The sequence below is a fragment of the Callospermophilus lateralis genome, chromosome 2, assembly GCF_048772815.1.
Source record: "Callospermophilus lateralis isolate mCalLat2 chromosome 2, mCalLat2.hap1, whole genome shotgun sequence".
Taxonomy (NCBI): Eukaryota; Metazoa; Chordata; class Mammalia; order Rodentia; family Sciuridae; genus Callospermophilus; species Callospermophilus lateralis.
The window spans coordinates 59,112,541-59,184,629 of record NC_135306.1 but is presented as its reverse complement, the minus strand read 5'-3'; the positions used below and the strand labels follow the sequence as shown (position 1 = coordinate 59,184,629).

General features: G+C 34.7%; 1 pseudogene; it reads right to left on the bottom strand.

Annotated features, from left to right (window-relative positions):
• Positions 1–45,274: 45,274 nt before the first annotated feature.
• On the bottom strand, positions 45,275–45,826 carry LOC143386124 (mediator of RNA polymerase II transcription subunit 28 pseudogene; annotated as a pseudogene).
• Between the last annotated feature and the right edge of the window lie 26,263 nt (positions 45,827–72,089).

Here is a 72,089-nt window from a genome sequence, read left to right as displayed (position 1 = left end):
TTTGGAATATCTCAGGTTAAACACAACATTAATTATTAATATTAATTATTAAAATTAATATCCTATGTTCATTTTTACACTTTATAATGTGGTTTCAAGGGAATTTAAGTTACATACATGGCTCACATTTGTAAGTTGGCATATATATCTGTTGGATGACATTAAGCTATTGAGTTATTTTTTTCTAAGGAGACTGGAGTTATTAAACACACATTTTTAGGAAAAATTTTCAGACTTAAAAGTGATGACTGCTTAGGAGCAGCTGAAGACTACAGATGTGGAGAAATTGAGGGCTCTCACACGAGGTGACAAGGGCTGAATGAAGTGGTGGAGGAGAAAGATGACAGGGTGATATACAGTATTTTGGTGTCTGGTTACTTAACAAATATTATCTGAGATCATTCCTACTGCCAGAGACATTACAAGAGAAGGCTTTTGGAATAACGAACTCCAATGAAAACCATAGAGTTAGGAAGAGGGAAGAATCACATATCTTGATACTATAAACTGAGGAGAAAGGAAGAATGATGATGGAATTTGGTGGGAGTAGCTGTTTTGTAGAGTGGAGGATTTGAAGCCTGGAAATGTATAGTAAGGGTGGAACTCTGATGATGATTAATCTCTCCGTGGAATGAAGAATGTAAGGAACAGGCAGATGGCGTCTGAAACGATGGTGGGACATCCATGAATAGACATACTTTAAGGCTTTGGTAGAATGGAAGTGGAATTCAGGGGTAGAAAGGGTCAAATTGATGACAGAAATTTGATGACAGAGTTAAAAAGCAACAGTGCAATTCAGGTGACGATTTGATGAACCATGGAGAACACTGACATGGTTGGAGGAGACTGTTCTACAAAGACAAATTCATCAATCACCAAAATGGGAAGAGAAAAAAGATAGTGTGGGATCGTGAAGCCTAAGGAAGAAAGGAAATCAAGAAGGAAGAACCAGCCAACAGAATGTCTTCAAGAAGGGTATTAAAGAAAGTAGATGGCATTTTATTATTTATATCAAAATATTACCTGGCAGAAATACAGCCCTCAACCATGAAATCTAAGAAACACCAGATGTTCCATGAACTGTCTTATTACTTTTGGATCACTGGACCACTTAGGCTTTTCTCCAGATGTTTGTGTTTTTTCTCAATCTCTGGTAAGTACACCTATCCTATAAGCTTCCTTCCAAAGAGGGTCAGATTTATTGTTTCCTGTAGCATTTAATATCTGCATACTCAATCAACACTTATCACTGACAGACTAATATTATTATCTTTTTTGTACATACCAAGTCTTCTGGCTCAAAAGCTGTTTTTTGTTCTCCATCTGGCTGCCTCTCTAGGATTGCCCTTAATGCTTAAAATATACCATGCATAGAGGAAACAGAGCCAATAAAGAAAAAAGCAGAGCCAAGGCTAGCACGAATAATTGATCTGGGCTGCTGAGAGTCACGGTACTCCCAAGAACCCACACCTCATCCTTAGTTTTTCATTTCCCCACCAGTTTTTATTCATGTTTCTCTTCAGGACCTTTACTATTTAAGAGTAGAAAGCACATTTATTCACTTAACAAATTGCTAAGATATTTAGAAGGTTGTAAAAAGGAATCCTACATGCATCTCGTATACTCTCAATTATAATTTACATGCATATGTTCCATGCTTAAATGTCAGATTCTTGAGGAAAGGTCCAGTTATTATTCAACTACTAATATTTGCATTCTTTATGCCTAAAAGTTTCTTGCTCAACTATCCATTCACACTTGTTTAATGAATATAGGAGTTAAATGAAAGTGTGAATTCTTTTCTGAAGGAATTTATAGACTGAGTAGTAAAGACAAAGTGTGTGCACAAATAACTAGAATATAAACAGGAAAAGGGTACCTGGAAAAAGAAGTACTCAGATAAATGCATACCAGGAAGTTAATTACAAGAGCACAAAATGCTCAGAGAAGGTATTAGGAAGCTGGCATTGGAGCAAATCAGATGAGGATGAAATTGGAGGGCTAAAGGGACCATTTTTTTTCCCAAGGAGAGGCTGCCCATTGGTCTTATTTGAAGATTTTAATTATTTCATAATTATGAATTATATTATGAAAACACCTATTCTCCATGTCTGCTTAGTTTTTATTGGAACTCCTAAACATTTTTTTTTCTTTACCAAAAAGCTTTCTTCCCTATAAAAAATTGTACAATATGTAGCTGCAGAGCCGAGTTTTATTTTAAGGACAACGGCATTTTTACCTCCTGTTTTGCGTGAGGGTCTGTGGGTTGTAGGAGATGAGAAAAGAGAGTTCCCAGCTGCCACAGCCCAACAAAGCCCCTGAAAATGATGACTGCATCCATTTCTACCCAGTGCCGCATTCCGAAAGTGATCTTTTTGAAACAAAGATTGCAAATAGCTGCAGCTTCTCAAAACTGCAGTTGCTTTTCATAGTGCGGCGATGCTGTCTCTGTGCTGACGCAGCTCCCCGCACGGGAACCAGCCTGCCTTTGAACTCTTTAAGATACTTGGTTCCCAACAACATAAAGAGTATTACACAAAACAGAAGGGCTGTGTTTTTAATTATGTGAAATGGATGAAATGGGCAGACGGGAAGCAAAAAATGGCTATGAGGGAGAGAAATACAGATGTAATGCCTGCTTCTCCTTCCCCTGACCTCCTAGGGTTGTAGGTAATGTTCTGTACCTTTGGGTGATGCTCTGAAAACATATACATAGATAATGATGAGACATGGGTACCAGGAAAAAAAAAAAAAGATATAATGGAACATGATGTTTTCTGCCCCTTACCATGGTTGTGGGGGTTTTTGTTTGTTTGTTTGTGGGTGTTTTTTTTTTTTTTTTTACTTTGCTAAATTGCTTAATCTTCCCAAGTTTAGGTTCCTGAAAGTGGAGCTTATTATTGGACTTGCTTCTTGGGGTTGCTTTGAAGATGATGAGATGTCTAAACCTAGTAGGTTTGTAAGAAATGCTGGTGCCGTCCCTCCCAAGTACCTTCCTTTCCCTTCCGCATGTGCACTAGGGAAACCTCTTGTCAGGGACTTCTCAGACCAGCAGGTTCACTTCTTATCATTGGCATGTGGGCTGCATTCTCTTTCACTGGGAAGATGCACTAATCATCCACCATCTGTAGTGTTCATGCACGTCCTTATCCTTTCCTAATAGAGATTGCATTTGTATGCTGAGATGGGCAGTAGGCCTTTTTCCCTCTGCTCTCCCTTGACCTTCATTTCTCATTTGGCCCATTTGGGTATAGTCCATAGACATGACAAGCAATTTGTCAGTAATCAAGTCAGTGTTCTCAGTAACATATTCCTTTTCCAAGGGTGTGCCAGGGTTAAAAACACCAAATTATATTGCTGGAGAAGGCTTTAGAAAAGATCTTCATATCCCTCTGTGGAAACAGGCCTAGGACCTAACCCGACTTGTCCAAGATATGAGGAAACCAAAACCTGCATCCATATTAGAATCATGATTTTTGCTACTCAGAGAGCTTTCCAATCAGTTATACACCTCTCAGAAATAGGCATCTTTCCTGCTTTGCCAGAAGAGCATATCACTACAGTAAATCCAAATGTCAAATATAAGGCCAGCCATATGAGAATCTGTGAAGGGGTTCATCATTAGATGGTTCTGATTGTGAATATCTTTTGGAAATACTAGAGATTGGAAAACATTCAGAAGATGCTTTTTCCCTTCTTTGATTGGAGATGATTCCAAATGCACTTCTCTTTAACCCCCTCCTCCTTTCTTCTCTTCTCTCTTGGGTTTCATACCCAGGTGGCCTTGCTTAATGACTGCTCTCTCTCTGGCATTAAACACCGTGACTTTTTGCTTTTGGGACTGCAGTATGCAAATTGACAGAAGTCAATTGGTACCTGATTTTCTGAATTGCCTCTGCTATAACAATTCTCCCACCCATAATAACCCATTGAAATCAAACAATGGGATTGATTACACATGCCTCACTCTGGGGGAAACTCCATTAGTTTTACCTGAATAAAAACTGCAGAACAGGGCCCAATTTGGGGTAAATAGTGTACAAAATTGTCCAGGAAGCCTGGTGGAAATAAGCTTGAAACAGCTTAAACAGTACTCTCTAGCCACAGGGACCATCAAGCAAACAGGAGTTTATTTACAAGTCACAGGAAGGAAAACAAAGTCATGCTACGGTGAGTACTATACAGTGCACCAGAGTCAGTGGGACTGACATTTATTCCAGCTTGGCTCTTGGGACAGAGTCATAGACTCCAGCCGAATCCTGAAAACTCTATAGCTCTGTTAGCAATCTGTATACGGGTGACTCTCTAGGTTGGGATGTTTCAGTTTCAAGCTGCTGAGATCTCTGGAGCAGAGTTCTGGCCCGTCCACTTACTTGCTTTTTGACAGTGGTCAAACTATTTAATCTTTGTTGAATATCAGTTTTCCAATACCTAAGTTGGGTTTAATATTTCTGCCTTACTTGTCCTCCAAGGTTGTTGTAAGAATTAACCAAAACCAGGCACAAAAAGTGACATAAAAAATTTCAAGTACATTGCAAGTGTGGGGAATTATCATTTGAGGCAGTCTTTTTTTTTTTTTTTTTTTTTTTTATAGAGCTCATGCACAATTCTTAAAGTATGGAGGGGATTCTGTGGTGAGATTGGTTTTCTCTTCCAGTCCTGAGCTCATACTGTGGTATAGGTAACTCTGGAGTTAGACAAACCTGTGCTTTCATCATGGCTCTTCCTTCTACTTACTGGCTCATGTCCAGGGTCAAGTTATTTCAATTGCCAAGACATCTATAAAATGGGAATGGAAATGATGCCTACCTCCTATGTAGAACTGTTGTGAAAATCAGCAATGAATACATGGGGCAGCAACACCGAGCAGTCAATGACACTGATCATTATTAGTAGAAAATAACTGCAACATGCAGAAATATTCATGTGACACTTTTTTTTTTTTTAACCATGCAAAAAATTCTGTGACGTCTTGGCCAGAGTTACTCAGATTTCTCAGGACTTTGTAGGAGGGACCTGTAGGAGCACTGAGGTGATATTGTACCTTGGAGTGTCTGAATTCCTAAGGTGAACCCTTGGATTGTGAGATTTGATGTTTCTGCATCTCACAAAATATTTGCATTCATAGCACCTAGCATGGAGTCTGGCATGTGGTCATCTAACTCAGTGGGCAATTGCATGAATAAAAAAGAATCCACAGCCTTGTGGAAGGATATGTAAAAGTGAAATCAGGAGACTTGCTTTCTTTCATTGAAAGGAAGACATCCCTGTCTTCTTGCTAGAAAATTTACCTTAGAAAATCTGTAAGTATAAGTGCTCTCTTTGTCTTTTTGAAATAGATCTTTTTGGAAACTAAATATGTCTTTTGTCAGCTTTACTTAAGGATGTCTGTCTCAAAGACCTGGGAAATCTCTCTTTGAAATGTAAATATCAAGGAAGAAAGCTCCCCCCATCTCCCAGTTTCCATGGGAAGGTAGGAACCTAACATCAGCAGGCTCCTGGATTAAAGGTATAAAAATCCCTCTTGTCAGAGTTTGTCACCAACACCTCCCCTATGGATAAAGTCAATTAGTTAACACAGATAGCCACTCCAACTACCAGGCAGAGTTACAATGAACTTTTGGTGACCAATGGTACCATCAGGTCCTCCTACTTGAGGACTAGTTGTTGTTTATCTTGAAAACATATATGTGATGGGGTGTATCAGTTTGGCTTTTATTTCTGCCTGTGAAATCTTAGTGAATTGCCTGAGATGCATATCACATTCTGGCTTAATGCTTATTTGTGTTTTATTCTCTATAGCTTTGTGAAGAGGATTTCTGGGTTAGGAGAAGAATCTATCTATCTATCTATCTATCTATCTATCTATCTATCTATCACTTATCTATCTAATCTATCCCCCTTCCTTCCCCCCCAAAAAATAAGCAGAGAAGCATGATTTTCTGTTTAATGCAGCTTGATGACTGTTAGATAGAGTGAGCCACAGAAACTAAAAGAAATCTGAATCCTGTGCCCTGCAGTAGATGACAAACTACATTCTTTTAGGATCCTTCATTCAACGCTGCCAGCGTGTTTATAATTAGGTAAAGACAACACTGGGGTTCTTGAACCTTGTATCTGAGCTAGATACAAACCCAAACTCCTACTTAGTTTGGTAAATCTTTTGATCAGATTGAACAAACAGCACTGAAAAGGTGTGAATTTTTCTCATTCTTCTGAAGGAGGTAAAATTTCAAAAGACCAATGATGGCAGTTTAAGTGCTAATGTTCTTTACTCTTTATGCAACTAAAAACATTCAGCTAATAATATGCCTACTTATTTTGAAACTCAACTAGCTTATTCTTCAATTGAGTAAGATTTAAGAATTTCAATTGACTGACTCACTAATAGAGATTATTCCCTTTGTGCTATACAAAGAAAGTTCTGACTAACTGATCATAAATTCTCACTGGCCTCTGGTTAGGATTGCCCTCATTATTTGTAAACTTTCTTAAAATTAAAAAAATAATAATAATTCTTGGCAGTTTGTATGAAAACTAGGGATTTCCACAACACTAAACAATGGAGTAAATAATTAATGCTCTGCCAAATAGAGGAAAAATTCAAGACGGCTTATACAAATAACATAAGCAAATGAACATATTGAGATAAAAGGAAAATGACTGTAAAAAATAAAAGAACCTAACAAAGCAAATAGGAGCTCAAGGAAACATGGCTACTAAGTATAAGACAAAAATCCTAAGAAGGGATTCTGGAATAACTAAAGAACATGAAGTGAAAACTAAGAAAGTCTAAACAGAATATGGATTTTAGTTAGTAATGATGAATTAATAATAGTTCATTAATCATAATGTAATTTGACAAGCCATTCTAATATTAGTTGCTAATAACAGAAGAAAATGAGATGGGGTACAAGGAAGTTCTCTGACAAGGAGGGAAAATAGCTTAGAGAAAGACTGACCCTAGATGAAAATATTGAAATGTCATATTTATCTTTAAATCCCTAGGCTCGGCACATGGCTATTCATTTCATATTGAATGAAAATTATGTTTATTTCCCTCATTGCTCTCCTGTTAGTCCCCATTTCCCACCTCTCAATCCTACACATACATACCCCACTCTCTTGGTAAGATTCCAGTATGCCTCTTAGTTGAAGTTGCCCAATTATTGGAAAGAGCAAAGCAACAAGAACACAGTTCACACAAAAAATGTGGGTCATTTGGAATTTTCTCATATTTCAAAAAACTCTGAAGCTTCCAACTCTCCTTAAAGATGAAAGTTAAAGTGATTTCAACTCTAATGCACAAAGACTTATGTTCCCACAATATAATCTGTAAATCTTTGTACTGGGATAAAAATAAAATGTCATCTACACAATGGGACATTACTTTAATAACCTGTTAATATCAGGAAGTATTTCATCCTGTGCCATGTATCTGTATTTAAATTGAGGCCACATCCTAACTAGATAATTCAACAATGTGTATCTCAGGATAAAATAAAATCAGAACATCCAAGTTGGAAAGGATCTTAAAAGACTGTTTACTCCAACTTCTTCATTTTATGAATGAGGAAATGAAGAACCAGGAGATGTTACCTATTTTGTCAAAAGTTCCCCAATATGAAGGTTGTGTGTCACAGAATCCCATAAAACCCATGAGAATGGATTAAAATAAAATAAGCAAAGAATACAGAGACAATTGTTTGTGAACTTGACCTTAATGGTTACATCATTAAAATTATCTTCTCCTGGAAGAACTATTCAGAAGTGCTAAGTTTAATAAATACAAGACAACAGTGCTCATTTGTTCAAGGATAGAGCATGCTGATAGGGTTTAACTTCAGAGTTTTGAAGAGGATTCCCTGCTCTGAAAGTTATTCTCCCAGCTGCTAAGTGAAGACTAAGTGTTATCAAGAGACATGAATTTATTCCATAATTGAAGGTTTTGTATTAAAAATACCCTTGGAATGATTCTCTTCTTTAAAATATTTATCAGGTATTATAGAGGGAGGCTTATTAGCAAAGATGGCCACAGGGAAATCTAAAGATCACAAGAGGATTAAACATTCAAATAAGCTGGAAAGAGTAGAACCAGTGGACATTTCACCAGGACCAGATTTTTGGGAGTTCTGATTTTTGGTCACCCAAGAGTTCAGTGAGAGCCAGCATTGGCTGACAATGGGAGCAGGGGCTTCAAAGACAGGTGTGGGGTTTTTTTTTTTTTTTTTTTTTATGATCTCAGCCACTGTGCCTTTGAGAAAATCAAGGAACTTCTCTGAAACTTAGTTTTATTATCTATCAAATGGAAATGACTTAGACTTAGGTAGGGGATTGAAATAAATAAAATACATAAGAATTGGAAAACCCATTGCAATTACTAATTACTTATTTGTTTCCTTCAACTTTCTACATTTTTACCCCCTTTTCCATGTCTAGATATAAAATTCTCTAGGATGTGCGATATTTCCAAGTAGTCACTCACGATGGGGTACTGAGACATGAAGAGCAAGGTAGGGGAAAGAAGGGAGAAAGGCAGAAGGCATTGCACCTTGCTTTGGATAGTGTGGTAAGGGACAAGAAGGGAGATGGATAGTGTGGTGGGGACAGACCAAAGGGCATGTTCTTTCAGGCTGGCTGCTTCCATGCCTTTGCTGACTCCTGCTATATTCATTTTACTTTCTTCAGTAAAATTCTTCTCCTCCATAATACTTTCAAACACTCTCCCCTACCAGATAGACATGACAGAATATACTAAGTCTGGACATGTATACAAATTACTCTGAAACAATTCTTTGCTTTGAGACTAATTCAATATCTGTTCAATGTGTATGATAACTATTTTTCTTATTTTTAAATTTCTCCCTTCCAGTAGGTTTTGTTTAAATATCTATTGAGTATAACATACTTTTATTTTTAGAAGCTTTTGCTTTATTTTCATGGGCATTACTTGTACATAGTACAGGATGATGAAGAGAAATCTACTTCACCAAAAAATTACAGGTAAGGTAAGATTATTTTCTAAAAGAATACAAATATAGCTATGTAAATTCTATGCAATGAATAATACAAATGGATAACTATACAAAACTACATCTTGAATAGGCAGAATGGCCTCTGTACTGAGTAAGGCCTGACATGGAACAGAAATGAAGTTATTTACATGTATGAGAAATGTGTCAAGCAGGACAGTTAGCTAGCAATGGATACAGGATGCTGAGAAACACACACTGGCAGTGAAGGAATCCTACCCCATTTCAGAGATGAGGTTCACTAGCCCTGTATATAGCTATCAACTCCATCTACAGATCTAATCCTGCAGTGAAGTAGATGCCCGCAGCATGTTTACCTTGATGACTGTCACCATCTAATTCAGGGGACTGTAAATTAAGGCCCATGGACCAAATATAGCCCTGCCAGCCTGTTTTTGCAAATAAAGGTTTTCTGGAGTAGGCCACTGCCAGTCATGAACATGTTGCCTATACCTACTTTCTGCAACAACATCTAAGTTGAGCAGGCACCGTTGTGGTGGGAACAGCATGGCTTGCAAAGCTGAAAATATTTGTTATCTAGCCCTTCACAGAAAGTGTTTGCAGACCCCTGATAATTCAGCCAACTTGCCTTGCTTTCATGCTTACCAGGCAACCTTTTGAGTCAATGTTTGTTTGCTCCTATACATAACTGGGAGCACGAGAACCTGCAGAACAGTTATAAGACAATCTATTGAAAGTTTCTTTCTTTTTCTTTTTGTTATGGTAGATGTTCTGGACAGATTAAGTTTATAGTATATTAGATCAAAGTTGTTGGGCTGACCTGTTGATTGTGGTGCCCATTACTAGTATATTGTCATCTGAGCCTGTTTGGGGGTCAATCCATCTTCTTTACATTGGAACATCCAGGGCATCATTTCTATCTGACAGCCTCTTTCAATGTCTACTTTATAGATGGAGAAACTATAATTCAGACAGAAGAAGACATAACATCGAGGTGCTACTACATGCTAGGCTCACAGATGTTGACTAAGTAATGACATTTAACCTCTCCAAGCTCATGTACGGGTTATAAAACTCAACTTTATATTCTCACGGACAGACATGGAATCGGCAGCTTGCAAAGGGTAAGGCCACAGTAATTTGTTCACAGAGACAGAATTTGAAAGCAGGTGCTCAGACTCAAATACTTTTACGCTATGGTGTTTTCACACGACATATACTGCTGGCAAGTCTTCTGGTGCGAGGCTTAAGAAAGCAACACCATATGCCTTGATCTCTTCCTCCCACCAAGGTGTACTGTTGTTCTTTAATAAACACTGATTAAGTTAGAAAATCCTAGAGATTTTAAAGGTGTAAAATTTTAAAACAAATTTTGAACATTGAGGCTGGAGTTTAGAATCTTAGCCAGCTACTTTACATAGTCAGCTAGCCTCTTGCATAAAGAAATCCATGCCATCATGGTCTGATGTTCATAAATAACAGTTCCTGAATTTTTTTTTCAAAACTGGTTTTGTACTTATTTTAAATGTTGTACTTTGAATTCATTGCAGCAGGAACATATTTTAGAATTTCTAAAAGCTGAACAGAATAGAAGGTTATCTATAACATGAGCATAATCACAGTCATAATATCTGTTTAAAATAAAACACTGAAAAGAATTAAATGTTCCCTTCAAGCCAAACTCAAAGAAATTTCAACATAAAATAGACTGTAAACTTGCAGTTAATGCTGCTTGCTGAGACCCATTCTTCAGGAGTTCAAAACCTCTGAAAAGCTTTCACTCGGTATTTTTGAGTACTAAAGGAGAAATTCTCCAGCCTTAGGAAAAGAGCTGGTCTTATCCTCTGACACAATGGCTTGTGTGCTACCCTGGTGTGATGTGTAAATGTTGCACCTGAATGTGCTTCTTGTCCTCTTATTTGGGTGAAAAATACTTGGATGGTTAAGTGTAGCTCCATGGCACTTAATTTACTACTATGCAGATGGCATCTGTTTCATTAAATATTTACTATAAGATAGTAATTTTAACAAATAAATTACAAAAAAAGAAATACATATGGAAATATTTTTAAAAACTCTATAAAAATTCCTCTTTTTAGTTCTTTTCATTTTCTTAAATAAGGAAACTAAATACATCCTGAAGACGCATGAACTTAAACAAGCAAAGATTCAGAACTAGAAATTATTTGGAAATTCTTGTCACAGAAGGTTAGCACTGGAAGCTACCTCAAAGACACTTAAATCAACTTATCATGCAAGTGGAGAACACACACCTTAGAAGCGTTAAGCAATGTGCTCAAGGTCACAGGTCTTATTGGTAGCAGAGCTGGGAGGACCAACTAGGAGTCCTGAATCCTATTTAATCTCTTATTTGACCGTACTGTGTGTCTAGGAAAAATAAAAATTTACATTTCCTTTAGAATTGTTTGAACAAAAAAATCTCTAAAATGCAAGAAGTTATTTTGGGTTTCCTTAGTTTTGGCAGAAAAGGGACAATATATTTCTTAGAAGGCTGTTTATGTGAAATAAATCCAATTTGTTCTGGCTTGAGCAAGAAAGGGGGAGTTTATTGACTCATTTAACCAAACTACACATGGTTTTAGCTATGGGTGAGTAGACCTAGAGACTCAAGCATCACAAGGGTCTCTGTTTCCACATCTCTCAACTTTGTCTTTCCTACCTGGTGGCTTTATTCTTAAGTTGGCTGACACTGTGAGACTGGAACCAAAACTTCAGACAGACTTGAGTTTTAGTCTTCCTGCCTCATAATTAAAGAGAAAAGAGAACTCCTCCCTAACAGTTTTATTAAAGAATGTCTTGGGGAAAAATGTGGATGGAGTCTGGTAAGATCAAATGACAGTCTCTCGATCAGTCTCCATGGCCGAGAGGTTGGTTCTAGGACAACTCTAACTGGACTCATGTACAGGGAGTAGCTGGGGATGATACTGGCAGCACACCTCAGACTGATACTTGGAGTGTGAACGGTACAGGTCCCCAAAGGCACTGGGGTAATGTTATCAGAGAAAGGAGGAAAATTATGTTAAATAGGTTAACTAGCAGGAGCCAGAGGAGAAGCTGGAGTCACTGAAGACTTGATTTACCCCTGGAGAATACACTAGCCATTTAGTTATATGTAAATATCTGGGCCCTCATCATTCTTTTAAGCAGCATGCATCCTATACATCTCAGTGGGAGGCATATCTCATTGCCTTCTGGCCATTTTCTAGAGAAATTAAAAATTTCAGGTACTTGATTCCCCAGCCTCCTTTGTAAATAGTACACAGGAACATGACCTAGACTTATCTTCCAGACTTGGGGTCAGGAGTTAGGAGCACCAGTATTCAGTTCATAGCCAGTAGTAGCTGTAGTACCCAGTCCAGGGGCCTCAACAGCAGCAAGCTGGGCACTGGGTCCTCAGAAATAACAACACCAGGGTTCTAACTAGCCTAGAATTATAGTTTTAATTCAAAAGCAACCCTGCCTATTACCCAATTTCATTTCTTCCTGAACATTTTGGGGCCTGGTTCTCTAGCCCTCTTGATGCTGCTGGGAGCTCCCAGTAAGTACATGACAAATTGGTTCTCTGCGTAATCAATCTACAGTTTAGTTTCTGTAAACCAGCAAAGAAAACTCTGGCATCATCCCATATGGTTGGGAAATTAGTTAATTCTTTCCTCTTTGAGAAATTTTCATCTACAATTTGCCTTTTATTAATAATAAGTTATTTTTAATATTTGATGTTATATCAATCCATATTAATGAGTTTTAAAACCTCTTTGTTATAATCATCTGTCACCTTTCTATGGATCGATGTCATCACTGTTAAACAATACAGACTTCAATTTTTCTCTAGGACTTCATTATCAGGATGACCTCAAGGTTACCATAACTTTTGTTTTCTCCTTCACTTCTCCTAAGGCAATAATACCAATAAGTACTTCACTTTCAAATAAACTCCCAGGAAGAATGTGTCTTCCACCCTTGGAAGAAAAATGGTCTGAGACTCAATGGCCCCAGAAGCAATGAGGAAAATGAGCAATTAGTAAAACTAAATCTTTAATGTTAGACCTTAATGCCCAACAGTATTTAATTTAAACAAGGCTAATTTCCCCTTAAAAATCTGATATATTAGTGGAATACCTCTATGCCTTAAATTGCCACAAAGAACAATGAAAATTCAAAAAGTCACTTGAATATAACAATGTGACCATATAATCTGTTTTAAAAGCTTTAGATATAAAATATAATTTAGACTGGGGTTGTTAGGAATGGCAGGAAAGTGTTGCTAAGGCTAAATACCATATGAAAATATTTAACAGGTCACCAAAGGTTTTGCCAGCTTATCTTCTTTCTAGGCTTTGCTTGTTTGGAAGAGAATACATATACACGTGATTGCTAAGGATAGATTTATTCATTGACCTGTGTGAGTGGCCTATCTTGATCTGTCACAAATATCTAAACATGCTGCTTGACCTAGAGCTATTGAGGACATTTTTGCAGCAAACTGGGTGATAGCAGATTTCTCACTGCCTCTTAGCAGTACATGTATCATAGGTGTGTTGGTCTTTACTCATTTTGCGAACACTCACTACTTTAGACATTTTTGTCTCTTTCAGGGCAGGGCCAAGTGTAAAAAGGGTGGCTGTCTTACTAAAAAATAATGACATGTTAAATAAATGCTTTACTTTAGAGAAAATAGATATTGACTTGAAATTTATCAGAACCACTGCCCACTGACTATTCTAGGAACTACAAGTCATTTTTTGCTTAGGGAGAATATGCAGTAATTATATTTTTAAAATTTCCTCTAGCTTCTTTTCTTTTGCTTTTCTTCCATCAGTTTTCCTGGAACTAATCACCTTTTAGAAGGAATGACAAGTGTCTTTGAGCCTCAGTTACTCTGCTTTATTGTCCTAAAACCTTGAACATAGCAAAACCCAAGATGGTACCAAGATGGTAAGACAACTTGCTGAGAATCACCTAGGATAATAATTTCAGTTATAAAACAGAATCAAGATAATCAACAGGAACAAGAAACAAATGAATCAAGTGAAAGCTTTTGATGACAGAAGCCAAACCAATTTTAAAAAAAAATGATGCTAAAGAAACATGATTGTCATTTCCAACCAGCTAACTAGACATGTTCAGTTATGGTCCAAATTAGAAGCATGAAATACACTCCACAACCTAGGGGATTGTACAGCACTTAGATGAATCACAAGTGACATATGGGAGCTCATTAAAGGAAGGTGAAGTTATGAGCACCCAGGGAGCTTGCTGGAAAAGAGAGCTTTTTACAAAAAGGCTTCCAGGGTCAGTCACAACGATGAGAGGATGCTTGTCATTCTTAAAGATGATCCACTTTTCTATAGCACTTCTCAGTTATTAGGGTGCTTGAGTGTGGGCCATTACTGCAAATTTCCAACTTGTGAACATGTGTGTGTGAGGCAACAGGGAGGAGGGTAGGGGTTGTGATTTGATTGATTTTGACAGGCCAATAATAAAAACCACTGGAGAGTAAGACATCAGTGTAGCCTCCTTCTGCTGTTTCACCTGAACTTCAAGTGTTTTGAAGTTGCAAGAGTAAGATCAACCCATGGTTGTTCCTATGTTATGGAAGCTATGTCTGTAAGCTGAGCTTTGAATGACACATTATTTCCTCTGTGCACCCCAATCTATTTTCTGCCTGAGCAAGCTTATAAAACTCTGCATAAATTCTCCTCTCAGCCTGTTCCATAATCCTGTGAACACATTGTCTTCCTGTTCATTCCTTCAGCCAGCAAGCACCAGCTGTTGGGTCCTGGAAACATTTTATGATAAAGAGAGAGAAAAAAAAGTAGATGATCAGAAAGCTGTAAAAACTGCAAAATTCTTGAGATATGCAGACTTTTTAGGGGAGTGAATGTTTGACCTGCATAAGAAAAATGATTAGGCTTCTATCAATCATCACTTCAAGGAACACTCCGAGGAGATCCATTTATTCGGATGCTCCTCAGTTGCCTCAGTTCTGCACAGGCTATAAACTATTCCAGTGTGGTTTGTTATGTCCTAGAGAAAGGATAAACTCTTAGCTTAAAATATGAACAGATATAATTATCTTAACATAGCACTCATGCTTTATTTAATGTAAAAACATCACAAACTTTCTTTTCTCTATCTTTGAGCTTTGAAAGGAAAGTGGAAGTCACTTGGTAACGTCTCTAATTACTTGAATGCACACTTCACGCCTCAACTACACAGGAAAGCCAGTTGTTATAATTAGAAGTTATATAAAGACACAGTTTATATAAATTGTAGCTAATTACTTAACTAAACTGCCAGTCTCTTGCCATCCTACAAGGAAGATATTCAACAACATGTGATTTAAACAATAGGTCAAAGTGGGAGGTGTGGGGATTATAACAGAAAGGTTGTTCAATAGCTTCTGTGAAGTTTAAAAAAAAATACTTGATGGCTGTTATTGAGAAACGAATCCTGTTTCCATTTGGAGATTTAGTTCAGTTTGTATGTGGAAAGACAACTCTTATCTGCACTCCAACTAGTTTGATTGGAAGAATGTTTGCTATTATTCATTTCTTTCCATTCTTTTTATTGACAGTTTTGAGAGAGTAATGGAATCTGATCAAGTAGATGATATTACTCTCATCAGAGGGGTCATAATACTCATTTTCTTCCAGAAGACTAGATGTAAATATTTTAAGCTTTGCAAAGGCCTGAAGTCTTTACCAAAACTATGCAAGCAACTTTGTCATTGTTGTTGGGAAAGCAGCCATAGGCAGTACATAAAGCATGAGCATGGTTGTGTTGCAATAAAACTGCTTACAAAAATAGGTGGCCCACAGGCTGCAGTTTGCTATCCCCTGCTCTGTACCAAGAATCTAATGACCTGGAAAGCAACGCAAATCATTATTACTATTGTCAAGATAGTTTAGTATTTTGCTCCTTGCAAAAACCAAGGTCTAATAGCTCTTCTTCTGGAAACTTTTACTAGAAAAAAAGCCTTACTGACCTAAGGCATCTAGTGGAAAGGAATGGGGAACTCCTCTCCTGGTTCTCTAGAATGGCAGCAACTTTTTATTATCCTTAGAATAATGGAGTCATTGGTTATTCAAATTGTTATCTGTAGGGTTTTATTTCTCATGAACCACCATGTGAAATATGCAAGAGTGGTTGCTTTATCAGCATTGAAGCACAGAAAAGCCAATTTTGATTTGTTGTGGCTCTTAGAGTACTAATTACTGAGATCACCAAGTCAACCAAACTATTTGAAAATTGGACAAACCAAATACAAATATTTGTCTTTCAGTTCTGACTCACAGGCTGGTCATCTCACTAGATTGAGGGTAAATGTTAAATGTGAAAATCAAAAACAACATCAACAACAAAAAACAAGTCCATAGTAGAACTTATGGTAGGTGATTTTTGCTAAAAGGAATAAATACATTTTCAAAAAGTGATTGACTTTAGTACAAGGTTCTAATATTGATTGCTAATAGGTATGATGAATGGGCCTTTGAATAGCAGCGTGGAGGTGAGGAGCAAAGTAGGGTTGTGGGGTTTTAGAGATACGTCTCAGGCTCTGACATGCAGAGCCTTTCCCCATAGTGTTAAGGGATGGGAGACTAATAATATTGTATGACTGCTTTCCCCTTACAAGAGTGATTTGTGGTATTTCAAGTCCTGCTTTGGATTGACTTAGAAACATAAACCAATTAGTAGAGACCATGGCTTTCAAATATTAACACTGGCTCCACTCAAATATAACTGTAAGACCTAAACTTTGGGACTGAAAACAACTTAGTCTCCAGTCTCTCCAGTTTTTAAACAACTTTGTAGAGCCAGAGTGAAATTCATGATTCCCATGTCACTTCCCTAGCAAGGTGTGGCCTAAAGATGTGCATTGTGGCAGTATCAGCGGAGCTGGGTTTGGAAGATAGGGTTTCCTGCTACATCGCCATCCCTCAGTATCACTGTGTGCTCTTGTCATTTATGGCTTCACTAAACTTTAGTTTCCTCATCTCTAAAAGCTATAAAATATTGTCTTGCCACAGGAGAGAGGCATAAATGACATGCCACATTTGAAAACTGTCTCATTTAACTTTTATCTCCTTCAGGTAGAACATTGTTCAATGCCTCAGTGAAACTATAGGCCATAACACTGAACAGTTTGCCAGTGTGGTGAAGGAAAACGGGGGCGGAGAAGTCCAGAGATGTAACAGTGAACCAGAAAAAAGGATCAGGACTTGCACCACGGATTTTCCCTTTTCCGCATTCTACTACACGTCTCCAAATGATCAAAGACAATGAGTGTGTCCACTGTCCCTACAGACCAAGGATAAAATGCTTATTGTTTCAAAGTATTAAAACAAAAATTAGAACAGTTACACAGAATTCATTTGTAAGCACTACTTTTAATTTTTTTGGATAAAGATCTAGCCTGATTCCTAAGAAATTTTTGTATGTTATTATATAGTCTCCCAGATATCAAGGTCATTCTCTGTACATATTCCATATTTAACAAATAAAAAGGAGCAATAAACAAAACCATTATAGATTTCAAAGCATTATGTTGTATATAATGAATTAAAACTGTCAATTGAAAAAATAAATTATTACAAGATAATAGGAATATATAGCTTAAGATTTTTATAGTTTTGTTTTTAAACATGAAGAGGGTTGTTCCAAATAGGGCACATTTTATTAAATGGAATGCTTGCAAATTGGCTGACATGTATTGCCTGAAATGTTTCATTATGCAATACAACATGTTTATTCAGGTGAAAGTATACAGAATATTACATATCTCTAAATGCATTGATCTAAATGCAAATGCAGTTGAATGTAAAATCCAACCTTGGTGTCATTTGGTATTACATTCTGCCATCAAAATTTAGAGGTATTCTTTTTCATTTCTTAATACAGAAATCCAGAAATCAAGAGCAATTCTAGAAAAGAAAACTTGTAAAAATAGAGGTAGAATATATGAAACTCATACGCCCAATTCATATAGAAAGCTTTTTTTGTTGTTATTGTTGGTAAAGAAAATAAATTTATATTTAGCATGTAACATGGTCATTAAATGGGAGCAGGGGTGGGGTTATAGCTTCTAAAGACCAGGATCACAGAGAATTTAAAGGTAAGAGAAGGCAAAGTAGCTTTAGGTCTTTATTTCACTCAGTTGCAGAACCAAGTTGCTTTCACTTCACCCAAAGTGTTTCAGGGCAGATCGTATGTAACCTGAAAGGTAGCATGTCTTATTTCTCTTCTAATCCTACTGGGTAAAATTCTATATTCAGTCTCATTATTCTCTTGCCAGAAAACAACATTATAATGAGTGAAAAATACATGCATCAAATTTGTAACCTGGGAATGGTAATTAAAAGTGACTATCTCATTTGTTTAAGTCCTTTCAGGAAAATACTATAGATTAGATGACTGAACAGCAAATATTTATTTTTCATAATTCTGGGGACTAGGAAGTCTGAGATTAAGGAGCCAGGAGACTCATTCTCTGGAAAGGTCAGATTCCTGGTCCCTTTTCTTTATATCTTTCCAGGACAGAAGGGGCAAGGGAGATTTCTAAAGACTCTATCAATCCCATTCATGAGGTCTTGAATCACCTCCCAAAGGCCCTGCTTCCTAATACCATGGAGTTGGCATTTCAACATATTAATTTTGGGGGAAACACAGATACTCAGTTCATAACATCATTTTATGAATAGGGAACTAAAATCCAGTAAGGTGAAATGCATTGTCTGTGATCCTAACAATAGATTGAATCCAAGTCTTTGGTGTCCCAGATGTCCTCCCTTTAGCATTATCTCTTGAGGTAAAGTATTGGTCAATGTATCTATGAAACCACAAATTCATAACACGGGAAATATATACTAGTGTGATGAAGAAGAATAAAGAAGGCAGCAAAGGCCAGAAATGGTAGGTCACACAGTTAAGAGACACTGATAGAGTCCGGACTAGCACCATGGACTTTTCCCTTTCCCCTTTCTATTATGTAGTCTCCCAACCATCCAAAACAATTAATGGCATCCGAATTCACTCGATTATACTGTATACGTAAGTACAAAGCAGCGAGGTACTCTCCTGTTCCTAACGGGTAAATGCACTTCTTTGTAAGCTGCATTAACAATTTTATGCCACTTGAGGCATATGCTTCTTTTCATAGCAATACAAAATAAAATCTTATTAGGCAGAATGAAGTAATATTGAAAAGGAATAAGGCCATTCTAGCCAGCTGGCTGAGTATGCCTGCCATGTCTCGACTGTCTGTAGCAAATAATTTTACTTACTGGAAATGTCTGGCTAACTCACTCATGTGATGAACTAAATGTCCTTTGCAGTAATTTTGGATACTGAATGACATTTTCCATTTGGAAAAAAATACAATAGTATAAAGTATTTCCTATAGGACAATAAGTTTTACATCTTAGTTACATATGTATGCAAATTAAATATACTAATCTTTGTTTCCTGAAGAATAGTCTCCTGTATTAGGTTGAACATTTTGCAAAATAGCTGTCTATCAACTATTTCATAATGTTTAGCATAGTAGTATAATGAAGTAGTTCAGATTATGGGATCTAACTGCCAAAGCACAAGGTCAAATTCTAGTTCTATTACTTAGAATGATTACATGATATTAATAGGTTATTAAGAGATAATCCTTACTAAATGAGAATCCTAGTGCTAGTCATATAGTTATAGCTGAAGAAATGCTAGTTGTGATGGTAGCTGCTACTATGGCTGATGTTAATGATGTATGCTCTCTATCATTAATCAATCCTGGTCAAGTCAGTGGGTTTGGAGAGCATTTCAAACATCCCAGATACCATCATAAGAGGAAAAGAAAGACATGGATATAAAATTAGCTTGGGAAGGACACTGGCCTAGAGATTTCAAAGAGCAGGACCTGGCAGACACTTTCACTGTGGACTCGTAGCCTCCAGAACTCAAAAAGATTAAATTTCATAATTTAATTTAAAAGATTAAATTAATTTAAACCAATGAGTTTGTAGTGCCTTTTAAACAACAGACTTCAGGAATCTAGTACAGTAATTAAATAAACAGTTTTGAATAAAAATCATCTCGGGTTGTGTTGTAAGTGGAGGCTATTGAAAATGTGTATTAACAGGGTGGTTTTATTGGTTTATTAAGTTTAGAAAGTAACTATAATGACTATGGATTAAAGCCAAAGTTTAACTGGATAGCTAGACAATTTTTAAAAAGAAAAATAAGAAAAGATCCTATGTTAATTTTCTTATTAGCAGATTCTTCATAAATTAAGAATAGATTTGGTGAGAAAGTAATCTTTTTATTTTCCTTTCCTCTTTGAGACCAAAGTCAAACAACAATAACCATGGTAATGATTCAAACTAATATATCAGTATGGACGGAGCATGTGGAACATGTGTTGACTGACTGTCCCAGACACTGTGAAGCATTTATATGCAGCATCTTATTTAAATCCCACAAAAACCTGTGAGGGGAATTCTGTAACTATCTCCATTTTACATAATGGGAAATCAAAGTTAGGAGACTTTAAATCACATTCACACTATGGTAAAAGAGGAATTCATGATATTGACACATTGTATCTTGTTCTGCTTTGAAGAGTTTATCCAAGGTATATATCAAAATCTATGAGGGCTCTCTGGGAACCTTAAAAAATCTTTAAAACATACAACAGGTGCTTCTTTAAATGAAAATTTAAACAGGTAGATATAAAAATACTATGACTTTAACCAGTAATCTTTTATGATCTCTCCTACATGTGCCCCCTCCTGACTTGCTAGGTCAATCCTCTTTGCAATTATAGTCTGTGCCATGGCCCCAAACACAAAAAGCCAAGAATTTGATGGTCAATACTGACACTATTTTATTCTGATCCAAATCTGTTTGAGCTTAGAACAAATATTTTAGTTCACTTAGACAATATGGATCACATATTTATATGTTTGTCACTTTTGTATGAGCTGGTAGCTCAGAGGGAAGCAAGAACAGATCCCAGCTCTTGAGGAGTCTATTGGGTAGGTAAGAGGGAGATCAGGTGATTCAAAAATACTCTTTTACCTATGCTGCTAGAGTTGTGCAAGGAAATATAAGGAAGAAACTGGTAAAAATGCCCTAGAGAAGACAGTCCCTGAGCTGAGTCTTGATATAGGGTCAGGAGAATGCATATACAACAAGATAGTTGACCTCAAATATAAAGCACAAAATTTAAAAATTAAGGAGAGGACAATATTAGGTGCTGACAAGAGAGTGCAAGGTACGCAGGTAGTGGGTATAGTCTGGGCAAATATGAAGGTGTGAAGTAGGCAGGTATGTCCAGGGGACACACAAGTCACTATCAGAGTATGAAATATGAGATAGGAAGAAAGGGGCAGGAGATAAAATCTGATAGGTAAGTAGAGGACAGACCAGGGAGAAACTCACAGGCCAAGTGAATGCACTTGGAATTTATTCTGTTGCAAAGCCTTTGGAGTAGGTAGAGGAGGGAAACAATACAAGGTTAAGTAAAATAAGCCAAGTAGAGAAGGACAAATATCTCATGATCTCACCCATATGTATAATCTAAAAAAGTTTATTTCATGGCAGTAGAGAGTAGGATGGAAGGTACAAGTGATTGTGGTAATTGTGGGGTGAGTTGGGGAGAAGTTGGCTAAAGGATACAAAATTTCAATTAGACAGGAGGAATAAATTGAAGCCACCTATCGAGTAGTGGGGTGTCCATGGTTAACAAAATACAGTAGTCTTGGTATCCCTGGGAATATCAGGGCCCTCACTGATAAGGAAATCAGTGAATGCTCAAGTCCCTTATATAAAATAGTGTTTGCATATAACCTATATACATCCTTCTATACATTTGAAATCATCCTGAGATTGCTTGTAATTCCTAAAACTATGTAAATATGATGTAAATAGTTGTATTTTGCGGGGGAATGATGACAAGTAAAAAGTTTTTACATGTACAGTACAGAAAAAATAAAAAAAATATTTTCAATATATAGTTGGTTGAATCCAAGGATGTGAAACCTACCATAGATCAACTATATCGCATTTTTTTGGAAGGGTGGGGGCGGTACCAGGGTTGAATCAATGGGCACTTAACTACCAACCCACACCCTAAGCCGTTTTTTATGTTTTATTTTAAGACAGGTTTTAAGTTGATTAGGGCCTAAGCTAATTTGCTGAGCCTGGGTTTGAATTTGTGATTCTCCTGCCTCAGCTTTCCAAGCCACTGGGATTACAGACCTGTACCACTGTGCCTGACTGTAATACATTCTTGAAAAATGTAATACATTTTTCAAGTGCAAAGAAGTGGATATTAAGTGTTCTCATCATAGAAAGGATAATTATATGAGGTAATGCATAGATTAGCTAGAGTTACACATTCCATAGTGAGCATATACTTAAAAAATGTGTTATACATGATAAGTTCATACAATATTATCTGTCAAATTAAAAATTATAGAAAGTCAACTCCTTCAATAATGTTCACACAAAAGCATCCAGAATAAAACTGACTAAATATCTGGGCAATGTGTACCAGCCATTTTGACAACAAAAATTACCTATCAGTAGTTAGAAAAAAATTATTGCAATCATTCAGATCCTAACTCATGGTATCAAAGAACAATAAAAGTTGAATACATATTTGTGAAGTTCAGAGATTTAAAAAATCTAGAATGGGGTTGGAGTGTGGCTCAGTTGTATAACATATGCTTTGCATGCACAAAACCCTGGGTCCAATCCCTTCCAAAAAACAAACAAAAATCCCACAAAAACTAAAATAAGCAAACATACCTCAGAAATTTGTATTTATACAAATATATATTTTATGTATTGTATATCTTAAATGTTTTATAAATATATATTAAATTTTAAAGTTCACATATATTAAATATTATAAATTTGTATTATTATACATTTATTTTGCTGTATTTAATAATGTATCATTATATATTATGAAATGCATTTTTTGGGGGGAGAATACCCAGGAGATTTGATTGTGTGTGTATATATATATATATACACACACAATCAAAATTAGTGTGGCTGAATATGCATTTTTAGTCAATGAATGCTCATTGATATTGTTCAAAAATTTTCTGCAAATTGTTTATTCTGATGGGCTTCTCTATGTGTCATTTGTTTTGCATCTTGGTGAACATTTTTTTTCTTTTTTTAAATTGTTTTAATCAGTTATACATGATAACAGAATGCACTTTGATTCATTATACACAAATGGAGCACAATTTTCACTTCTGTTTGTACATGAAGTAGAGTCACACCATTTGTGCAATCATACATGTACCTAGGATAATGATATCCATCTCATTCCACTATTTTTCCTACCCTCATTCCCTCTCCCCTCCCCTCTGTTCCCTTTGACCAATCCAAAGTTCCTCTACTTGTCCCATGTCCCCCACCCCCATTATGGATTAGCATCCACTTATCAGAAAACACATTCAGCCTTTGGTTTTGGGGGATTGGCTTACTTTGCTTAGCACGATATTTCTCAACTCCATCCATTTGCCTGCAAATGCCATAATTTTATTCTCTTTTAATGCTGAGTAAATATTCCATTGTGTATATATAACACAGTTTCTTTATCCATTCATCTATAGAAGGGCATCTAGATTGGTTCTACAGTTTGGTTATTGTGAATTGTGCTGCTATAAACATTTACGTGGCTGCAACATTAAAGTATGCTGTTTTTAAGTCCTTTGGGTATAGACGGAGGAGTGGGACAGCTGGGTCAAATGGTGGTTCCATTCAAATTTTTTAAGGAATCTTTTGGTGAACATTTTTGATCTGTAAAGTCTAGCAAAATGTACTAAGGTTGTGCTAGACTTGTCATAAAGAAAGACTAATTGATAAAGAGTACCAAATGGACATTTGTTATTCGCCAGACCACAGTAATCAGAACACTCTTTGAAGAAGATGGAATTCTCTGTTGAGTCCACCAGTGCTTTGACCATTACAGAGCAAACTGTTCAAGGAGTAACATGTTTTTGAGAGAAGATGAGAATCTATTAATAAATGTATGGGTGATCAGAAACCACAGGAAATGCAAAGAGTATCTTAATCTACAAAGGAGAAAAAAAAAAAAAAGGACCCATCTTGAGATAGTTTGCTCAACATAGATGGTCAAATGCTGCAGTTTTAACCTGTATAACAGACTATCAGTGTGAAGTCTGTGCTGACCACTCACTTTGAAGTTTTAATTTTTCATCTTCTGAAGAGAATGATTAGCATGGGCATTCTCAATATTTATTCCCTTGTTCCTTCTTAATGTGAACTAAATTTTTCCTTATGGGGAATTTGTGCCAGTGAGCATTTTTGCTTTAAAAGCGAGTGGTTTAAAGCTTCCAAGGACTATTTTATTCTTATGGGCAGTGATCTTCTTGGGATTTTAGGTTGAATGAAGTTATGTTTCTAAGGTATTCAACAACATCCAATTTTCTTTACCACTTCTGTCAAGTCTTCTATTTTGGAGATAGAACTGTATACTTGTCTTGAATTTTTAATTTATTTTTATTTATTTGAAAAGGCAAATGTATTTATTCAATCATGTTCATGATATCAACTATTTTAAGGTAATCAAATTTCCAGTATGAATGTTAGAGGTAAAAAAATAAATGTATCAGGATGTTTCCTCTAAAACTGCAATAATAACTTTTTTCAGAGAGTTCTCTGTGCATTTACTCTACCATTTAAAAACTTGATGGTTTTGGCCAGAAGCTCATCTTAATCTTTTTTTTTTTTTACTCTGAGGGGCTCTGTTATAGGGTGGTTTTGATGATTAAATGATCATAAAAGGCTCTTTATAAACCTTAAATAACTATACAAATATAGTTGGCATTATGGATAATAATCTGATTACAGGAAACAGAAGATCACATACTCTGTAAAGATTTTTTCCCTTAGTAAATCAATGAACAAGTTAAAATGCATTCATAAGATTACTCTGCCACAGACATAAAAGCAGTCTATTCTTTCTAGGGACCGTAAGCATTGCCAATTCTTTTTCCTTCTCAGAATTAAAGTACATTTAAGCTGAAAGGGACCTTGGAGAACATCCAGTTCAATGCCCTTAATCCCCCACCCCATTTTATCATAATATAAAATTTAATGTGAACATAAAATAAAACTTTCTGGATGGTTTAAGTAGATTTCACTTTGAAAACTGTACGCTAAAATGGATGTAGATACTAGAACACAAATGAAGCCTGAAATTTTAGATTCAAGACCAAGAACCAGACTTTCTAAGGGATTTTTTGTGTGTGTAAGTGAAGAATGAGAAAGGATTCCAATAAAAATTTGTTGGATATATCTGATATGTTACCACAATAATGTCTGGTAATGTGTGTCCACACAAGACGGACATGTGACCATCATCAAGTAAAATTGAATGGTGTGAGGGAGAAAAGCAGCAGAGAATGTGGAGAACAAAATAGAATCCCTAATTCCCTGTTATCCTTGAGTGTATTGTGCGTTGTTAAAATGCTTAATTCCAACATTTTCCCCACTGCTACCAAGCATGCTTCTAATTTGATATTTCCCATAATCAATCAAGGTGTGTACCAGGAATGGAAAATGATCATAATATTAGCCCAAGTAAGATGTAATTAGGAATGTGAATATTTTATAAGAATGATCATAGGCCATATTCTTGAGAAATAAACAGCTTATACTATTCATATTCTCCTTTGTTGTACGATTTTCTAATATTTATAAAGATTTCAATTCCCTTATGTTTACAAAGACTATTATTCCAAAAGGAGGTTACAGGAAAAGAATAGATTCACAGGACTCCAACACATACCATCGACTTTACCACATTCAGAAAGATAAATATTGTCCATAAGTATTTAAATTTTTATTGACAACAGAATAAAAAGAGGCATCTAGTTTATCTTGTTTCTAAGATAAACTATTTAAAACATGTCTATGACAGCCACAATTTCACCCATCAACTGAGAAGTAAATTAGAATAAATTATTTTCCTATGCAATGTTATGGTACATGGAGTATAAAAATGGCAGTAATATTCTGTATTGGCTCTGATGGTAAAAATTTGGATTGGATATACTAAATCTCTTTGGAGAGCTGACTTAGAAGATAAATTCTTTAATTTTTTTTTGTTGTTTTTGGTTGTAGAGGGATACATACCTTTATTTTGTTTGTTTATTTTTATGTGGTGCTGAGGGCAGAACCCAAGCCTTCTACATGCCAGGCAAGCACTCTACCTCAGCCCCGAAGATAAATTCTTTCTAGTGATACAAATCAGAGAAACATAAAACAAGGGAAAGAGAATCCTAACATTAGAAGAGTTGTTAAAAAAAAAAGAAGAAACAAAAAAATCATTGAAAGAATGGATCACAGTGAGGTTAGACAATGTGCTTCCCTTGAAGATGGAGTAAAGGAAGAGGAAATGAGGAAGAATAAGTAATATATTTATAGTGGAAATTAAGGCAGTGTCAAGACTTCAACTTGGAGCAGAGGAACTTAAGCTATAGAACGTTAATCTTCTCATTAAAGCAGGTTGGGTCTCATGCTTAATAAGTTTTTTTAGGTAGAAGAAAATTTGGTGATCCCATCACTGAAACAACTTGGAACAGTGGCTGTGAGTTACCACTAATATAAGGAGAAAATAAAAGAAAGGGTTGCTGAACAGCACTGAGAACCCAGCTGAGGATACAAATCATAGCAGGGACACTCAGTATGCTTTCCATTCGGTCTAGTCACAGAGGAAAGAAAATAGGAGTTGCAGTAACTCAGGTAGGCAGGCAGCCAACGACAAGTTTCTAATGTGGGTAGTATGGAAATGATCCACAGAAAGCCTCAAAGTAGATAAGGAGTAAGTGACTCCAGAAAAAGCCCTATGAGCTTATGAGGCCAGTGAGAGGTGTTAGAAGAAAAGGAAGAGCCCAGTTCAGACTAGCATATAGACAGAGAAAGGGGGGATTTAGCCACAGAGATCCATAAGACAGAGATCTATAACAGCAACAAGAAAAACAACAACGAATCTCACACCAAACAAAACTAAACAGAAATCCTAGAAAAGAGCTCATGCATAAAAGGAACTCCCAATGAACACTGTTGAAAACAGAACAAAAATTTTTAAAAATTACATGTCAAAACTTGCCAAGTATAGGTAAAGCCATTCTTAGAAGAAAATGTATACCACTAAATGCATTCGATAGAAAAGGTTAAAAATTAGTGACATGAAGGAGATGGAAAAATCATCACATTGAACAAGGTAATGTGATGTGATTTTGTATACACAAAGATGAAATAAAAACAAATGAATAGAGAAGAAGAATTCTTGGATACAAGGTAAATATATGAAAATCAATTGTATTTCTCACACATTAGAAAATGAAATAAACTATGAGCAGCAAAACATTGGTAAATGCACAAAAATAAATCTATTAAAAATGTATAGGATGTCTACACATAAGGGGTAAAATATTTGGGAAATTTAATATTTAAATAAATGAAGGAGTACACAATGCTTATGACTTGGAAGATTCAATATTATAAAGAGGTCAACTCTCCCCGAGTTGTTTTATAAATGTAATGCAATTCCACTGAAATTTAAATTGTTGTTTGTATTTATAATTGGAACTTGAGAAGTTGACTTTAATATTTACATGCAAATGCAATGGACTAGGAAGCAAGAGTCTTACTGAAAAACAACGAGAAAGGAAAAGAACTTTGTTAGACATGCAAGTATCTTTTAAAGCTACATTGGATAGAACTGTTTGATGTTGGTTCATGCATAGAAAAACTGAACTATGAGGAGAATGATCAAATCATATTATGTGCATGTATGAACATGACATAATGAATCATACTATTAAGTATAATTTACAATTCATCAATAAAAATAGAGAACCCTGACCAATGGAATATGATAGAGGCCAGTAAAAGATCCATGCATACACAGATACTTGGTTTATGACAAAGGTGTACAGCAGAGCAGTGGAAAATGGCAAGTTTTCCTAATGAATGATTTTGAGCCCTATCTCACTGACATCATAAAATGATCACTTCAAGGAGAGTTTCACATCATAATGTTAAAGACCAAACAAATATAGAAACTAATATATGAGAATAACTTCATAATCTTGAGATAGAAGAAATTTCAGAAATAGAAAAATTCATTAACTATAAAAATTTTGATAAATTAGTCTTTTTAATATTCTGAATTTCTTTTCACTGAAAGAACTTAATGTTAAAGGGCAAAATGTAGCCTAGGCAAGGAGATTTTTAACACATATACCAAAGAATATTATATGGAGATCATTAAGTATAAGATAGTCAATCTAATAAAAAGAGGAGAAGATATTTGAACAGAAAATTAAAAGAAGATATCGAAATGATCAATAAACATATGAAAAGGAATTTAATATGTTGATAATAAGAGGAAACCCATGAGGTATCATGACCCCCTCACAAAAATGGCTGATATCTTGTGTGTTGGTGAATATATGGTGCCGCAGTCTGGCTGGGCACAAAATAACCAAGCCACCACAAAAACTTGTAGATTCCAACAGCAACTCTTTATTCCCAAATTCTCACCAGCCGTCTACATGCACGTTCTGGGAAAAAAAATTCTCTCCCTCCACCGGCTCTGCATACCAATACTCTCAGAAATCCTGAGAGAACTCCATGCGAACTCAAGCGCCTGAGGCAGCAGGATATGCCCTATTCCCAGCAGGATCCACCCTAAACCTGGAGCCACCCTAATCCAGCAGGATCCACCCTAAACCTGGAGCCACCCTAATCCAGCAGGATCCACCCTAAACCTAGAGTCACCCTAATCCCTGAGCAGGGTCACCTTTCAAACCAAAACTCTCAAACATTCATGCAATGTCACTGCAAATGACCTGGGTCCAAGGCAAGCCCATTTCCATAATGGAGAGTCCTCCCTCTAAGCAACATTGGGTAGGCTAAAAAGGAAATTGCCATGCGTCATTCCTACTTGGCTATGGCTCTCAGCAATATGGAGTAATAAAAAAGCTACAATACTTGGATGGATAAAACAAATTTGGGAATAGAATTTGTATTAACAAAATTATAGTAACAATTCTATTCAGATATAAATATGAGCAATCTATAGCTACTTGCAACAATGTGGAGTCTCACAGGGCTGAAGATGTAGCTCAGTGGTACAGTGTTGCCTAACATGTAAGAATGCCTGGGTTTCAGCTGCTATACCCCACAGACACACACACACACAAAACACAGGTCCCCCCAAATCAAACAATAACAAAAAAATGTGCAATCTCACAAACATGATATTAAAATACAAGACAAGTAAAAAAGTATACATACTGAAATAACTTCATTTAAATGAAATTCAAAAGCACAACTGAAATTTGATGTTAGGATGGTGGTTACTTTTAGGGAAGAAGAGAAAAGTTACTAACTGCAAGGGTCAAAAGGGAGGCTTTCAGGGTACTAGCCATATTAGATTTCTTGCCCAGGATGGTGGTTATATGGGTTACTCATTCTGTACAAGTTTCTTTAGCTGTAAATTTGTACTATGTTCTTTTCTAGTGTGTTATTCTGCAACAAAAAAGTAAAAAGAAAACGTGAATAGAAATGTTGACAGTGTATTTCTTGCAATCATAATGCAATACAGTTCTAATTTAGCTTCCCATTTCTATTGAGCTTAATAACTTTTGGGGGGGCATGTAGCCTTAAAATCTAGAATCTTATTTATAATATAATGAAGACAATAAGGACTCAGAAAGTAAAAAACAAAACAAAACAAAATAAACAATTGCATGTTTTATAATCGGTAGCCTTGGAGCAATTACCTAGATGCCTCCCTTTTTCCTTTCTGCCTGTGGATAGCCTAGACCTGCTAGCATTTCGCACACACCTCAATACTATTCATCATTGGCTGAGAATTTTGGTCAGTTAGACTACTCCTGAGATGTAGGTAAAAAGGGTCACAGCAGGACGTGATGAAGGCAGCCTCCATTAAAAATACTAATAAAAGAAAAGCACCAATTTATTAAATGAAAATCCTCTGATCTGTTCACTGTAGCAAACAGCTGTTACTCTGTATCCGACTGAGGGCCTTGGGACCCAGTGACACTAGCAGGTCTGCCTCTGTGTACATTTCTCTCAGCTGGTCAAATAAACAGCTCCTCTCTCCTCCTGTAGAGAGGCAGGGTTGCTCCCAGTTGTCAAACTCAAATAATCCCCTTCAAACAGATTCCCTGGCAAGTTTAAAGAAAACATGCCAAAAACCACTGCACTGGGGGATATTAGACACCAAGAATTGACAGCAGGAATAGAAATAAAAAGATGTCTCTGAACATGAAACATTAACAAATCAAGCATTATTACAAATATTTTGCCCCCATCCAAGGCCATTTCTCATAAAAGCAATGCCAATCCCTTGTGTTCCAGTTCCTTCTTTTCTGTTGTATTTCATATTCCAGGAGATAAAGTTCAAATTTACTTAGTGTAGAATGTTACTTATATTCTTTTGCGACCCCATAAATTGTCTTGAACATAGTGTAAGGAAATCATAAGACAAAGCAGTAAGGATTACATGTTAAAACACACTTTTACCCTTATTTTAACAATCAGAGAAGGTATAAAAATATTAGCTGACAAGGCATAAATACTGCATGGATACTAATTAAAAAATAACTTGTCATAACTAATAATTCATCCTACAGGCCTTGTGACTGATAGAAGAAACATTATTTTTTCAAGAGTTGTGAATATGTTTCTTGATTCCTTGAAAGTCATCACAATTTTTCCATGTTTCCCATGGATCCCATCCCCATGAGAAAACAGACTTTTTATTTCTTTCTCTACCTGTCATCTATCTTTATATGTCTATCTATCTATCTACCTATCTATCTAGATATGCTTGAAAATTTAACTGGTTAATGGGCAGGACTGAATATACATTTCATTGGGTGAATAATGCCCATAGTGAAAACAGTACAAGCAATCAAAATGTCACACTCATGTGTAAATATCATTTCACTGCTTATATCCATCATTTGATTTCTACCTTTATTCTCAAGGAGTTTTCTGATTTGATTTTAATGGGCACCACCATGTGGATTATTTCCTCATACCAGGAACCTCTTAAAATTTAGAAATAAAGAACTTTTGCTTATCTCAGAGGAGTGTTTTAAGTATAAATGTGATCACTTGCCAGACAGTATTTGAGTTCATTGGAGAAAAAGTACCATGTAAAATATAGGTGACACTATAATGGTTATGGGTTTCCATGGTGATCCTGAGAGCCTTACATTTTTCTAGGTTGTAAGTCTCAGACCTTTCTATGAATGTAGTGACATTCTTGACACCTAGGTTCTAGGAGGGAGGGGAAACTTGGATGAACACTTGACTCAGAGTCAAGAGATCCCAACATTGTTATGGCTCCACTTCCAACTGACATTGGTAAATTTTGTAAAACCCTTGATCTCTCTGGGAATTAGGTACCTCATTTGTAAAATGAAGTAGAAGTAGATACTAGATGAACTTGAAGGTGGCTCCCAACTCTATTATCCTATAGGTCTACAATTCATTGAAATCCTTCATACTTAAGAATGTAAGAAATTGTTTCTGGAAGTAAATAGCTGAATGATGATTTAGGAATTAAGGCTCTGTCTTTACTGATATCCTGTTCTCATCAAATTATTAGGATTTAACACTCACAGGCAACTCAGGATGAGAAAAACTTTTCTTTTTCCTACCCAAGCTGGTTGGCAATTGCTGTAGCACATCTTCCTATTAACTCACCATAATCTGCAATTACATTTTCCTTCATTTTTAAGAAAATTGACTCATGTCCTTTATTTTAATTTCTTTTGTGTGTGTGTGGTGTTGGGGATCTAATCCAGAGTTTTACACATTCTGGGCAGGTGCACTACCACTGAACCATATTCCCAGCCATTGTTTTATTTTTTTAGGAAATATTTTCTCCTCAAATAGAATGTCACCTATCTTGTTTGTTGCTGAATGCTTAGTGCCCAGAGCATTGCCTGGCATATAGCATAGCTCAAAAACATATGGACTGAAAAGCTGAATGCATGTTAAAACTTTTTAACCAAGAGTGGCATAAGGCTAGATCTGTTCTAGAGAAAGATCTTTAATGAGTACTAACTAGTGTGTGGAAGACTTTGCTTTTCTTTGGATATGCCAAAAGGAAAGATATTTTATTGTCCTGAAATCAGAACAAAAAAAGTATGTGGAAATTTTCCCAGCCTAAAACTCTTTCTCCAGGTTACTAGTGAAGAACATAGCATAAATATGATGTTTTTCAATAATTCAAGAATAGTATTCTATTTTATATGACATGTCATTAATTCAATAAAAGTTTTGCCTAATTCTAGAGTAATTTATTTTATTTACCATGACATGGATTTAAAATATAAACAAGTGAGATGCAAATTTTAGCAAGAAGAAAAAAAAAACAGCTGAGTGGTTGAATCAGTTTCATTTTGTGCTAATAGTGTACTATAATATACACATTGTTATATATTATGTTTTAGAAATGTAATTTACATAAATAAGCTTAAAAGAAAATTGAAAACATAAGAAATGGCTTTTATACATTTTTCTCAGTGTCTGTGGTTTCAACATGTAGATTCTATTTATTGTTGCTATTTTTATTGTGTGTCTCAATTTTAAAAATCCTAAGAATTAAAAATATGAATATCATCTGCCTTATTCCATAGCACTCTCTTATAGAATAGTCTGTTGGGTAATTTGTATATAGGTCATTAGGATTTTTAGAAAGGGAATCTATAGTTATATTTTATGTAGTCAGAGAATTCACTGTTCCATGATGTCTTTTCTCAGGTCATCTTGAGAACTGATTGTGACACAATGATCCAATCAGCTGTTTGATTGATCTGATTCAGTTCATCCATGGTACCTGGACCAAACATTTCAAGGTCAGGCTATTTCTATCTGACATTGATGGACATGGCGTACAACATTAGAGGATAAAAAAGTACATTATATTCAAAAACTGTCCCACTCCTAATACATTTCCATTGCTTTTCTTAGAGATAACTGAGACTGTCTGAATTGAATACTGTTAGCTCAATGATTTCAGCTGACAGCAATCTCTGGTATGGTGTTGCACAGTTAGTGTGGAGACTCAGTCAAATTGATGAAAATCATGATGGTAATAATGCTCCATTAAAGAACTACAGTTTTGTGTTCAGAAAAGCAACCTGAATGTAGGATTTGGAAGAAATTGTCTAATACTGAAATGAGTAGATCGCTTGTGAATCAAGACAGCAACAATAGAGATAAAAAAACAATGTCACCCAATTTCATCTTTTCAACAAATGCACAGAGCTATAAAAAAAACCTTTGAATTTCCTGTCCTCTTAATAAGCAGTCTCAAACTCAGATTTATTTTCTACATGCCATAACTTTCAACTGAAGCATTCTCCTGTAAATAGTCATTGAGAATTTACTATGAATAGGCACTCCCCTAGGAAATGGGTATAGAATTTTCTAGCAGGTCTCATTAGTGGTATCTATTTATGCCATTAATATATAATATACAGATGAAATCCACTTAAGCTCACCATGTCTCAGTTGTCCTAGCTGTTAAATGGGGTTAAAAATATGTCTAATTCAGGGCTAGAGATGTCACTTAGAAGTAGAGCACTTGTCTAATATCCATGAAGCCTTGAGTTTGATCCCCAAAATGTCAAAAAAGAAACAAACAGAAAAAGCTTCATTCCTAAGTCAAGTGCTGAGGAGTACATAAGAATATGCACTGAAGTCTCAACAGAGCTGGTCTTAGCACAAAGCACATTTTCAATTCATACTAGCTGTAATATATATATATATATATATATATATATATATATATATATATTTTGGAGGGATGATTATATATATGATTGGAGGGAGACATTTGGCAAATATTTGATTATTGGGCCTACAATCATTAGAGTAATTAAAGTTGATGGGGTTTTTTTTTGTATTTGTATCAAGGTTTTGGAAATTAGTTATTTTATTCTCTCATAAAGTGGGTTGGAAAGTGTTTTTAAGCTAATTCCTGAAAGAACTTGTGTTAAGACAATGGCACTTCTCATATATGAAAAAAACCAGTGGCAAAACCATCTTAACCAGAAATGTTCTTGGTGAGAAAGTTTAAAAAAATTTGAATGTTTAATAATCATAAGAAAAGTCATATTTTTAAGCCTCTTTTTGTGTTAGTTTTGGTGGTTAGGCTTTTTTAAGATTTTTTCCATATTAATTGAATTTTCAAATCAATCTAAATATTTTCCCAAAAGAAGATATTCATGCCCTAAGTTATGGTTAAAAATTGTGATTAAAAAACAACACAACACGAAGCAAAAACAAAAACAAAACCATATAACATAAGATCTATCCTCCTAACAGTTTTGAAGTGTATGTATGTGTGTGTGTGTATATATATATATATGTGTATATATATATATATATATATATATTGTGACTAAATTAAGGAGATTGAGTCGGGGAGATTTTTTCTGGGTTATTGGGTGGGTCCTTAATAACATCCATATGTATTTTTGTAAGAGGGAGGCAGAGGGAGATTTTTCAGATAGAAGACCAAAGACCCACAGAAGCAAAGACTGCAGGTCCTAAACTTGGGGCAGCTATATAAAATGGGACAAAGGTGAGGAAGGAAACAGTTCTCTGATAGAGCTTCTGGAGGAAGCATAGTTTTGCTGATACTTTAAAATATGGCACAATGACACCAATTTGGACTTCTGGTCAGAACTTCCAAAACTTTGAAAGAATCAATTTCTGCTATTTTAAGCCATTTATGATGATTTGTTATAGCACCCTTAGGAAACTAATGTAAGTATATTCTTATTTTAATTAAACATTAAAAAATCTATAATGTCCTCTGTCTGCATTTCTAATATTGATAATTTGCATGCTTTGTCTATGTCTTTCTTGATTAGTCTTGCCAGGTATCTATTGTCTCTTCAAACCATTAGCATTTGAATTTCCTCTTTTGTTCTTTTTGTAGCTGCTTTTATTTCATTTTTTAATGATCTTATTTTTATTATATTTCCTAACTTCTTCTACTTTCTTCATATTTAATATGCTGGGTTTTTTCCCCTAATTTTTTGAATGGGACTTTAAGCCATTGATTGTTTATCTTCTCTATTTTACTTAAACCTACAAATGTCCATTCACATTTTATCTATATTCTCTAAGCTTTTTATGTCATAATTTCATTATTTTTTAGTAAATGTATTTCCTAATACTAATCTCCTTTGACTTGTAGGTTATTTATACATATTGTGTTTAGTGTTCAGGCCTTTGAGTTTGTGCTCTTTATTTTATATATTGATTTCTAGCTTAGTTCAACCGTGGTCTTTAAATATACTTTGCTATGATTTCAATCCTGTGAAATGCATTGAAATTTACTTCATGGCCATCCAGCATATGGTTTATTTTTATAAATGTTCCATATGCAATAGAAAAGGATGTGTATTCTGCTAGTGTGGGTATGGTATTCTATATATTTCAATTAGGACAAGTTTCATAACTGTGCTATCTAAATTTTATACATAATTTGTGGGGGTTTTCTCCATATATTTTATCAGTCACTATGTTCCTCTTTATTTTTGCAACATTCTTGCTTTAAAGTCAGCTTTGTCTGATAATATGAAGAGTTTTTGTGTTTTCATTTCACATATTTCCTTTTACTTATCTGAAGTCTCTCATATATGGCACAGAGGTAGATGTTGGCCTTGGCTCAAATCTGATTATCAGGGTCCCTCTTTCAAAATTGTAATAAAAAACACACAACATGAGATTTATCCTTCTAACAATTTTAAGTGTACAGTACAATAGTGTTAACTCTATGCATAATGTTGTGCAGTAAATCTCAAGAACTATATCAGGAACGTAAACACAAATTTAATACCCATTGGATGGCAAGTCTCCACTTCCCCTGGCCTCAGCCACTGGCAGTCAACACTCTACTTTCTGCTGCTGAGAGTTTGACTATTTTAGATACCTTATATAAATGGAATCATGTAGTATTTCTCCCTTGGTGACTAGCTAATTTCACTTCACATAATGTCCTTAAGGGTCATCTGTGTTGTCATATGCAATAGAATTTCTTTCTTTTTTTTTTTTTAAGACTGAATAATGTTCCACTGTACATATATTTTCTTTATCCACTCATCTGTTGGATATACATCTTGGTTATAATGAATCATGCTTCAATGAACATGGTGTGCAAATATCTCGCATGATCCTAATTTGAATTCTTTTGGATAAAAGAAGTAGGATTACTGAACCATACGGTAGTTTTATTTTTAGTTTTTTGAGAAATGTCCATACTGTTTTTCACAGTGGCTTCACTGTTTTACATTACAACGGTGCACAAGGGTTCCAACTTTTCCACATTCTCACCAACACTTATTCACCCATTATTTTTTTTTGTACATATAAGGGCCATTATAATAGGTAACTTCATTAATAAGGTGATAGCCTAATGTGGTTTTGCATTTCCCTGATAATTACTAATATTATATATTTGTATACCTATTGGCCATTTGTATGTCTTCTTTGGATAAATGTCTACTTACATCTTTTGCCCATTTTTTGGGATATTATTTATTATTTCTTTATTAATATTAAATTGTAGAAGTTCCTTATATAATTTGCATGTTAATGTCTTATCAGATAAAGTTGTTTATAAGTTTTTTTTGTTATTCTGTAGGCTGTATGTTCACTCTTTTTTTCCTTTACTGTGCAGCAGGGTTTTATTGTATTGTAGTGCCACATATAGTGTCTATTTCTGCTTTAGTTGCCTGTGGTTTAGGTATTATACCCAAGAAATCATTGCCAGACCAAGGCAATAAGTTATTTTCTAGGAGTTTTACAGTTTCAGGTCTATGTTTAAGTCTTTAATCCATTTTGCATTGGTTTTTTAGTAAGGCTTAAGTATCCAGGTTCCATTATGTCCCCTGATATAAATATCTGGCATTCCCAGCACCATTCGTGGAAGAGACTATCTTTTTCCCATTGGGTCTTCTTGGCACCCTTTGTGTACATCAGTTGATCACACACACACACACACACACACACACACACAAATGTGTGTGTGTATATATTTATTTTATGTATACATTTATTTATTTATTTATTTAATTTATTTATTATATTTATTTTTGGATTCCCTGTTTTCTTCCATGGGTATATATGTCTATATCAACACCATCATGTTTTAATTATTGTAGATGTGTTATGTTTTGAAATCAGGAAATGAGAGACCCTTTTCGTTCGTTCTTAAGATTTTTTTTTTTAATTTTAGCAATTTTTTCTTATTAATGTCAAAATGCCATTGGGATTTTTATAGACATCGAATTCAATGTGTAGGTTGGTTTGGGAAGTGTGCATATTTTAACAATATTAAGTCTTTTAATACAGATGTCCTTCCATTTTTATGTGCCTTATGTGTCTTCATTTTCTTTCATCAATGTTTTAAGGTTTTCAGTTTAGTTTCAACTCTTCAGTTAAGTTTACACCTCAGTACTTAATTTTTCCCACCTTATTTTATTGGTGCATCATAGCTGTACATAATGGTGGGATTTGTTATTATATATTCATACATGTACATAATATAACAATATAATTTGGCCAATATCATTCCCCATATTTTATTTTTTTTGATACTATTGCAAATGGAGTTGTTTTCTTAATTTTCTTTTTTGGATTATTCATTTCTTATATATAAAAATGTCACCTATATTTACATGCTGTATATTGATTTTTCATCCTGCAAATTTTGTTTTCATTCTGACAGATTTTTTTTTTTTTGGTATGAGATGTTTAGGATTTTCTACATATAGGATAATATAATCTGTGCCTATAGTTAATTTACTTCTTCTTTTCTAATTTATATGCCTTTAATTTTTTCTCTTACTTCATCAGTTTGTCTATGACTCCCAGTATTGTACTGAATACAAGTGGGAAGACTGGGATTCCTTATCTTATTCATGCTCTTAATGGAAAAGTTTTCATTTTTTCACTGTTGAATGTGAAGTTAGTTACGTGTTGTTCATTTGTGACTTTTAATTACATTTAGGTAATATCCTTCTTATTAAACCTTTTTATCATAAAATGGTGCTAAATTTTGTCAAGTACTTGTTCTATATCTATGAGATGATCATGTGACTTAGAAATCCTTTGTTATGTTAATGTGGTATCTCACATGAATTGATTTTCATATATGGAACCATCCTTGAATCTCAAGAATAAATCTCAGTATGTTATGTATATCATATTTTTAATCTGCTGTCCAGTTTGGTTTGCTAGTAAGTTATCTATTTGAGATTTTTCTTTCTTTTTTTTTTTTTTGAAATGGGGATCTACAAATTATAAACACCTTGCAGACTTCCATAAGTTTGGTAGTCTGTGTTTTAAATTTTGTTCCCAATGTAATATTTTTCAAATTTCTCTTTTGGTTTTGTCTTTGACCCATTGGTTCAAGATGTGTTTAGTTACTACGTTTTATAATATTTCAGTTTCCTTCTGCTATTGATTTCTAGTTTCATTCTATTATGGCTGGAAAACATACTTGATGTGATTTCAATCATCTTAAATTTATTGAGACTTATTTTGTGACCTAGCAAGAGATCTCTTCTGGAGAATGTTCCATACATGCTTGAGAAGAATGTGTATTTTGCAGCTGTTAGGTCAAATGTTCTGCCTGTGGTTATTAGTTTGATTTGGTCTATAGTGTTACTCAAGTCTTCTGTTTCCTTATTGTTCTTCTGTATGGATATTGTATGCACTGTTGACATGGGGTTTTGAAATTCCTACCAGTATTGTGTTATGGTCTATTTTCTCTTTCAGTTTGTTAATGCTTGCTTCATAATTTTGGATTTTCTAATATTGAATGAATTTATATTTGTAACATCTTTGTGAACTGAGCTTTAATTTATTTTATTATATGTCCTTTCTTGTATCTTCAATAATTTTTAATTTGAAGTTGATTTCATTTGCTCTAAGTATGGTTATTCCCAATCTTTTTTCGTGACTAGCTGTATGGAATGTCTGTTTCCATTCTTTCACTTTTAGTCTGTTTGTGTCCTTAAGCCTTAAGTGAGTCTCTTGTAGGAAGTATAGAGTTGAATCTTAATTTCCCACTTTCCCCCCTAAATCCACCCTATTTTGGCTGAACAATCTAATCCATTTATATATCGAGTAATATTGATAGAGAGGTAATTATTATTACCATTTTATTATTTTCTTTTTGACATGTAGCTTCCCCCATATTTTATTCTATTTTTGTCTTTCTTTGATTTTTTAGTGACATGCATTGATTTTCTCATTTTCTTTTATGTATATTATAGATATTTTCTTTCTGATTACCATAGAGCTTACACACAGAAAAACTTATAACAATATATTTTAAGCTGATAATAACTTCACTTTGATGCCATATAATAACTACACTTTTATTATTTTCCAAAATACTTTGTTATTGATTTCACAAGTTACATCTTTTTATACTATTATCTATTAACATGTTTTAATGGCTATCATTATTTTTATCCTTTTAATGTACATGACAGAATTAACAGTGATTTATACCATGATGTCATTACACTATTCTTTGTCTATATATTCACCTGTACCAATAAACATTATACTTTTATATCCTTTTGTGTTTAGTGTTCTTTGATAGCAAGTTGAAGGATTCCCTTAAGCATTTCTTATAAAGAAATTCTAGTGATGAACACCTTTAGCAATTATCTTGGAAGGTCTTTATTTCTCCTTCATATTTGAAAAATAGTTTTTCTAGATAGCTAGATAGAGTATTCTTGTTTGGCAGAGTTTTTTTTTTTAATTTTTTTTGTTTCAGAACTTCAAATATATCATTCCACTCTTTTCTGCCCTGCCAAGTTTTTGCTGAGATATACATGGCTAGTCTTATTGGGGTTCCATTGTATGTGACAAGCAACTCTTCTCATATTGTTTCCAAATTTTTCTTTTTGACTTTTGACACTTTGATTATAATGTGTCTCTGTATAGACTTCCTTGAAAAGAAAAGCTTTTAGAAGCTTTTATGCCTTTTTGCACCTGAATGTCCATTTACTTTTCCAGATTTGGAAGTTTTCCATCATTATTTCTTCAAATAAACTTTCTTTCTTCTTCTTCTGTGATTTTCATAATGCATATGTTGATTAACTTGACAGTGTTCTATAAATTTCTTAAGCTTTCTTCACTCTTTTTATTTTTTATTATTTTCTACTCCTATTACTGGAAAATTTATAATAATCTGTTTTCAAGTTTGCCAATAGTTTCTTCTACTTGATCAAGTGTACTGTTTTGAACACTTCTAACCAATTTTTAAATCCAGTTATGGCATTCCTCTGTTCCTAAATTCCCATGTTTTTAAAAAGTAATATTTTCTAATACTTTGTTCAAATACTTATTTTGTTCTTGTATTGTTTGTCTGAGTTCACTGAGCACTTTTTAATGACAATTGTTTTTGAATATTTGCAAAATAATTCATACACCATTGACTTCTTTAGGGCTAATTTCAGGAAATTAGTTTTTGTCCCTTTTGGGGGCCGTGTTCTATGACCTTATGACCTTTCCTGACACTCTGGGTTGGTATTTGTGCAGTTGAAAAAATTCACCTCTCCCATACTTTACAGATGGCTTTGTACAGAGGAAGACCACCAATCTGCATGGCTAGAGTAACAATCTTTCTGTGGATGTGTATTCTCAACTTTTGTTTGTAAATTCTTAATTAATTGTTGTTTTCTTTTGTAAAGAGTTTATAATTTCTTATTCCCTCTCTGTCTACTTACCATACTTCATGTCCTTTTGACCAATATCCCACCACACAACTCTTTTGCTTTTTTTCTGTTTTCTGTGACCCTCAGGTACGTAGGGTATGCTGAGTCCTACTGGTGGTGCTCTGAAACAGGTTAAAGAGTAACCAGCCCTAAAGGCAGACTCTAAATGTCAGAACTTTGGACATAACTTTGAGTCTTTTCTTTCTTTCCCCAGAGCTGGGTACTGAGTTTTCCTAAGTTGCATTGTGCTGAGATGGAGGGAGAGGCTCTAAGAGTGAGTGCATATTCTAAACAATTGGTTATTTTTCATAGTGGCCCACAGACATCTAGAGTGTGCCAGTTTTTATCAGTACTTCAAAACAGGTGATACAGAGGCCAAACCCTCTGGCATCTGCCAAGAAATGGTACATTGGACAGATGCATCAACTAATTCCCTCTGTAGGGAGAAAGTGATTTTTGGTGGATTTTATCCATTCATTCTACTAAAATGGTAGATAGTCTTTGGGCAGTAAATACATGTTAGTTTAAACCACTTGTTGTCTTTGTTCAAAGCAGTTCCCAGCAGAGATCCTATCCTGTCAGTGCTCAGATTCAGTCTGAATAGAAACCATTCCCTCTAGCAACCCCACCAAAAAGTCAGGAAATTCAATATATAGTACAGTCCTCTGGGTCCATCCCCAGGGAGAAGGTGAGAACTACAGGTTCCTCTGGATGATGTGGCACTCTTCCATGGGGATGGGTTGTGGCCAAGCAATTGTCATCCATTTTCTTACAGGCTTCTGTGCATTCAGTTTTGTACTTGCTCAGGGTGTAGGAGCTTTTGAATTGATCTTTGAACTACTCACAAAGAAAATTTTTAAATTTATCATTGTTGAGTCAGTATGTGCATGGGAGGGGAATCAGGACTACCTCTTTAATCATCTTGCTGACATCACATTCTTCTTTTTTTTTTTTCCTGGTACTGAATATTGAACCCAGAGTGCTTAATCACAGAGCCACATCTCCAGCCCTTTTTAATATTTTATTTAGAGACAGGGTCTCACTGAGTTGCTTAGAGCCTCACTAAGTTGTTGAGTCTGGCATTGAACTCAAGATCCTCCTGCCTCAGCTTCCTGAGCTGCTGGGATGACAAGCATGTGCTACTGCACTGGGCTTATTCTGTCTTTTAATTAGTTAGTTCACTTACTTTTTAAATGCTTCCTTAATTAGTCTTAATTTTATCTAATTAATGTGTATATATCTAAGCATTTTTCTTTCTAAATTGATTTTTTCTTTTTAATGGTTCTTTTTAATTATACATAACAACAGGATTCATTTGACATAGTTATGAAAGCATGGAATATAATTGGATCTAATTCAGTCCCTAGTACTTTCCTTTTCCCTCTCCCCCTCTCTCCCCGTTCCCTTTTCTCTATGATCTTTTTGCTAGTGGAATCTGACCTAATTTTCCTATGTACATATATGAATAGTCTACTTACTGTTTACTGATTTATTTAGGCTTAATTCTGTTACCTTACATTGGTTTTACATTTGGTCTGACTTAGACTACACCCCACTTTCTATTTTCAGTTGGCATGTTTTTGGTTATTCAAGTCTTCTTCAACATTTCATTTCTCCATTTACTATCTCATGAGTTTAAACTATTTAGCTTATTTTATTTACTATCTCATGAGTTTAAACAATTTAGCTTATTTTATAATTATTTTATAATAGTTACCACAGATATTAAGCATGTATAGTTCTTGGTGTTTGTTATGGTTTAGATATGAGATGTCCCCCAAAAGCTCATAGGTGCAATGCAAGAAGGTTTAAAGGTGAAATGATTAGGTTGTGAGAGTCTTAACCTAATCAATGCATTAATCCCATGATAGGGATTATCCCAGTGGTAACTGTAGGCAGGTAGGTTGTGGCTGAAGAAGGCAGGTCTCTGGGGGCATGACTTTGGGGTATATTTTGTCCTTGTTGCGATAGCCTTCTCTGATTCCTGCTGTGCTATCCTCGGCCGCTTTCCTCCATAATTCCACCATGGTGTCCTGTCTTACCTTTATCCTCATGTAATGGAGGCTGATGACTGTGGACTGAGACCCCCGTGCCCCAAAACCGTATTGCAAAACAATGTTTCCTCATTAAACTTATTCTTGTCAGGTTTTTTGGTTACAGGAATGAAAACTGGACTAAAATAATAATGTAAATTAGTACTTTTGACATTGACCAGGAAATGGAAGAATCTTGAAAGTATTTAACCATAGTTACATCCCATTGCTTTTTACGCTATTGTTTTCATGTAATTGAATCTGACATATGTGATGACTTTCACAAGAAATTTCAACAACACTGTTGTTTTGGAGGTCTTGAGTGGTTTTACTTAACTGACTTTCTCAGGGTTGACTTTTCCTCTTTGGTCTGATTTGCACCCAAAATGTGGATCAGATACAATCTGCTGTTCAAGCAATTTATTCTGATAATGTTCTTGCAAGATGGATACTAGGAGCAGGCCACCAGCATGAGCCAGATAATGTCAAGGGTCATCACTGACTGGGATGGTTTTCCTCTAGAGATCATTCTCAGAGTTTGGGAAATCTTCTTCTTCCTCCTTTCTTATACCTGTATTCAGTCTGGGTCCATTACTGATTATTTCATAAAGTAAGTTTAAGATATTCTTGTAAGTGTGAGATTTTTTTCAGAAAAAAATTTTATCTGTGGTGAGGTGAACTTTTCTTTAGGACAACTAGGATTATTTAGTTCTGCTGTCAAAGAGACCCGGTAATCTCCAGGTCAGGGTTGCAAATGCTCCACGAGATTGTGTTATATTTCTATGTGACACATAATATAAGCTTTATGAGATAGTTGAGTGGATCTTACGGCCATCATTAATTTTATACTATATCTGTTATAAATTGCTATACTCATTTAGAATTCTTCACATATATATCTTTCCAAAAATTAAATCCTTTCACCTATGGTCATTTCTTTTGATTTCAAGTTCTCATCTTTACTTCTTTTAATATATGTTTATTGGAGAAAAATCTCTCTGATAAGATTTATCTGAAAACATCCTAATGTTACCTTTTTTTTTGTAATCATGCACCACATAATAATGTTTAAGCCAATGACCAACATTCCATAAGCATATATTAGATTATATTGCCCTGTGATGTTGTAGCCGTAAGAGTACATTCTACAATGTCCATACAACAACCTAATTGCCTAACAATGTACTTTCTAGAACATATTCCTATCTTTAAGCAAAATATGTCAGCACTTAAAAGATACTGTCACTGGATATAGAACTCTGCCTCATCGTATCTTCTTTTATCATCTATCTGCCCTCTCTCTCTCTCTCTCTCTCTCTCTCTCTCTCTCTCTCAGAAGTTAATTGTCATTGTAGTTACTGCTATTTGCAAGGTATTTTGGGTTTTTCTTTGTTTTAGAATTTTCCTGAATTATTATTTTTCTTTGTATTTATGTTGTTTGGGAGTCTTAGTTAACTTGTGATTTGTTATTTTTGGATAGTTTTGGAAAATCTGTGGCGGCTTTTTGTTACCAACCTTATGGCTTCTTCCCATTCTTTCTTCCTTTATTTTTGGATCTTTAATAATACACAGGCTAGATCTTTTCACCTGGTCCCATATGACCCTAAAATGTTTTCTAATTTTTTAAACTTTTTCAACCCTTTGTGCTTTACATTAAAAATTTTCTATTGAAAATATTCCAGTTTATGGATTCTCTCTTCTGCTATTTCTAATCATTAAACACATCTAAGGAGTTCTTCTTTTTCATTATTTAATTAATTAAATTTATTTATGGAATTTTCATTTGCTTTTTTATCTTAATTCTATTTCTATGGCTAAATTCTCTATTTTGTCATCTATTTCCTTAAATATGTTAATATTATTAATTTTAAAGCTGTGACTATTGATTCTAATATGTTTCTTTGAAAAATTGTTATTTATTTTTCAGATAACTTCTGAATTAATATAAAGAAATGACAATAACGTGTATACATACTCATTCAAACATTTTCACTAAGTACCAAGTAGAACAGTTTCCAATCTTTTTACCAAAAAAGCACCTTTATTATTGAAAGACTACCTCAAACTTAGTTTATTTAGGTTTTTTGGGGGGTGTGGGTACCGGGGATTGAACTCAGGGGTACTTGACCACTGAGTCACATCCCCAGCCCTATTTTGTATTTTATTTAGACACAGGGTCTCACTGAGTTGTTTAGCACCTCACTTTTGCTGATGCTGGCTTTGAACTTGTGATCCTCCTGCTCAGCCTCCTGAACTGCTGGGATTATAGGCCTATACCACCTGGCCCAGTGTTTGTTTATGTTTGTAATCAAGTAACCTTAAATAAGCTGCCAATCATAGCTTCTAACTAGCATGAGATGACCAGGTTAAACCCTTATCAGTAAAAAAATCAGATCTGCTTCAGAGGTGCAGGGACATTGGCAGATGCCTGCTCCAGGTAGGCCAAGGAGCCCTGAGGAACTTCAGCTGGCTTTTCGTGCTGCACATTGATGTCCTCCAGCACTTGCAACCAATGCCTCAGCTTTGTCAAGTCCTTCTGCACCAGCGCATCCTTCCGCTGAAATTCATTCCTTAATTCTGAGACATCCTCTTTGATACTTGCTCTGGTTTCTACACAGACAACTGTAATCTTTTTTGTAGGAAAAATGCATTCTGTCTTGTAATATCTGGAAACTTCTGGATACACTGATCAACACCAGTTCAAATTTCTTCCAGATCCTTGCCATTGACATAATCCTGACTCATGAGAGAAGCAAAGCAAGCCTTGACAACTCTATCTTGTCCACCAAGGTGCTGCCAGAAGTTTTAGGCTTGCCAGGTGCGGGGGCTCTGGAGGCTGCCCTGCAAACATACCACCCAGAGGAGCCGCCACGTCTGGGACGCATCTGTTTTTGTTTTTTTCCCTGAAGGTAATTTTGTTTTTTATCCTGCCTTCTGACATATCTGATAATTATTTGTTGAATACCAAATATATAAAAAAAATTTTAAAGATAATTTGAGGCTATATCTGATGTTATAATCCCCAGAAATGATTAAATTTTGCATATTACTCAGGAATCCTGCCCATTCAAGCTTGAGCTGCCTTGGTTGCTCTCTGAGCCTTCGAGTAGATATTTCTCTGTATTTGGTCAGTGGCAGAATTCATCTGAATAAGCTACTTTTCCACTGCCTTAAAAGTTTTTTTTAAAGGGGAGAAATAGAGGAAGAAAATTGACTAAATTATGTTATGTGCAAGTATGAATATGTCACAATGAATCTCACTATTATATATGATTATAATGCACCAAAGATTAAAAAATATAAGTGAAACTTAAATTTCATCCACCCAAACTAAATTCACCTAAATATAGTCATAGCTTTCGATCACATTTTCATCTATTCTTCAAAGACTTTTATTAGAGATAACTATTTCAATTATTACCAAAGTAAGACATCTCATACAATCTTCAAAAACTATTATTAGGTTAACGGGACACCTTAGAGTAGTTTATTATCATGTATTAAGGACACCTATCCCTATATATGGGTGGGTTAGCTGTGAATAATACTAAATCACTACAGATTTTAGAAGTACAGAATATGTCCTGATATTTCTCAAAGCTCTGGCATTACTTCAACTCAGAAAATAAGGGAGAATTTATTCTCCTCACTTCCTTTTTAAAAGTTAAATTTCAAATAAATAATAATAATGCTGTCATAATCACTATCAAAACTTAATACAGGGGGCTGAGGTTGTCACTTAGCAGTACCGCGCTCACCCAACATGCGTGAGGCACTGTGTTCGATCCTCAGCACCACATAAAAATAAAATAAAGGTTATTGTGTCCACCTACAACTAAAAAAAATTTTAAAAACACTTAATACTGTAACAATTTCCAATTACATTTTTCCACGAATTGATTATTATCTCAGTTTAAAAAACTTTATTACTTATTTTTGAATTATTTGCCCTTTAATGTTTCTTTTTGAATTATAGACCTTGTTGTTCATTTGTTTATTTTTATGTTGTGTGTATCATAACACTATGCAATATTCCTTAGATATGAGTGTCCTATGAGTTTTATTGAAGCATGCAATATTCCTTCCATACTTTTCTCCTCTTGCCCTTACGGTAGATATTTATCTTCTATATATTGTGTGCTTCAATGTTTTAAAGGACATTTGCAAGGAGTTTTTGGTTATTTGCTAAAAAAAAATTGGACTTTTTAAAATTAAAATTTTTATTTTATTATAATGTAGATTTGCATGTGGTTGCAAGAAATAATACAAAGAGGTCCCACAGAAGTTTACTCAGCTTCCCTCAGTGCTAACATCTTGCAGACCTGTAGAGTAATATCACAATCACAATACTGACATAGATATAACCCACTGATCTCACTGATAGTTTTCCCTTTCTACTTGTGTGTACTTAGTTCTATGTAATTTCATCTCGTGTGAACCTGTCGCTGCTCCCTTATCTCAAGGATCCTCATGCTGATCTTCTAATCACACTTGCCTCCCCTAACAACTTGTCCCCAACCTTTGGCAGCCATTTTCCTATTCTCCATCTCTATAGTTATAATATTAATATTTCAAAAATCTTTTACAGCTGGATTTATTAAATATGTTTCATTTTGGAAAAATTCCTTTCCTTCTCCTCCCCTTCCTTCTTTTTGCTCTGTATATTTCCCTCAAAATTCATTTCAGTCATCGAGTCCATCAGTGGTTCACTCCTTTTCATTACTGGGTACTACTAATCCATGCTATGGGTATGACACAGTTTGTTAATTTACCCAATGAAGTTGATATCTGGAATGTCTCCAATTTTTGGCTACTCCAAATAAAATTTCTATAAACATTCACATACAAGATTTTTGGTAAACCTAAGTTTTCATTTCCATCAGATAAATGCCTGTGAGTTCAATTTCTGTGTATAATAATTATGGGTTTTGTCTTATAAGAAATTGCTTTTCTTTTCTTCAGAGGTTATGTTATTGACTATGAAATTCAGTGATCTTTGAATTTATTTTGAAATTTCCGATATTCACTATCATGCAGTACTTTTAAAAATTGCACAGCTCTGAGGATAGAACTCAGGGCCTCACACATTCTATGCAAGCACTGTACCACTAAGCAACATTGCCAACCCTTGTTCAGTATTTTAATAACTGCTTTCACGTACTTTTTACATTTATTGCTAGGACAGCAGGTAAAACTTTTTCTCATCTTTGTCTTGCAATTTATATTTTACATCAAACACTTTATGAGAAGATATTAGACATTTTATAACAGTTTCAGTGTCATAGGCAAACAGCTTTATTATCTCTAATTTTGTAATAGAATTTCATATATACATAGGAAAATAGAAATCACCTACTTAAGAAAAAACAAATCAAGAATGTATCTTTATTCTATAATAAAAAAAGACTAGTATACATAAAAACCCGATAGAAAGCATAATATTGCTATCCTAACAAATGGATTCTCAAGGTAGAATTCCAAATTCTGAAGACAAAAACTGATTAGGTGAAATATTAAGACATTTTAGAAGAATCATTAAATAACAATTTTTTTTTATCCGAATGGAAACAGAATTGTTTTTATTTCTAAGTTGTTATCTTTTGGATCTGGAACTTCCCCCAAAAGCTCATGCTGGTGGCACTGTTAGGAAGTGGAGGAAACTTTGGGAGGTGGGGCCCAACTGGAGGGAGGAGGTCCCTTGAGGAATGTCCTTGAAAGGGATATTTTGTGCTCCTCCCCCTTCCCAACTTTCACCAGATGAGCAGTGTTGGTCTGCTTGGCTCTTCCACCATGATGTGCTAAAGCCTCATTACAGGGCCAGAAACAACAAGCCAACTGATCATGAACTGAAACTTTGAAATTGAACCAAAATAAATGGTTCCTTCTTTAGTGTTTTTTTCAGGTCTTTTGTCATAGCAGTGCAAAACTGTCTAAGATATATGTAAGCAGAAAATACGGAAAAGGAAATAAATAGTATTCATAAAAATGGACTTGCAAGCCTTCACTACTCAGAGGTCTTTGTGCCTAGAAGTTTTGGTATAAGAAAAAAGTGCTTAATTTTGAGAAATGGGCCAGGCATGATGGCGCATGCCTGTAATCTCAGCAACTCAGGAAGCTGAGGCAGGAGTATTGCAAATTCAAAGCCAGCCTCAGCAATTTAGTGAGGCCCTAAGCAACTTAGCAAGACCCTGTCTCAAGATAAAAAATAAAAAGAACTGGGGATGTGGCTCAGTGGTTTAATGGGATTAAAGTGACAGGAATATAAATTTAAAATGTAACTGATTATATTACAACACTAGATTTGCCAGCTCTAGCCTCTTCTTGGGAACTTTAAGCCAGGAAAGTTGTCAACTTTTATTAAATACCAATCATTTAGTTTACTGTAGTGATCAATGTAGTGCCTGACTCAGCTTCTCCTAAGCCTGACCATTCTGAATTGAATTTATGAAGATATTGTTATAATGTGAAGGGAGAAAAATGTGTATATCTCTTAATTTAATGTGGAAAGCTCAGGTATTATCCCAAACCAATCCCAGCAGCTCTGAAAGAGTAGTATTATAAAAACGAGTTCACTCCAGCAGTGCCAGATTCAATCATGTAGCTATTGTGTAATGTCAGATTGAGGATCATCTATTGCTTATTATTTCACCATTGGAGAAAAAGAACTCATAAAATTAAAAAAGAAAAGAAAAGCTTTTCTCCCAGTTGTCTGCCATAGAATACAGTTTAATGTAAATCACTACTTTATTGTAAAATATTTCCCCAGTTGTTTCTTCTATGGATGAAGTCCTTGAGGAATCAGTCATGTATTTCAAGTATCAGTAGAGCTTAGGAGACCAGCTGAGCTTCATAACTCTTAGCGTTTTATTTATTCACAAGGAAATCTTGACTTAAATTAGGTAGATTCTGTCTTGGCTTCACTTGATTATCTAGATTTACACAGGGGTTGGAAAAGCAATTTATGCAATTCAAAGATGCCAAGTTGTCAGGGAGTAAATCAAGGTGATTTTCATAAAGCCAGTTTTACATAAGGGGTTCGTACTTCTACAAGAAATAATGTGCTACTTTGCTCTCACTTCTTCATAGTAGCATGGAAACAGAGTAGTGATAAATGATTCCATGTTCCCATTCTTATTTTTCTTTGAGGGTAGCTATTGACATCATTACAAATGATTCAAAGATTCCAAGTTGACCCCTTCAACTTTATCCAAATTCTGAAGGGACTAATATGTAACAAGTTCAAAGTCTAGGAGATAGTCTTTCCTATTTTGTGTATTTTAAAAAGGAGACAAACCCATATTGCTCTAATAGTTTTTCCTGATTACTTGTAATATTTATTTTATTTTACAACAGACACTTTTGACTTAATTTTTGAATTCAGCTGTAGAAACACAATTTTATTTTTTGTTGTTACTGATTGAAGCCTCAGTGGAAGAGCATTTTATTATTCTACGGAAACTTCAAATGTACTTTTAGTTCAAGATTTGCATTTGTTTTTATTTTGTAAGCAAAACACTTCATGGGCTAAAAACATCTGTTCAAACTTAACAAGCTAATGAGTGGCAGAATCAAGTCTAGAACCCAAAATATCTTTAGAAAATAAACTACAATATCAGAAAGTTCAGTATGGTTATGATCTCAGAATAAGAGTCTTTCTCAAGAAAGAAGAGTTGGCAACTTACACACTTGTTCATTCACTCCATAAATTTCCCATTTTTGTCCTCAACTAGAACGGAGAGAACATTGGCACAGATTGGTACCAGACTATAGCCTCATTTGGAAGCCACTCTTGAAAGAATAAGTTTTAAAAACCATTGGGCACAGCATATGGCATCCTCTATTCCTTCTTTCAAGCTTACTCTCTTTCTAGAATAAGGTGCTTTTCTGAAGCAGTGAATTAGAAATGTGGAAGTTGTCTTTTTATATCCCATTAATTATATGCTTATGAAAATATTTTCATCTACTGAGCACCTCTTATTTTCAAGACACCATTTTACATATTCGATGTGTAGTATATTATTATTGAATCCTCATTACAGTCCTATGATTTGTATTACCATGATTATTTTCATTTTACAGATGGAGAATCTTAGGCAAGTAATTAATTAAATTTACGAAATGGTCTTAGGTTATTAGGCTGACATTTTTGAACACTTGATTAGACTGTTATATAGAGTTACATTTTGGTTTGTGTACCCTTCTTCTCCATATTGATATTGCACAAAAAGTGAAACAGAAGTGCCCAACATGGAAAGAGAACATAAGAAAGGTATGAAGGCATATAAAAAACTACTAGCCAACCTGGACAGAGCTACTAATAACATACTTGTGAGAATTTTATTTGATGATCTTAAAGTTAAATTTTCAGAATAAGATTCAGAAGGACATCTTTTCAACAATATAATTGTGAAGTCCATGGAAGAAATTATAGCAGAGAAATAAAGAAGGGTTGACGAAAAAAGGGAGAAAGTTGTATGTTTGACAGCATGGTTGAGGTTCCTCTTCAGAAGTACCCAAAATGTAATTCACACTCAGATTCAACCATGACTTTGTGCCTCTATGAGGTACTTTCATGTGTTTCCATTATGCAATAGAGTCATACATCATGGACTCCAGAGTCAGATTGCCCAACTTTGAACAAAATCTCTTAGACTATATGTAATAGGACAACATGGGACTTATAAAAACAGTCAGATATACTGTGATGTTTAATTTCATGTATCAACTTAGCTAGATTTTGGTGTGCAGTTGTTTTGTCAAACACTACTCTAGATGTAACTGGGAGATTATTTTTTAGACACAATTAACATTTACCACCAGTTGGCTGTAAGTAGAGCAGATTATCCTTGATAATGTAAATGGGCCTTGATTAATTCATCAAAGGCCTTAAGAGCAAAGGTTTTCTGAAAAAGAAGGAATTATACCTTGAGACTGCAACATAGAAAATTTGCCCAAGTTTCCAGACTTGGGACTTAAGAATACAATATTAATTTTTTTACCTGAATCTCCAGACTGTTAGCTCATCCTACAGAATTTAGACTTACCTGTCCTCACAATAAAGGAAGTCAATGACTAAAAAATAAATATCTCTTTATATATAGGCATATATCCCTTTGATTCCATTTATTTGAAGAACACTGACTAATGCATATATCAACTAATCTAAATACCAGTTCTGATTCTTCAAAATTTACTAATAGTCCTCATAGATTATTTTGAATATAATAATTCACATGAAATAAATAATATACAATATACTAAACATATTATTAAGCAAATGCTCTGTGTAATTTTAGTTTCATCAGGTTCCTAACCTGTAAAATGAGGATTAATTACAGTTTTATCTTCCAGAGAAGTTGTGAGAATTAAGTCAGACAATTTGTGTCAAGTATATAACACAGAGCTTGATATATCCAAGACCTCATTAAATATGAGCTATATTATTAACCTTAGAATAATCCCACAAATACATATTATTCACAAGTGAGAAAATGAGGTTCAGAGATTAAATAACTCTAAAGACATTAAGCCACTTCTTTTGACAGGGAAATGATGGTTACATGTCAGAATAAAATATTTTTTTTCCCTTGGACATGTTGACCTTTCAGTAGAATAAATATGTTGGCTAAAATACTAAAGTTTATATAAGGACTAGTTGAAATGAGATGAAGAGTTGCATGGGATGTAAGAAAAGAAAAAAAAATTGTGGAAATGGTCATTTTTTCTAAAAATGCTTCAGAATGCATTCACATACAAGCTAATTATGGTGGACATATACTGAAACAGACTTTCAAAAACTAGCAGATGTTAGGATTGATACATGGACTTTGTTGAGTTCTGAAAAGAAATCATAAATTGAAGTTTAGTCAGTTCTTTCCACTTGCCCATATGTTTTCTATACATTTATTTGAATTTATGTTGAATGAAACACAGATCAACATGGTTATATATTTTAAATCTGGCTAATATTTTATCTTATACAAATGTAAATAGTATCTAGAATGATCAATTTTAGATCAAATTAAGATTTAATTTTGAGGAATTAGAGTTGCAATTTAATTGGAAGGTCATTTTGGATAAAAAATAAAGTCTTACACTGTCCCATCACATACACTCTCTGATATTTGATGATGTAGAACAAATGAAAAAATACTGGCACATATTTCTCCATAGTTTCTGGAAACAGTGGGAATGAGCTCACATGACAATGTTGCTATCTTGCATAAACTTCATAGAACACTTTCTTAATAGAGTAAGCTTTTCCATTGCGAACTTTGGTGATTTAATGGCTTGGGCAAACTGAATATAAGTAGCTGACTGATCTTAATTAAATCTTCCCCCCAACACACACACCAGAGTCTATTATATCCTTTTTCCATGTTTATAGCATCTAAAACAATTGGTTTAAAAAGCCACTATTTTGAGACTAATGAAGGACAGTAACTCACAAGGAATTAAGGATGTATATGCTTAGGTATAATCTAACATGCTGTGGTTGAGGGTGTAATGTGAAAAATCTCTTTATTGGGGAAGGGAAAACTATTAACATCTGATTGGCCACACACTGGCATAGCTATAGGACAAGATGAAAGTGAAGGAACTGGACGATTTCCTTGGAACCAGGAGAAGGAATGACCCTAGCTTAACCTGAGTTAGTTTGGTGTTAAATAGTCCTTCCTTGCACTTTCTTTCCCCTTTCTCAAACTTTAGTGGGCTATGAATAAAAGTCTATTGATATTCAAACAATTGAGGTTGTGCCTGCCTGGCATTATCCTAGAAAGAAGAGTTATAAGAAAAAAGAAAAAGCTTTTGCTTTATCTTTCGTGAATGTATACCAGATTTCTATTCAGATATTTTCAAGGGCTTTGAAAATTTCAATGGGCTCTGAGATTTCCAAGGACCTTCATATAAGGTTTGAGTCCTTGAAATTAAATTTATTGGCTCTAGAATAGAAAAAGAAAACTACAAAATCAAAATGAATAAATGTTTAATTAAATGTCTCTAAGACATAACCTTATGTCAACTTCATTAATTATTTAATTTAGTATTCATAAAAATTTTATTACATTTGAAAACACTTTGGTGGATACATTTTTCCTACTTTGCAAGAATTTCCATGTTTGCAAAATACTGAAAAAATCAGCCTATTGAAAATTATATTAATTATATCATAGCTAAATAATTTCAAAAGTAAAATTACAATGTTCCTTTCTAAAAAATTTACATATAATTAATCTTGAATGTGGGTGTGTCTTCATGTTTGGAATGCTGCATACTGTGGATTTCAAAGGGCTAATAAGTTTCTTAAAAAACGACTTCACTTTGAATTCATCTATTGCCTGCTGTGCTATGATAGATAAGAAAGAAATATCTGGCTCATGTTCCACTTCTTTAAATCCTTTTATACTAGGGGAGACCTTAGATTGTGTTCCCTGGAAGCAGTCTCTGGGAAGGGATCTGTGTTCAGAGGGCTTATTGAAGAGTATGCTCAGGAGATATACCTGTAGAGAACTGCTGAAGGCAAAGGAAAAACCATCTGCTATATGGTTACAACAGAGGACTCAGTTGATCCTACAGTGAGCTCTGTAGCTGGGATAGCCCCAAATTGAGGCAGGGGATGTTGATTTACATCTTGGAATCAGTCAATTGTTAGTCATATGTGTCCCATGGCTAGCAGCTCTTGATAGCTGAGAGAGACACTTTAGAAGGGGGATCTGGACAGGGAACATCACTGTATGTGTCCACTTATGTAATTATAATGTATCAGATTACTCACACCTAAATCTAGCCCATATGTTACAGTTATGGACAAAGGGAAATGAGAAAGAGCTAGGACTTCATCCAGCTCATGAGTTTATCAGATTAATACATCGGTAATGATATCCTGTTGGGGTAAGAGACAACTTCCTTGTATCTACGCAAGTTTAACATTTCAGTATACACAGTGTACTTGATGAATCTGCCAATACCATATTACATTGTCAAAGACTTTTTGAACAAGATAAATTCAGAAATATTGGCATTTTACCTAAGAATACTGGATTTAATCTAATTTGGTCAAATAATAATCTATGATTATCTTTTGAGTGTCTATTACTGTGCTAGACTATATCACTTATATCTCAATTTGTGATGACTATTTTAATGAATAGAAAATGGACACCTAGAAAGTTTATGGAACTTGTCCAAGTTCACAGTTGGTAAAATTTATTGCAAATCTTTTTGATTCCGAAGTCTAATGTTTTTTCCTTTCCCAGACTACTATTATTGCAACTGTATAGTCTGGAAGACATTTCTTAAAATCTTTAAAAATATATGCAAAAGTAATATAAAATTGTTGTGCCCAACAAAGTCATGAAGCTTTAAGTGAATACTAATTTTATTATAAAAGTAGCTCGCAACTGAGTTACACAACATATTGTTTGGAGTGCTTTACTTGAATAGACTTTTCTCAGCTTTAGAGATGATACACTACTATTTTCCTATTGTCTTTTCAGAGATTGGTAATTTCCCAAGATTACATAGCTTTAAGCAGTAGAGATAGCATCAGACTCCTGTCCTCTAACTGTAGAGCCTCCCAGTTCATTGCAAAGTTCTATGACTCTTCAGGTCAAGTGTAGATAGATTATGTTTTAAGTGCTGGTGTACTACAGTGTTTTAAGAAATAAAGCATTGCCATTGGCACAGATTTCTGGAAGACAAAGTCAAAGTGTCTAGCATCTAGAAAATTTCAAGGACTACAAATGAACAGGATCTGAGAGTGTTATTTCTGAGTGAAGGTAATGCATTGGCTTTTGTCCCTAACAATGGCAGCAAAAGTGTACTCCAAATGACACACATTGTAGCTAAATGTGGGCGAGGTGTTTGAAGGACACTTGATGACAGAGCAAGAGTAGATACCTTTATCACTCAAGGATTGTTGTTTTGATCTCTCACCAAAAGAGCCATCCAAATACACCTCTATATTTATCAAAATATCAACATTGTACTTTCTCTAATGCTTAAGTATTTCTTAGTCACTTTCTTATAGATATTTCTAAGGCTATAAGATGAAGGACACTTTTAATGAACCATTTCTAGCACATAAAAGGGAAGACTACTTTTTTCTTTGAAAAATACATATTGAAAAAATACATGTTTTTAAAGCTTTTCTCCTTTCTACTGTATAACCAAGCAGAAAAGGGGAATATTGATTAAAGTATATGATTCAGTAATTTTATAGTTATTTAATTAGAAAATAAAAATTTTGTGGCTGCTTACTAGCCTGAGAAATATATGTTTAATGATTTTTTGATCAACACTTAGTCTAAAGGGACTTTCTCTGATTATAATGGCATTGTGCTAATGATCAAAACTGAGGAGAAGACTGGAAACATTTACAAACGACCGTCTATATTATTTTATAAGCACATCATTAGGATTCCTAGAATAAATATTCTACTCTAACCCTAAGTGCAAACATTTTAGAATGTCTCTTTCCTTATGTCTCAGAGAAAATATTAGTATATGCCAATGTAAAAATAAAACGTGCTAATTCTTGCTTCAAGACATGCATTCTGCATATGTAAGTTTTGATGGGTACTAATGGATACTTCTTAGTTTTGACCCTTAGGTTGAAAATAGCAGCTTGTTGTTATTTTTCAGAAAGAATAAGATCCATTTCCAAACATTTTAGAAATCTCAGGGCTTTTTTCCCTTTATAAATAGACAAATAAATGGCCACATTAGCACTTGCACTTCAATGTGAGCCAAGGACATTTTTAAAATGTCACAACTCAGGGTTAACGCTCTTACTTTTGACATTTGGCCTTCAGATTTTTCTCCTTAATTGTCTGTTTGCAGCTTCATTGCTGTATACAGGGATTTAAGGTCAATTGCATCTCTTCCTAGCATTGCCATAAGATACAAAGTCCAAAAGTTTTAAATCTTTCATAAATTGTGGGAAACCAGACTTTCCCAAGCTCTGCTCTGAATTAAATCTTTTGAATCTAGAGTGGTCTTCTGCTCAGGCCAAAATTGCCCCTAGTAAGAATTGTCAGTTATTTGATTCCAACTATAAGCTGCTCACTTTTTAGCAGATGCTTGTGGGTTTGTTTTTCTAGACCAGTGGAAACATTTTGGGCTAGTCTTACAAAAGCAAATATGAGTGTAGCCAACACATGATGGTTTGCTGTTATATAAGAGATTGAGTATATTTTCCCAGAGATACAGTGAAAGATTGTTTGACTAACATAACTGGGACTTAAGTTTTCTTTTTAAATAAGGATCACTTCTAGAATGACATCAAACAAACTGAAATGTGACCTCTATACACACTCTCCATTGAGGAGGTCTTACAAAAATATTATACATCTATGGCATAGATCATTGAGCCTCTTGTTGACTGATAGCATTCCTTAAGAAGAATACCCAGGAAAATGTATCATAATCGTGGTACTGATTTGCCTTTGCCTTCTGTATTAGATTATTATCCTCCTTAAAAACCATTACAAACCCCAAAATGTATTCTAAATCATCAGCTGCCTTTCAAGGATATTCTGTACTTAAGCCTCTTATCCTCACCTCTACTTTCAGCTGTGGAAGGTGCCCTCATCCTGGTGTTAGAAAATACTGGTGGCCAAATTCTGTACATCAGGATTCTATTCCTTTGTTCCCAGCTGAAATGATTAAGGACAAATACCTATTCCATGTGCTGACAATATTTGGGCTGGATAATTACATCTGACATGGTCTTGATAAAAAAAGTTGTCCAAATATGGACAAAAATGATTGCTTAGACCAGTCATAAACTGGTAGGAATTTAACTCGTGAAGCAAAGAGGTTGACCATAGCAAACTGAAGCAAAGGAAGACACAGGGAATGACAGCATGTCTTTCTTCTCTGCTCTGAATAAATTGACACCAGGAGGCATAGAAGAAAGGGAAGTAATGAAATACATAGACATTGTGGCTAAAATGATACATAGAGAAATAAGCAGGCTGAATTATTCTAATCGTATCAGAGCAGCAATTCCTTTCTCTAGAAAAGATAAAGATACCAGCGCCTGTTGTCTCTGAATTGGCTATGTAATTGCTCTTGGATTTGTCTGTTGTTTTTCTATTATAGTAAGTATTCATTATTTAAAGTGAACTTAGGAGACCCTATCCTTTCAATTGAAAGGTCTAAAATATTTCATTATGACAAATGTGTGAAACATCTACAAATTGCCTCAATGAGTTACCAAAGCAGTTTTGATCCTTGACCCTAAGAGTTTGCATTTTCATAGTTCAAAATAGAAAGTGCACAGATGAACATGAAAGAGAAGATAACAATTAATAAACACATAAAATAATAAATCCATATTTGGCCATTTCTCAATGATCTATAGATAAATATAGGAGTGAAGATGACTATAATATGCTCCTGAATGAGGTCACTTTAACCCTGTCTGCCAGGCAGGCAAGGTATTTCCATAAAGAAATATGGGTGGCATTTCAAGGGAAAGGAGACCTCAGAATGAGATTTATATATGAGAAATGTGTGATCTCATGGAAGTTGAGAGTAGAATGATGGTTATCAGAGGCTGGGGAACCTAGGGATAAGGGAGGGATGGAGAAAAGTTGATTAATGGATACTAAGTTGTAGTGAAGAGAAAGAAGTTCTAGTGTTGTATTGACAGTAGAGTGACTATAGATAATGATATTGTACTATTCATTTCCACATGCACACAATGTAACAATATAATTTGTACACGCATACAATGTAACAGTGTAATTTGGTCCATATAATTTTTCTTTTCCCTCCCCTCTTCCTTCCACTTAGGCCCTCTCCTATACTCTACTAATCTCCCTTTGATTTTCATGATATTCCCCTGCCACAACTTTCTCTCCTTGTTCTTCTCTAGCCTCCACATATGAAAGAAAGTATATATAACCCTTGACCTTCTGAGTTTGGCTTATTTTGCTCAAAATACCGTCCTTAAGTTCCATCCATTTTCCTTCAAATGACATAATTTTATTTTTCTTTATGGCTGAATAAAACTCCATTGTGTATTCAACACAGTCACCTGATGTTCAACAGAACACAACAAATTTGTTTCTACCAGAGCCCTAATTTCTCAATTCTATGTCTTCATTTTCTTCCTGAACCTCTTGGAAAGGAAATCCCTAAGTGCTGTCAAGGTAGGAACCATCTTGAGCTAATAGAATGAGGGCTAGTATGTAGTAGATGATCAAAAAATTTCTATTGAGCAAATGCTTTGCACTTTGAAGAAATTATATCACAGGTTACCCCAAGTCAATAGCCCTGGCTACTCCAATGCAGATGTGTGTCGCATATTGAAATTGCAAAGTCTATGTAGATGTAGACTCTGTTTGAACTTTAGCCTGTTGGCTCCAGAGCCAGTGTCTGAATTTGTAACCCAACACTGTTGCTTCATAACTGTGTTGCCTTCTACAAATTACTTATCCTCTGAAGTCTCTTTTCTTCAACTGTAATATAAATTAACAACAGATAGGTTTGGTGGATCAAATAAGTTAATATTGAAAAACATTGATGTTTTGAATGATATCAGAACCAATAATAAATTCTTAATAAATGTGAGTTACTTTGAAGGGACCATTCTGTTTTTTCACTCATTATCCTATCTTTTGTACTTCAGTAAACAGAAATCCTTTCTCAAATAATTGTGACTTACCAGAAGAGTCAACAAAACACTGTGAAGTGGCTGTGTCCATGTATGGGGGTTGCTATGGGTGAGAGGCATCTTTGACTTGAAGGACCTGACACAAGTTGATAGTTTTCCTACTATTGAAAAAAGGCCCTTCTTTAAATGACTGATAATAAATAAAGGTATACAAAAGCTATAACAACAATTAAACTCTATTATTGTAGCATAAAAAGAGCCACAGATAATAGGCAAGCAAAACTTAATTGACAGAAACAGGTAGTGGGTCACACTTGGCCCTAGGGTTACAGTTGGCTGAGTTTTGCCACAGATAATGATGGGCACAGTGTTCCCATGATGCCCACACAGCTGGGACTGCTGATTCCCAAATACAGATTGAATATTCCTGTTTGATCAGGGATGTGCCATTTAACCCCTCTAAGCTTCCTCATTTGTGAGTTAGAAGAAATGTTCCATGCAGCTTCTTTGAGACTTTTGACACTTATAACTCTTAGTCTACAAACGCCTAGAAATCATAGGTAGCAAAACTAAAATTATTGTTCTATTCAGACTCATAAACTTTTCCCTTTTTCAAATAGGATCCTGCTTTACCTACTTAGATTTCCTCTTTTATTTTGCCTGACTGATGATTTTGAGACTTATAATGCAGAGTAAGTAGAAAAGGATCAGGTAGGAGGGCAACATGAACATGTTTGCTAGGACTGCAGAAAATAGTTCTGTTAAAAGTTCCAAAGTGAGACCCTGCATGGTGGCACACACCCCTAAGCCCAGTGACACAGGAGCCTGAGGCAGTAGGATTGTAAGGCAGAGGCCAACCTCAGCAATTTAGCAAGATCTTGTTTCAAAATAAAGAGTTGGGGATATAGATCAGTGGTAAAGCACCCCTGGGTTCCATCCCCAGTATCTCTCTCTAACACACACACACACACACACACACACACACACACACACACACAGAGTGTCAATGGAGAAATGAGGGAACATTCACAATGTGTGAGTAAAGCAGAAGGAAATTAAATTAGTAATGCTTTGGTATTTTATTCTTTCACTGTGTCTGAGAAATGCAAGATGAAGATTTATTTTGAAATAGTTGTTGATTATATCTTTAATCAGAGCACTACTCTCAGCTGGGACCACAAGATGCCTTCTTGAATATTATATGTTTATAATGATGATAGTACTTTCCTAGGTTGAGCAGTGAATGTCAATGTTATTGAGTTCTATAGTGGCCATATTGTGATTTTTATTGGTCCACTATTGGTGGCAGGGCAGCAGCTTCAAATAAAACAAAAAGAGTTGGTAGGATGGCACTCTTATAACCTGAAATACATTTCCACCTTCTGAGGAGGGGTAATACCAGTGACAGATCTTGAATAGAGACCATGTTCTTACTCAAATCATGTAAGTGACTTCAAGCTGTGTCTCTCTCAGTTGAGTTGTTGCATTCTTGAAATAACTCTTAATTATAATTCAAGTATTATCTTAGTTTATTGGTGGCTTGAAAGTAAAAAATTATTTTTTCTAATTAATATCTGTATATTTTTCTGGAAATGTAGATTTATGATAAATCTCTTAATCACCATAGGAGTCTGGTTTTTATAAAAGTTTTATTCCTTAAAGCATATACTGTTAGTCTTGCACTTCTTTCCAAGATTTCAGCAAGTTTATAGAAATTCTAGATAGTTTCACTATGGTAATTTTACTAAGTAGTTTTCTACAATGATTGATAGTGGTTCCCAAGTCTAGTATCAACTTTTTAAAACTTCTTTTCATAGCAAGATGCCTATTCAGCATTTCATATAGTGTCTTACACACCCTATAAATATTTGTGGAATAAATAACTAAATAAACGGTCACAGAGAATGACACAGATATATATCTCCATGTAACAACTACTAAATTTGCACAAATTTCCAGTCACAAAGAAACAAAACAAAATCTCATAGACCCAGCCAATTGAGTAAAGTCTATGATCCATTGCAGAACTGGTCTTTCTTTTAGGTTTGGGGCGAACAGGATATTGCTCACTTTCAGAATTAATCTAGGTATTATTTACCATCATGCTTGAAATTAAATGGGTTTTGTATAGAATGTGAGAATAAGACCCATTGAAAAACCTCAATTAAAAATAAATTCTTATCACTTTAATCTCACACTCTTTGTATCTTCCAGAATTACACAATGATTGCTGAGTATCTCTGAAAGCTTCTTTTCTTTCAGTTCACCTTTGAGATTCTTTTCCAGCTAAGAAAGTAATGCCTCTTTAGAACATTTACTCTTAAATATTATTTTTTATTTGACATGGGTTGGTTAATGGTATTTTGCATGAAAACAAAATACTGGACTCACTATTGTTATAAACATGCTAATGTTAATCCATTACCATGCTCTTCTACATGTCAAAAACAATACAACTTCTTCTCCACAGCTAAGGATACTGGGAATTAAAGCTGGCACAGATATTGAAATGGTGGTTATTTATTCATGACTGTATGCTGCCATTGATTTCTGCACCAATGTATTCATAAATGTATGCCATTTTTTCTTTTTAAATGACTCATGCTATTATCATTAAAAGTATAACATGTTATAATCATGTGAATGATAAATGGTATAATACAGATTTGTCTATTCCACAGCTACTGTATTACTTTTATCCTGAATGTGAACAAGGAAAATGGGTTCATAAAGTAAATGAATAAAATGTGATTTAGAAATTAAGTATAATGACTATTATATTCACTTATAATTTATATGAGAGAGTATGATTTGAAAATATTAGAGATTATATTTACAACAAATTCATAGTAAAGAAAAAAGATAATGGATAATAAAGCATTATTATTTAAGATACATAAACTTAATAAACATTTATGAGTTCATATTATAAGTTTTGTGCTTTCAATATAAAGATGTTTTGTACTTTATAAGTTTAGGGAGACAAACATTATTATGATCACTAGCCACACCAATAATTTCCTCAAATATATATGTTCTAAACATGACAATTAAACTTCAGAAAATTCAGATTGGATTTAAAAAGCCCCAAGACCATACCATATGCTGTTGACAAGAAATTCACTTTAACATAAGGACATAGCTATGTTCAAATTAAAAGTACAAAAATCACCAATGCAATGCAAATAAATTGCAAATACCAATCAAAAGAATGCTGAAGTGACTATGTTAACATCAGAAAAAATAAACTTCAGAAAAGGGATGAAGAGGGGCATTGCATAGTGTTAATTGAGCCAACCTATACCTAACAACAGAACTTCACAATATCTGAAGTGAAAAACAATAGTACTGAAAGGAAAAGAAAACAAATCTACAATTGCAGTTGAAGACTTCAATACTCTTTCTTCAGCAGCTGATAAAACAAGAGGATGAAATCAGTAAGGACACAGGAAATTGAACGATACTATTTATTAACTTAACCTAATTAGTATTTATAGAACATTCCACTTAATATCAGCAGAATACATATTCTTTTCAAATGCAAAAGGAATATTCACCACAAAAAAACAGATTCTGAGTCATAAAGTAAGTCTTAAGAAATTAAAGGAATAAATATTATATGAACAATGTTTTCTGACCATAACATGTTCAAGCAAACATTAATCATTTGAAAGATATCTAGAAAAGTTAACAATATCTGAAATTAAAAAACACATTTTATAGTAACCCCTGGCCTAAATAGGAAATTAGAAGCATTTTGAATTAGACAGAAATGGAAATACATCATCTAAAAATTAGTGGGAGTAGCTAAAGAAACATGTAGGCTGAAATTTATAGCATTAAATGCTTATATTAGAAAAGAAGAAACGTCCTATGTCTACGATCCTTCCATCTTAAGATCTTAGAAAGAGAATAGACATAAAAAGGAAATAATAAAGATTAAAGCAGAAGTAAATGGTATTAAAAATAGAAGAACAATACAGAAACCAATGAAACCAAAAGCCAGTTTTATAAAAAGATCAATAAAATTAAAAGATCTCTAGTCAGGGTAATCAGGCATTAGGGTGGGGATGGAAAGGCACAATACTAGAATTAAAAGGGAGCATGACCTGAGCCTATAGATATTAAAAAGAGAACAAGAGACTAGTAAGCATAACTTATTATCCATACATTTAATGACTTATATTAAATAGACTCATTCTTTTAAAGACACAGTATACCACGCCTCACTCTAGAGAAATAGATCACCAGAATGGTCCTATGTTAAAAGAAATGGAATAAGAAGTTGAAGCCTTCAAACACAGAAAATGTCAGGATCAGATGGCTTCCCTCGCAAATTAAACAAACATTTCACAAATAAATAATACCAATTTCAAAAGCTTTTCAAACTTATAGGAGAAGAGAAAAAGTTTTCAATTCATTCAACTCGGTTAGCATTATCTTGGTGCCAAAATCAAGCAAAGACATTACTGGAAAAGGAAAATATAAATCAATATCCTTATGAGCATAGATACAAAAATTCTCAGCAAAATGATAGCAAAATAATTTTAGCAAATATATAAAAGTGACACTATATCATGGCCAAATGGGGATAATCTCAAGAATGCAAGCCTTAATGTAGCTCAGTGTCTCTCATCCAATCCTTAATAAACACACACACCCACACCCACACCCACACACACACACATACACACACCAAGATTGTCCTAATGTTTAAGCATCAACAAGCAATTGATAACATCTATTTATGATAAAAATCTGCAGCAAACTAGACATAGAAAGGAATATATTTGCTAACAAATGGTATTTGCAAAAGATTTTAGTTAACTTTACACTTAATGTTGAAAGACTGAAGGTTTTCTTCTTTAGATCAGGAATGAGGTAAGATGTCTGCATTAACCCTCATTTTCAAGATGCTAGAAGTTTTAGCTTATATAACAACAAAAAAGGTATATAGGAAGAAGAGATGAAAAGAATGACCTTTATTCATAATGTGACTGTCTACATAAAAAGTCTGAAGAGATCTGTAAAAGGGTTACTTGAACTAAGGTTGCAGAATGTAAGGTTCTGTTCTTAAGATGTCAGCTCTTCCCAAACTGATATAAAAGAGTCAACATCCTTGTGGTATACTAGAAAAAATATCAGTTGAAGTCAAAGTCAATGAAGTTTGCTGGGTTTTCCTAATGCAGATACCCAGGAAGTTCTGATCCTTCCAACCATGACTTTCTACTAAAGATAGTCTTTAATCAATTGGTAGTGAGAACATAGATAGGGACAACTATTATGGAAAACATTACGGAGGTTTCTAAAGAAATTAAAAATAGAACTACTATGTGACCCAGCATCCCCTTTTCTGAGTATATGCCCAAAGGTAAAAAAATCATCACCTTATAAAGATACCTGCCCTGTTTTGATAATTTCAGCATTATCCATTATCTAAGATATGGAAACATCTTAAATGTCTGTTGATGAAGAAATCAATAAAGAAACTGGGGTATATATCTATAACCAAATATTATTCAACCTTAAAAACAACCAAAGAACAGATTTTGTCATTTGCCACAACATGGATGAACACAGAGGACATTATGCCAAAGAAATAAAAATATTGCACAATCTCACTTATCTGTGTAATGTTTTCTTTTTAAATGAATCATGCAGAGATATAGATCAAAACAGTAATTATCAGGGGTGGGGGCATGTGGAGAGGGCACAAAATGGGGCAAAGTAAATCAGAGCACACTAAAAAGCAGATATTTTGGATGAACAACTCTACAGATGTAATGTGCACGACGAAGAGTGTAGGTGATAAAATTGTACTCCGTGGGAATTCATGTTAAACAAGCAGATTTTAGCTGTGCTTCATACAAAAATAACAAAAAAAGGGGTCACTGTGGGATGATGGATATGTTCATTTGCTTCACTATACTAACCTTTATACTATATAAATATATCCTACAACACTGTGTTGTATACCTTAAATGTACAAGTAAAATTTATTAAAGCAAACACTCCCCAAGAGACAACTGTGGGAGTTGTCTCATGAATGGCATGAGACACTATAGCTGAACTCAAAGTATTGAAAATTACATCCAAACACTAATTTCTATACTATGTGCTATGACCTTTTACAATAAGATGTTAACTTGTAGAAAACCATAAAATACAAATCATATTTTTCAGGTAAAGATACAAATAATTTCTGTTTGGTATACAGGTTTTATTCCAAAGGTTTGAGTTTAATTGCTTCTAGAGCAGTAAATATGTTATATATATATTTGCTAAAAATTTTATTTTAAATCAATGTGATGTATTTTGGTCAGGAGGTAAATAAAATGCTATGGAAGCTTTGTAATTGAGGCCATAATTGGGGTGTAGGAGGGCATGTGAGGTACACCTTCTTCATAAGACATCTGAGATGACTTTGAGGAGTGAGGTCACCATCTTCTAATACTGAAACTACTGTTCTTGACACATTCCCTATACTTTTTCTGTTTCATTTCATATTGTGAAAAACATGATCAACTTAAATTATTATAGCAAAATTTGAAATCTGGGTGTTTTCTCATTTTTATGATTTGGATCTGAAATATCTCCCCAAAACTGGTGTGTCCTCAGTGCAGAAGGTACAGAGATGGACTTTTAGGCAATGAGTGGATCATAAGGACTCAGACTTCATCAGTGGATTAATCCATTTGATAAATTAATAAACTGAATGGATTTATTAGGAGGTAGTGAAAACTATAGGAAGGTAGGGCATGGTTGGATAAAGTAGTTCACTGGGGGAGTGGCCTTGGGGAAAATATCGTCTCCCTGGCTCCTTCCCCCTCTTTTCCTATTGTCATGGGCTGAGACACTTTCTTGAGCTCTTCTCTTCTGCTGCAATGTTTCTGCCTTGGAGTCAGCTGATCCTGGACTAAATCCTCTAAAATAGGTTTTTAGGGGAATCAAAATAAACTTTTCTCCTCTAAGTTGTTTTTCTCAGGTATTTGTCATAGCAACAACAACAAAAAAAAAACTATCACATATGTCTTTAAGCATGAGTTCTCAGAAATGTAAGAGTAAATACAAAAAAGCAAGTGAAAAATAATACTGAGGATGATGGCATTTTAATTAACAATATCAAAATTGTGTGTGTACAAATGTGATAAAACTCTTAAAAAGGTAATGTAATAGTAAACACAAAGCATATCACATAAATATTTGTTGGGGATACATCATGGTAGAAATAAAGAGTAGATCAAATAGATCATAGCTTTGTTGGTGACACTCTAGTTCTCTGTTGGGTGCTGGTTCATGATTATCATTTTATTATTTCTTTTATAATTGATATATATATATATATATATATATATATATATATATATATATATTGTTTCATATGTGTTAAAATATTACAGACTAAAAAATGTGAAAAATGCCTTATATATCATCTACCACCTTTGTAATGGATATAGTCTATGGACTGTATCTGTCTTAAGACTTAGAGGTTGCTTTGTGAGGCAGTACCTACTTGTGTCTTCCTGGGTGGCTTTTGGAGATAAGTAGCATCATTTTCTTCTCTTCTGAAGCCTATTGGGCTAAGTGCAAATCATGAGGACAATGCCTATTTGAGCTACTATTGGGCAGGTAGCATATATTTGCTTATAGGATGTGTTTCTCCAATAGTAATTATGTTTTAAAGAACAAAAATATTTCATACTAGGAAACAACATAGGTGTTAGTGGAAGCTGCATGCTGTGTAATGGAAGTGAGGATTACTTTTTTATGGCCCATGGTTTCTATGAATAGAATTAACCAGACACCAATTATCACCTCATTGAAAGGATAAGTCACTGTGACATCTACAGCTGAGATCAAACTCATTGCTTTTGCAATGCAAATTAATTAGAGTTGGAGAGAGCTATACTGAAGGGTTGGGAAGCACTGAAAATTTGAAAAGTCTATATTTTAAGCAACTCAGGGGAAAATATGTTCCAATTAGTGTATAGTGTTAATATGTAATAATCTTATTTATTTAAAAGTGCTTTAAGAAATATTTTTAAGGAAAACACTTAAAAAGTCATAAATTATCCTCTTTTTGTGATGATTATAATTAAAAAGATAAAAATTCAGAAAGTATATTATTTATTTATTTGTAACTGGCACACAGGTTAGAAAGAAAGGGTTATCTTTACTTGAAAGCATGTGTTCCTGGGTGGTGAATAAAGAGAGATGGTTGGCTTTTTACCACAGGCTCAAAAACATATCAGATAAATATGCCTACCAGCCTATTTGGACCCAGCAGTAGGTATTACCATCTGCTCCCAAATATGCCTGCAACCCTGTAGCTCTTCCATTTTGGCATCAGAATTTATGGGGAAGAGCATAATGTCCTAAGATACACTGTTTCTGAAAAGTGCCTTTAAAATGTATCTGTAGTGACACAGAAGTTATATAAATAGCTGGGCTTGCTTCAACCACTACTGTTCCCTTTGGGGATACCACCCCCAACTTCTTTAGGACAGGATGACATGACCCAGAAAACTTAACATCCCATTGGAATGAGCAGGTAGACAGAACATTGCTCGGGAAGATGATCAACACATTTGTCATTTATTTGTATGTACTAGAAAATGAAAAGAATAAAACAACACAAATCTGATGATAAAAACCAACAACACAACTAGCATCATTGCAGGTAACATATAAAGTCCTGAGAAAACAGTAGTCACATTTGGAAGGGAATGTTCCTTCCCGGGGGACATTTCTAGAAGGTAGGTCCATTCCCATCTTCAACATTATATACTAGCAGTTTTAGATCTAAGAATCTGTAGTGGATTCAGTGATACAATGTATAGTCCCTAATCTCAACCTGTTGTTGATCTCATAGTACTAACTTTGGGTTCTAAATTTTCATTTGCACTGTGTTTATAACTATTTACAGAAATTTTATTGCTTAAAAATTCACAATGCATGAATTGGTTTTTATGTAAATATAACATTCTTGATGTGAAAGCAGGTTTACTTTGTTAGTTTTTAGAAGTAAAAAAAACTAAATAAACTGGTTATTCAGGAAGAAGAAAGATCAATCGGTGATCAGAAAATAAAGGAGAGTAAGAACAAGAGAACAGAAACTTCAACAAATGAACAATGATGTTTAGCACATAAACAACGAGCACTATAGACCTAAGAAGATAGCCTTCTGAAAGCCCTGAGCTTAAAGGGATTCTTGAGAATTCATTGCTGGGTAGAATCTGTGATGTTAGGTAAATTCTTATTTTTATGAAGACAGAACATTAATTATAAACAGATGATATTCTTGAATGAACAGAAGGATTTTGCTGTTAGCTCTATAAAAATACACCTGTTAGATATGATTAGCATTCTTGCTTCCCATGAAATCAAGCATGGGAATGGGAGGTGATGCTCCAGATATTCTTGATGCATTAATGAAGTAGCAGAGCAGGGTGCACTGATAAAACCAAAGTGCTTGCACAAGACTGTCATGACTGACATGTACAAAATAGGGAAAATAGTAGGAGTATTATTATCTTTTGAAGCACCTGATTAAAAAAAAAATCTGAAGCATATAAACAATGTCATTATCCACAAACAACTTGAAGCGCTATAGACTTGAAACATGACATGTGCCTGTCACTTATGCATGCTTCCTTTTTGAGTTATTCCTAACTAACCATGATTAGCCCACATATAGAGTGAGTGGGAACATTTTTACTTTGTAACCTGATGCAGGAAGAAATTATTCCCTAACTATCTGTATAGAAAATCTGTTTCAACTATTCTAGATTACTAGAATTACTTAAATTTTTTTTCTAAATCCACTATCCTGAGTGATTGCTGTAAGTTAAGTACTATTACTCTCTAACACCAGTATGTAAGCCACATCATGCTCCAAGAGCCTAATCACCATCAATCAGGAAGATAACAACTCACCCTCTGACTGAATTGGAACCGAAACATTCCCTTCATAATGATATTTTAGGCTATACTTGCATGGTATTTGAAGAAGGATACACTACTCTTTGGGGATTGATTTGACTCAGAGCTTATCATAAATGATCAAAAATAAACCATTTGTCAGGATAAAAATGTACTACTCAGCGTTTCACAGGTAAGCATATAGAATTCCCTTTGAAAGTTAAATATTTGCCTGGACTTTCATACAAATATTGAAGAGCACATCAGAGTTTTGATTGCAGCTATTTTATAAATATATAGATTATAATTGCTGCTTAAATTTTAATAGCTTTTTTATTTTTAAGATAGTCTTATAAAGGAATACTTCCTGTCATCTAGATACGAGAGCAAGAAAGAAGAAATCATGATGTGTCTGTATATCCTTTTGAATTTACCATTCTAGGACCACCAACAGGTAGTGCCTGGGTAGGGCAATGATCTAAGCAGAAGGAAATGGCCAATTTGAGCCAGTGAACCAGAATCACGCTGCTGTAACTGTGGCTTCTTCCAAGGCATTCAAAGATAGCTGCCAGCAAAGGGGTGTAGAGAGAGGTGGCCTTCAGCCATTTGGCGTTCACCACCATGTAAGCCAGATCTGCTCCAAGAGCCTAATCACCATCAATCAGGAAGATAACAACTCACCCTCTGACTGAATTGGAGCTGAAACATTCCCTCTCACACCATGGTCGCTCATTATATAGATAATTTAGCCTGTGTAGAAAAACATTTACCAATGACAGTATTTTCTTAAACATACAGGCTAAAATTGTTTTTGCTATGGTCATTTTTTGGAAATTGCTTATTATAATTAAATCGAATCCCATAGAATAAATTAATGTTTTGAGAAAATTAAGTTGGTGGAAATTCTTTTCACAATTATGGGACAAAACAATCTGAGGGGGGGAAGACACAAACAATCTGACAGCGAAAGAAAATTTGCAAATTGCTAGTTTGAATTCCAAAGAATTAATGTTATGATTAAAGCAAAGTGATTTTTTTCCCTCCCAAATTGAAAATAAAAGCAGTTAATGATTGATTTGTATCTTCTTTCAATTCTTACGGTCACCTTGTCCTTTATGCTGTTTTTGTCCTGGCTCTTCATTGTGGAATCATCTAGTAATCAGACAGGTCTAAAATAAATTTTCCTTTTCAGTAGTGACTGTCCTATCCAGAACCTCCTACTTCTTTCGGATTTGCTGATGACTGGTATTCCAAGTTGTAACTTTTTATTTGGTGGGGTTACCTAAGTTTTTAAATCAAATCAATAATATTTTCTAGTGGTACATCCCCAGATACCATTTGAGGAAAGGGCTTAAGGGAATTCAGTTCACTAATTTCATTAGGAAATAGATGTTTTGGCATTTGTGGGCTTATCTCTATCTCAATCATTCAACTCTGCTGCTGGGGCATCAAAGCATGAAGCAAATGTGAACGCTCCTGTTCCCAAAGAAACTTTCTTTGTGGGCACTGAAATTTGAAATTCAACTAATTCTCATGTGCCATGAAATATTACTATTCTTTTGAAAAATTTCCTCAAGCATTTAAAAATGTAAAGCCGTTTTTAGATTACAGGCTCTACAAAACCAGAGGACAAGGTCAGGTAAGCAAATGATAAGGTGGATTTTGCCAACAGACAATAGACACTCCACTGCTGCTCAGGTAAGTGTTTTGTAAAGGCTGTCCAATGGTAGGTAACAAGTTAGTAAAACATTTATTTCTAAAGAGACTCCATCCCATGGTCATTTGCACTGAATGCCAGGGCTGTCTGACAAAACGAGTGCTGTCAGAACCATGTTGGACAGGATCTTGCTCAGGCCTCCTGAAACAGGAGCTTGGAGGTAAGTTTTCATGGAGAATTGTGTGGAAGTGGTTGGTGCTCAGTGTCGCTTTGTTTACTTCCCCTCTCTCTGATATGAAACCACTCATTCACCCTTTTATTCACTTGGTCATTCCTTTGTTCTGCCCATCATTCCACGTTAAATGCCAGGCACTTTCCCAAGCACTGGGGAAACAGGTGAGTTAGATGTGATTCCTGAATTTCAAGAACTGATAATAGCTGTGAGACAAACAAACTACTGGCTAGATTCCAGGAGAGTAAGTGTGAGATATGAGAAGAGAACTGCGGGACACCAGGGGAGAGAAAATATGTTTGAGCAATATAGAAAGTACCATGAAGACTTCAGGAAAAAAAAAAAATCTCCGTAAGACATTTTAAAAAGAGATAACTTTAGTGCTGATAACCTCAGATAATATATGTAATATCTATTTATACAATGGTGTAGCAATTTTCTGCTTCTTCTACAATCATAGTACTTTAGGGATGAAAAATATCTCAGTGGAACTTGTTTGAGTTCTCAATTTTAACAAATGATGAAAAAGTAGTCCCGAGAGGAAAAGGTTTTCTTCAAGGTCACCCAGCTCTTTAAGGTGGCCTTATCCAATGCCAACACTCTCTGTGCCAATTCAGCATTGTTCCCACCACACTAAGTCTTCCTTGCCTCTTCTAAAACTTTTTTGCTCATTACACAATGTTTATTCTTTCTTTTCTATGCAGATTCTTTAAGTCAAGTTGCAGAACTCTTATCTTTTCTTCAGTGATTCCTTAATGCCTGTAGTTGGT